Here is a 67,716-nt window from a genome sequence, read left to right as displayed (position 1 = left end):
TGCTAATTTTTGTAGTTTTCGTCAAGGAAATATCGGAATCTGTGGCCTCCATCCAAAACAAAACGTTTTGCTTTTTTTTTTGTTTTTTTTTTCTGTTACATAATTTTTTCATTGATTTTCCAATTAAAACAAGACAATTACAACGCCTTTTCTTAAACAAATTAAAAAAAAAAACTTAAATTTTGGTCAAAATAATTCAAAATTTAAATTTAAATTTCTTTCACACATTCATTTTATTCTTATTTAATTAATTAAATAACTTATTTTATTGGGTACTTTTCTTTCTAAATTTGTGCCTTAATGTTTACCACTTGAGACAGAGACTGTACCAATGACATACATTATAATACTTGTAACATTATTGAGCAACAGTTGCGATAATATTAGACTAATTAGAGAACTCGCAACACAGAATACACAACCTGGAACATAAACACACAAACAAGAGCTCTTGTGAATTCAACCGGAATAACCGATCACTTTACAGGCTTTATTGCACGCATGTCAGAATTTAATTAATTATATGTCATGTCACAAGGAACCATGCACACACCAGGTGCATAGTAGGAAGACCCTTCAATTGGCGACCATTTCAATTGAATGTTCAGCCCTTGCTCCCTTGCTTGCTCAATAATGGCATCGAAGAAGTCCAATTTGTGCATACAAAGCCAATTTCAATCTCACCTTCATTTCTACATCCATTGGTGTGTTTACTTATGGGTTTGGGGAATGAGAATGAAACCTATGTTTACTTGATAAAATGTCATTTGAGAATAAGAATAAAATGTGTGGGTCTCACACAATTTGAGAATAAGGAATGAGAATGTCATTTCAATGGGGGGGTTGGGAATGAAAATGTGGGAATTAAAATGAAACATAAATTTACTTTTCTATCATTCGAATTTTTTCATATTTTCTAAATTACCCTTGTTCAAATCACAAATAATTTTATTATTTTAAATGTCATTAATAATAATAATAATTATTATTATTAAATTTTATTATTTTAGTTTGTATTAATTATTATTATTATTATTTTCATTAATATTTTCATTATTAACAATAAAAATAATGATAAAAATAATAATTAATAAAAATAATTAATTTATCATTATTAACAATATTATCCTTATTGTTGTTATTATTATTATTAAATTTTATTAACTTTATTATTTTAGTTATTATTAATTATAGTTATTATTATCATTATTAACATTTATCATTGTTATTATTATTAAAAATAATAATAACAATAATTAATAATAACTAAAATAATAAAGTTAATAAAATTTAATTTTAATAAAAATAATAAATGTTAATAAAATTTAATAATAATAATAAATGTTAATAATGATAATATTAATAAAAATAATATTAACAATACTTAATAATAACTAAAATAATAATAATATTATTATTATTATTAAATTTTATTAACTTTATTATTTTAGTTATTATTAATTATTGTCAATATTATTTTTAATAATAATAATAATAATAATAACAACAACAACAACAAAAATTATAGTGATAATATTGTTAATAATGATAAATTAATTATTTTTATTAATTATTAATACTATGGGTATTTTGGTAAATATATTTTCATTCCTATTCCTCATTCCCATTTATTTTTGCCAAGTAAATACATTAATGGCATTTCAGCACATTCTCATTCCTATTTATTTTTGCCAAGTAAACATTGAAATCGCATTCCCATTCTAGTCCATTCTCATTCTCAGCTCATTCACAGCCCATTCTGATTCTCATTCCCATGAAGTAAACACACCATAAAGGAGAAAGATTCAAACCTGTGACCCACCTCACTCTTTTTCGGTTTGCCCCACCCGAAAAAGGAAAAAAAAAACATTATTTCGAGCCAAAATCAAGTTTTTTCAGTGATTGATACATGGAAAGAATTATTTTAATTATTGACATAAAATTATGGCACATATCATATTGTTAATATGGAAAAAGTTCCTAAATTGCTGAAATTGATTAATTCTTTTTATGTACATCCATTTCTTATATAAATAAGACAATTGAGCCACATTTTAGTCTCTCTCTCTCTCTGTTATCTTTTTTTTTTTAATTCAATGAACAAACTACAGAAATTATTAACTTAAAGCAATTAGTGGGAATCATCAAATATCATTAATGAAAAAAATTGTTTCAGCTTCAAATAAATATATCACCTTCTGTATAATAATATATCGCTGTATTTTAAATCTGCTCAATGCCTCGTTCAGCTTGTTACTTTCAAACCCAATATTCAGAACAATTCTGGAACATGAAATGTTAACACCAAGAGCCCACAAAGATTTGTCCAAACTTTGGTTACAGAGCTTTGGGCAGCAAGATCAGAGGTTGATGAAGACAAAATCAGATGTTGATGAAGACAAAATCAGATGTTGATGAATACGAAACAGGACGTGCTATAAATCCGAAGATGCAGGGTATCATACCCTGTACCCCATTTTCAGATGCATGCATCTCCATATTCACATGAAATAAAGTAAAAATTAGCTTTTCAGCCTATTTACCGTTTTCCACTGCCATAATAATTGTATATGGTTGCACATGCAAAGCACATGATCTAGCTACCACCATATCTTCGCCAATTTCATTGTATTTGGTTCATTTATAGCCATTCTAAACATGAAAGTGTACGTAACTTTCTGTCTTTCTTTGGTGTCTCTCTCTGTGGAAACTAAGTGGAAGTTAGAGTGGGTTTTCCTGACTTCTTTTCTTCACGCACAGGATGAGTGTTACAAATAAATCAGATCTTTTATTTTCCTTTTCCTTATCTTCTTTTTCACATTACCCTAGAAGTTAAAGCTCTCATTATTCGGTCGGTAGTTAAGCTTTCAGCCTTTAATAGCTAGTTGGCGAGCTTTCAGCCTTTAATAGCTAGTTGGCGAGCTTATCAATTATCCAGCCTTAATCTCTGGTTCACGTGTAAGATGGATATGCAGGAATTAATCCGAAAGTGCAGCGCTATTACGCTGGGAGGAGGAGAGGAAAGGATGTGGTCTTTTAAAGGAAGGATGAAGTTAAGAGGGTGAAAGAATCTCAGTTTGGCCCCCAAGATTCACTCTAATGTACTTAGATCATAGAATAACACCTAAAGAAACTGATCTTCACGAAATTGATACACATAATTAGAAATAAGTCAATCAGATAAGAAAAAATAGAATCAATTACACACACTTTTGCACCAAAGGTTTATAATGGTTACGCCACAAATGTGCCTATATCCACTGTGAAAAGAAAAGAAATATTTCATTATATTGAGCTCTACAAGATGCAATGTTGCAGAGAAAGTATAAATGAACAACCAAAGCCATAAAGTAGATCATTATACCTTATATAAAGAGAGAAATCGATCTAGAAAAATCATTCACCAACTAGCTCATCATTTTTGGGTTTATTTGCAAAACCCAGAAACTTCCCATGTATGTAACAACTATAGCAGCTATTTGAGCCACTTGGTGGACGTGTCGAGCCTCATCCATTTTGCTATGCAAAACGTCAAACACAACTGCCGTTTTCAGTAAGTGATGCACATGCTAAATCACTTGTATTACTTAGTCAACCAATTGACATTAAATAGACGTCGTATAGCGCCCTCAAACATCACAATCGACATGTGATATGACATGGATGACATGTCATTCACACATAGGAAATATAATCGACTTGTCCGACTCAATGATAAACCTAGATTTGAGCTTCACCTCTTAACATTTACTATCATGAACTCAAATCAATTACTCTTTATTTTCATCTTCTCACTTCACATCTGCAATCTAAGTAGATTTGAGCTAAGTTCAAGCAAAACTTAACCTTGGCACTTGGTACAGTTTAGGTTAGCATATCTGTAAAGTTCTCATTAATGTGAATTTTAAGCAACTTCATCATTCCTCTTGATACCTCTAATATGATAAAATGAAGTTTGATATCATTGTATTTTATCTTTTCATGATGTATTTAATTCTTGCTTAGACAATAACATTCTAACTAATGACTATAATAATACATTGCCACATGCTTATGCTTATACCCTAATTTAGTCACCATTCATTTGAGCTAAATTGCTTCCTCGATGGCTTCTGCTATTGTAGTGTATTTAGCTTCAGTTGTTGACAGAGCAACAACATTCTGAAATGAGGCTTTTTAGTTTATAGTACAACTACAGAGAGTAAACAAATAGCTAGACAAGGACTTTCTTTTATCCAAATCCCCTACATATTTAGAATCCACAAAACCTACCAACATGACATCATCTTTCTTTTTAGCTCCATACACCAAACCATAATTAGTTATACCATTAAGCTATCTCAAAATCCATACAATAGCCTTCCAATGTTTTTTTTTTATTTGTTATATATTTAGTTACAACACTCATTGGATAAAAGACATTATGCTTGGTCATAACCATTGTATAATTAAACACCTTATAGCACTTGAATATGGAAATTATACCATTTCAACCTTTTCATCATTAGTCTTGGGACATGGTTGGCATGAAAGTGTGGAATGAGCTAGTAATGGTGTCAAACAAGCTCAAAGTTTCCCTTTTCAAACTTTTAAGGTTTTTTTAATGTATTTCTACTATGTGAAACATAAAATACAATTTTTTTGTTGCACCAAGATCTTTCATCTCAAATGCACTCATCAACAATTGTTTTGAGTCAATTATCTTATCCATATCCTTACAAGTTATCAATATATCATCAACATATAGTAACAAATAAATCTTATTGTCATCTTCCAAGGTTTTGAAATATACATAGCAATCAAAGTTACACCTTTGAAAACCATGTTCAACAATAAACTGTCAAATCTCAAGTATTGTCATCTAAGAGATTGCTTAAGTCCATATAAGGACTTCTTAATAGGACAACCATGATCAGTTTCTCTAGATCCATATAGCTTTGAGGTTGAGCCATCACAATCATATCATCTAGTTCACCATGCAAAAAATTATTTTAAACATCCATCTACTCAAATGCATGTCATCAATAACAACAAGTGCCAATAAGAGGAATGTTTTATAAAGCCTTTGGTTACAAATCTGGATTTGAATCTTTGTGGTTCTGCACCTGTATGCCCTCTTTGATCTTATAGATCCACTTAAAATCTATTACTTTTTTGTTTGTACGTCTCTCAATTTGATCTTAGGTATAGTTTTTTTATTAATGAGTGCATTTCCTCATCCATAGCTTTCTTACATTCTTCTGATTTTTCACTCTTAACAGCTTCTAAGTAAATCCTTGGTTTATTAATTTCAAATTTATATGCTGCTATTAATGCAAATGCAATCAGATCTACGCATCTTTATTTCTTTGGTGTACTTATTATCCACTTCTCTCTCACACACCAGTTAATAGTCTTTGATTCCTTGATCACTAATTGATTTTATTTTTTAGTTCAAAAATTTCCATATCAGATCTAATTTCAAGTTCAACTCTTAATTTCTGCATTGTTTTAGAAGTTAAAAACTCCACCTCAAAATGAGTCTTCTAATCTTTCTTTATAGACTTTGTGATATTAGGTTTTGTATGAGCTGAGTTTTAAAGCATCTCATACTCATTAAACAATTTAAATTAATTCACCATAGCTTGTACCCCTTCATCTTATCAGGATAGCCAAGAAACACATAATTTAAAGCCCTAGGTTCAAGTTTGCTTTACTTCATATATGCATATGCTGGGCAACCAAAGACCCTCATACCAGAACGTTCTAGTGGTTTACTATACTAGAGTTCAATAAGTGTTTCGAAGTTTATTCCAAATGAGGGGCTTCTATTCATTATATAATAAGTTGTAGATAAAGCCTTTGTCCATAATGTCATGGATGACTTTGAGCGAATATGCATACACTTTACGTTATCATCAAAGTCCTGTTTATTCTTTTAGCTAATCCATTTTACTGAGGCATGTATTTTATTATTTTATGTCTCACAATGCCATGCTCAGTACAAAAGTCATCAATCCTTTTACTACAAAACTTGAACCCATTATCAATCCTCAACCTTTTGACCATTTTATTTGGTTTAAGTCTCTATCAATATTTTCCAAGCTTTGAAATATTCAAATACATCCTTGTTTTTCAACGTATACATCTAAACCATCCTTAAAAGTCATCAATGGGAGATAAAAAATACCTTGTCCTAACTAAAAAAGCTATTTGTACTAGTCCTCACAGATCAGAATAGATATAATCTAGAGTCTCTTTAAATACATGAACACCAGTATCAAATTTGACTTTTGAAGATTACTTAGGATACACTATTCACAGGACCTCAAGGTGTCTATCTTATCTTCTCCTAAAACCTCCTATTTTGATAGTTCTTTCAACCTTTTTCACTTATAGAGCCTAAGTTTAAATGCTATAATATAGATTTATCTAAATCATATTTTGACACCTCAGCATCCTATGTAAGAGCAGTTCTTTGAAGAACATCTATGCCAGTGTTCACGTCTCCGTTCATTAACACTATTGATTTTTTCATAACCCTTAAGGTATTATATTCAAGCTTAACTATGCATCTTATTTTATCAAGCATTCCGAGAAAGATGAGGTTTCTCTTTAGTTCAGCCACATGTCAACATCCTTTAACTCTCTAATCCTACCATCAACCATTTTTAGTCTAATTATATTTTTCTGACTTCCTTATAACTAGCTTCATTACACATTACAACTACCCCACCATCACAGGCTTTATAGTTCATGAATAAGCTCTTATTAAGGCATATATGAAATAAAAAAAACTAGAACATATAACACAATTACCTCTAGTTTGACTATATGTGGCAATTAGAACACTACCTAAGTCATAGCCATCAAGTTCTTGAACTTTTATTGTGATAATAGCATCACTACTTTTCTCCTTTAAGTCTTTGTTGTTCTTGCTTTTTCTGTTAGGACAATCTTTCTTGAAATGACTTTTCTTATGCCATTGGAATCATTTCAAGTTCTTTGACGTAGATGTAGATCTCTTTTTTTTTTTTTTTTTTTGGCTACCTTTTTCTCTTTTCTAACCTCCTCTTTACTATCAAGCTTTCTCATCTCTTGATTATTTCTTATTGCAGCCTTGGAACTCAGAGTTAGAGCTGGCAAAATAGGTCAATGGATTGTGTTCGTATCGTGTTAGTTCATGTCGTATCAAATTTAGGTCAACCAAATACGACCTATTTAATAATTGTGTCAAACTATTGAAACCCTAACCTGACACAGAAAATAAACAGGCTACTCAATAACCTACTAAATGTCTATAATTACAGTAAAACATTTATGAATTAATACTTAATAAATTAATAATCTCTATTATATAATAAATTTTCATGATCTTGATATGATTCTATTGTTGCTTATCTACATAAAATATGACTCTATTATTACTTATTTTTTCTTAAAATTTAGATCAAGTTATATGTCATCTTTTTTTTTTATTATTACATGTAGAAGCTCTAGGGTTGATTTCTTGAATTGTAATAAGAAGTGTTAGTCATGTAAGTTGATTAAAATGTAAATAACTCTGTAAATTAAAAAGTTATTAATTTATCAACTAATTAAAAAGTTATTAATTTATCAACTAATTAATAAGTTATTAATTTATTGATTATTTAGTTTCTCTTTTAATTAATATATTTTATATGGTCTCTACCCTATTAATTTATAGGGATATATATATATATATATATATATAGAGAGAGAGAGAGAGAGAGAGAGAGAGAGAGAGAGTAAAACATACATATCTACCAAAATATTATATATTTCACTATTAAAATTTTAAATTTGTATAAAATTTTATGAATGAAACATTGTGTATCGTTCATATTTAAAAAAATAAAAGGAGAAAATCACGTCTAATATTTGAGTTTTAATAAAAAAAACCTACAGATTAATTTAAAATAGAAAATAAAATTGAGTCATTGATCAAGTAAATGGATCAAGAACTTTAACCCTAACCCAACATGAAAAAAAATTGTGTCGACCCGAACCCAATCCCTTTAATAATTGTGTTTAATTTGACTACCCCCATTTATTCGTGTCGTGTTCTTGTCGGGTAATGGGTCGTGTTAAATCTTTCTAGCTCTACTTAGAATTTCTTTAAGATTAATTGTGGTAAAGGTTTGTCTACCATACATGAGTGTGTCAACTAGATGTTCATAAAAGCTTGGTAAAGAGAACAACAAGGTCATAGTTTTATCCTCATCAATGTCCTCAAGATCTAGTATAATATTATTGAAAACACCAATGTGGTCTGAAATGAAGGACCTTTCTTCCATTTGTAAAGTGCAAAGCTTTTTCTTTATGGCTAACCTATTAGCCATGAACAACTTGGTATGCAAGTCTTCAAGCCTCTTCTGTAACCTTTCTGCTGTCCTCTCATTACCAATTTATCTGAAACACCAATTCCAAAACTTAAGATTATAACACTATGAGCTTTATCCATGACATTCGGTAAATATTTACTAGACAACTTTCTTATCCTTATCGATGATAAAGCCTCACCAATCTTTGATGCACCAACAAACTCTTCATCTTGAGCCTCTACAGGTCAAAATCATTTTTCCTCTATTAAGTTCTCCGCATCAACCATAGACGATGCCATTTTGAGATCCAGAACTTAGAGGCAAGCTCTGATACTAATTTGTTGAACCTAAAACCAATAAAGAACTATTTTGGCCCCCAAAGATTCACTTTAATGTACTTCGATCATATAATAACACCAAAAGAAATTGATGTTGACGAAACTGATACAAATAATTAGAAATAAGTCAATCAAACAAGCCAAAAAAAAAAAAAATTAGAATCACACACACACTTTGGCACCAAGGGTTTATGGTGGTTCGACCATAAATGTACCTACATTTACTATGAAAAAAGAAGGAATTTTTCACTATATTGAGCTTTACAGGATACAATGTTATAGAGAAAGTGTAACTGAACAACTAAAGCCTTAAAGCATATCATAAGCCCTTATATACAAACATATATCAATCTAGAAATATCTTTTACGAGTCGACTCATCGTTTCTGCATTTAGTTGGAAAATACAGAAAATTCCCGCATATGTAATGGCTCTAACAACTATTTAAGCCATTGGTGGAATGTGTCAAAGCATCATCCATTTTATTATGTAAAATGTCAAACATAGCTGCCATTTTGAGTGAGTGATGCACGTGTTAAATCATATGTATTACTTACTTAACCATTGACATTAAATAGACATCATACAACTCCTTGAAACATTGCAACCAACATGCCATACAGACGTGGACGACATGCCATTCACATCTTGAGAAAATACCCGACTTGTTAGACTAGTCATAAACCCAAATTTAAGCTTCACCCCTTAACAATGTTTGATTGCAAAGGTACTGATAAACAAAGAAGTGAATACAGATGGGTTAAAATTAGCATTGAGTCAAATAAGGAGGACTGTGCGAGAAGGTAAAATTGAAGGCTTGGTTAATTATATTTTCTAGTTTAAATTTGCAGCAGAAGAAAATAAGAGGAGAAATTTAGTTGGAAGCCCCTAGTAGTTTAATAGATTCCTCATATTTTTACTATACCTGTGGGCATTAGAGATGTCACTAAATAGTCTTTTATGCATGCTTCTTTTTTGGCACAATTTATGGAATATGCTCATAAAATGTATAGATAAAGAGATACTTGCAGAAATTGGAAAAAAAATTAAGAAGATGGATAAAGTGGGCACGAATGCAGTAGGGAAATGTGTGGGGAAGATTACTAGAATCAAAATATCAATGGATATAACAAGGTGTGTATAAGGAAGATTGTTAGAATCAAAGTATCAATGTATATAACAAAACCTCTGATAAAAATTTAGTAGTTGGAGTAAGAAGAAAGAGGAAAAAGAAAAAATTATAGTCTCGGTCCTTTGTGAGAGATTACCAAGTTTTTGTCTCTATTATAAATATATTGGACATCAATATAGAGTGTGTGCTAAATACAAAAATCAGTACAAAAATGTAATGGCGTATGGAGCATGGCTAAAAGTTACTGAAAAATAGAACAGAAAACAGGACAAGATCGAAATCTCATAGAAAAAAAAAAGTCAAAGAGATTCACACCAGTTGAAAAGTTAGATTAATTAGAAACTAAACCTGTAAACCCATGCAAATATGATGGATCTAGAAGATGTATCAACTCGAATCCAATTCCAAAGGGATATGGATATATTTAATGTAAGATGCTGACTTGTCAGAGGGGCAAGGAAACAATAATTCAAAACAAGATGGAATAGCTGGAGCTAAAAAAAAAATTGTGGAAAACAAGAGTAGAAAGGGGAAAGCAAAAAAAAGATGAGAACATGAGGGAACTAGAGAAAAAGAGTGCCCAAAAAGAGTTGAAAAAGGCCGAAAAGAGAAAAATAGAAAGGAAGGTGAAAAATGCAAATGGACCACAATGCCTTTTCAAAGTTAAAGATGAAACTATAAGCCTTGTGGATTTAAAGTTCCAAGCTGCTAATGGGCTGAGAGCTGGTGAGGTTAAGCCTAAAAAGAAAATGTGGAAAATGCAAGCTAGAAAAATTGCAAAAGCTATAACTGACAATAATATGCCAATAACGGAAGAAAGGCCTAGTGAGATCTTACTAATGACAGCGTAGAGGCTAAAAGTAAACAGAACTAAAGCTTAAGGACTAATATAGGCATCATGTTTCCAAAAGCAAAGGGCATGTTGAACTAGAAATCAAGTAGTGACGATGCAGAAAGCTTAACAAATTTCATAAATGAAACAATGATTGAGGCTAGTCACCTGCTCCGTTGACAACCATGAAAATCTTAAGTTGGAATGTGGGAGTTGGGGAATAATTGGATATTTCTTTAAATAAAAGAAATTCGCTAATTGCATAAGCCTCATATTTTGTTCTTGTATGAAACAAAATTGATGGCTTTGCAATTGTAGTACGAAAGTAAAAAGTTGAAAATAGATAATTGTTTTGTAGTTGATAGAGATAGATTACGAAGGGGTTTGTGTAATGTAATGGAGCTTAGACTTTGTCGTAGATATAAAATCATTTAGCTAGCACCACATCGATGTAGTGGCTCACAAGGACAATAGAAGATACTAGAGATGCATGAAGATCCATGGGCATCAAAAAACAAGGCAGAAGCAGTATAGGTGAACTTTAATGAGAAGGTTTGCTAAATTATTATCATCTTTGCCTTGGATTTGTTTTGGTGATTTTAATGAAATTACACACCTCAATGAGAAGATTGGAGTAATGATAGATGTTTATTTATGATGAGTGCTTTTAAAGAGAAGTGTTAAGGATTGTGAGTTATTTGACTTAGGATGTAAAAGATACCTTTTTACATGGTTAAATAACAGACATAGGCCTGATTCAATATAGGAAAGATTGGATATGTTTTTTTTATAATCGAGAACAAGGAAGTGTTTTCTAGAAGTTAGCAGCAGTAAATCTTCAAACATTGTCATCTGATCACAACATAATTGATAGACAGCAAATGCATGAGCCACGAAGATCTGGAAGAATCCAAAGCCAAATCCTAAGTTTGCTACGTGAGGGCATGAGTCCCATGCAAGCCATGCATGAAACATGCACGTGCTGAGATTGTGAAGATACGTGCTGGAGCTGGAGCCGGAGCCGTGATCTAGGAATACGCTTATCAACGATTGTGCAGCGAGTAAGGAGGGAAGCTAAAATACGGAAGTTGTTTTCGATTCTCTTTCGATATCAAATTCTTAGCTAAGTTGTTATACTCGTTTATTTAGCCGTAATTGTAGGATGGAAACCAAAGTCTTGTTATTATAAATAAGCTCCAGAATATGAATAAAAGTATTGAGAATTCTAAACAACAATTATTTGGTCCTTTCTCGCCATAAGCAGAAAACTATCACTTGTGTTACGCGTGATCATTGGCTGTCTCTGACTGGGACCTATCAATTGGTATCAGAGCGGGTTAACAATGATGACCAACAAAGAAAATATTGAGCGAATTGAAGCTGATCTGGAAAGCCTGGAGAGCCGAATGGAACGCATGGAGATTGGTATCAATGACAAGCTTCAGCGATTAGAAGACACCATCAACAAATTAGCAGAAACTTTCAATGCATCCAAAGGCACCACTAGCCACGGCACCAACGAAACCATTGGTTCACCACGGCCAGTTCGAGAAGAAAGTGAAGGAGTAGTGAAGCTGCACGGTATGCCCAAGTCAATCATCAACGATCGTGACCCCATATTCATCAGCAAATTTTGGCAAGAGTTCTTTAATTTATCAGGCATCAAATTAAAAATGAGCTCGGCATATCATCCTCAAACCGACAGCCAAACCGAGGTAATTAACCAATGCCTTGAACAATACTTGAGATGTTTTGTTCATCAGTGGCCACGGAAGTGGCACTCCTATTTACCGTGGGCTAAGTTTTGGTATAACACCACCTTCCATATCTCCACCGGGATGATCCCATTTCAAGCTCTATATGGGAGACCTCCTCCAACAGTGCCAAGGTACGAGCTGGGTGCCTCGCCGGTGCACGAAGTTGATCAAACCTTGATATCCCGAGATGAGCTACTGCTGCAACTGAAGAAAAACTTAACCACCGCAGCTAACAGAATGAAGCAAATAGCTGACGTGGGCCGCCGCGACATTGAATTCAAACGGGGCGATATGGTGTTTTTAAAACTCCAGCCCTACCGTCAATCATCTGTGTTTAAATGGGCACATCAAAAGTTGGCTTGCAGGTATTTTGGGCCGTATTCCATCCTCCGTAAAATCGGCGCCATTGCTTATGAACTACAACTACCAGCACATGCCAAAATTCATCCGGTGTTTCACGTCTCTCTGCTTAAAAAAGCCGTGGGTGATTTCCTCTCCACCAGCACCGAAGTGCTACCTGTGACTGATGACGGATTGGTGATACTGGAACCTGAGGCTGTCATTGACACACGCTGGTTGAAAAGGGGAGGAAAGCTGCTTGAACAAAGTTTGGTCCGTTGGAAGCATTTGCCAATCGAAGACGCCACCTGGGGGGACACCACAATGCTGCACCAACAGTTTCCCAATCTGACCCTTGAGGACAAGGGTATTCTTCGAGGATGGGGCAATGATAGACAGCAAATGCATGAGCCACGAAGATCTGGAAGAATCCAAAGCCAAATCCTAAGTTTGCTACGTGAGGGCATGAGTCCCATGCAAGCCATGCATGAAACATGCACGTGCTGAGATTGTGAAGATACGTGCTGGAGCTGGAGCCGGAGCCGTGATCTAGGAATACGCTTATCAACGATTGTGCAGCGAGTAAGGAGGGAAGCTAAAATACGGAAGTTGTTTTCGATTCTCTTTCGATATCAAATTCTTAGCTAAGTTGTTATACTCGTTTATTTAGCCGTAATTGTAGGATGGAAACCAAAGTCTTGTTATTATAAATAAGCTCCAGAATATGAATAAAAGTATTGAGAATTCTAAACAACAATTATTTGGTCCTTTCTCGCCATAAGCAGAAAACTATCACTTGTGTTACGCGTGATCATTGGCTGTCTCTGACTGGGACCTATCAATAATGCTTATAAAAATTGAAGAACAAGACAGAGCCAAAATACGAGAAGCAAATGTTTCCAAAAAGTTCACTACGAAGACATGTGGAGTCTTTATTATAAATGCAAAGAAATTGTGCAAACAAGAATGGATATATCCAAATAGATCAGTGAATGAGGATCCAGTTCAGTTGTTCTCCAAGAAAGTTAAAGTCTCACTGATCGAATTGAAAACATAGACCAAAATTGAGTTTAAGGGAAAAAAGAAATTAGAACAGCTAGTAAATGAGCTGAGAGATATGAGCACTATATTGTAATAGAAGGCATCAAAATAATTAAAAGGTAAATTAATGAATTTACTTAATGAAAAATTCTATTGGCAACAAAGATCAAGGGCAGAGTGCCTTAAAGAAAGGAATAAAAACACCAAGTTTTTCCATTCCAAAGCTTCCACGAGAAAGAGAACTAATATAATTATGTAGAAATATTGATGCGAATAACAAGTGTACTGAAACCTATCAAACCGACCAGTTAGAAGTAGTTTTGTAGAGCTTGCCAGCAAGGGTTTCAAAAGACATCAATGCTCAATTGGATTAACTTTTTCAATGGAGAAATTTACAGTAGCTCTAGTGTAAATGGGGCTAACGAAAACACTAGGTGCAGATGGATTACCAGCCGCTTTCTTCAAAAAACATTAAACAATAGTTACATAAAGAGTCATAGTAATCTGTCTGTATATTCTCCACGAAGGAGGTAATCTAACTCCTATCAATGACACTTATATTGCTTTGCTTCCGAAGATTGCTAAGCCTAGGTAAGTAACATAATATACGTCTATTAGTCTATGCAATGTAATTTACATAATTATAACTAAGACAATAGCTAATAGACTTAAATAGAAACTACATCATGTGATATCCCTTGCTCAGAGCGCTTTTATCCCTAATAGGCTCATTACAAACAACATAATTATAGGGTATAAGTGCCTTCATAAGATTAAACATAAAAAGGAGAAAAGGAATGGCTTAATGGCTTCTAAACTTGACATTAGCAAGGCATATGCTATAATAGAATGGAGTTTTTTACAGAATGCCATGCATAAGTTTGGCTTCACATCAAAGTGGATTAATCTAATCATAAGATGTATTTCCATTGCATCTTTTTTAGTTTTGATTAATGGAGTCACCAAGGGCCTAATTCTACCTTAACTGTGTCTTAGACAAGGCTGCCATTTATCCCCTTACCTCTTTATTATATATGCAAAAGTTTTTTTTTTTAATCTTTTGACATTGATTGAAGCAAACCAGAGCATTCATGGACTAAGATTTAGTATAAAGTTAAAAATCACACATATTTTCTTTGCTGACAGTAGCTTAATCTTCGCTAAGGCTTCAATAAGGATTGTACAAACTTAAAAGCTATTTTTGACTGTTATGCCACTACGTTTCACCAAATCTTCAATTATGAAAAGTCATTTATATTCTTTTCAGGCAACGTGCAAACTAATTAGATTTCAACTATCAAGAATATTTTCCAATTAAATGTTGTTGCTAAACATGAAAGATATTTTGGCTTTCCTTCCGTGGTGGGTAGAAAAAAAAAAGATTTGTCTCAATGACGTCAAGTTGAAAATTTATGAGCAAGATCTTTAACTGGCAAAGTAAATATTTTACAAATGGAGAGAGATAGATTCTCTACCAAGCTAGTGATTCAGGCTGTGACTACTTTTACAGTGACTGTTTTCAAGATTCCAGTTGGTTTATATGAAGACATTTAAAAGGTCATTACTAATTTTTGGTAGCATCCCAATGAATATCAAAGGTTAATTCATTGGGCCAGGTGGGAAATGATCTATCAATCAAAAAGGAGAAAAGAACTAGGCTTTCGAGACTTATCAAGCTTTAATCAATCTTAAGTTGCAAAGTAGGTTAGAGAATCTTAAAATCTCCAAATTCCTTTGTGGCTAAAATCTTGAAAACTAGTTATTACAGAGATTCAAATTTCCTTAATATAAGATTGGCTACAAACCATCTTATATGTAGAGAAGTATTGTGTGGAGAAGGCATGTCATTATTAAAGAAAGTAAATAGAGAATAGGCAATGGAGAAATAGTGAAGATATACAAGAACAATTAGATTCATAGGCCTAAAACCTTTAGAATAATATCTCCACTAACTTTGCAAGCTGATTTTACAGTAGCTTCATTAATAGATAAGGATAACAGATGGAAAGAGGAAGAGATAATGCAACATTTTAGGATAGAACATGTAGAGATGATCCTAAAAATTCCACTTCTGAGAGCTTCAAAAGTGATAAAATCTTATGGCATTACAATAAATGGGAAATTACTCAGTGAAGAATGGTTATCAATTAAAGATTTTTATGTGGAAAGCATCAAAGAACTTACTACGTATAGTTGTAAATTTATGGAAGAAAAAAGTTCTTCAAGATCCGCAGTGCCAGAAATGTAGAAAACAAGAAGAATTTGTTACTCATGCTCTTCTCAATTGCAATTCATCAAAAAAGAAATGGACGCTCTCAATATTTGGCAAAGATGCTTATAGCCTCACTTCACAGAATTTGATGAGTGGATTAAAATGGTTAGCAAAGAAAAAAAGCAAAGTTAAATTGAAGTGATAGTTGCATTGCGTTGGACAGGTTGATAAGCAAGGAATCTTTAGCTTTTTGAAAACTTGTGGAGTCATACAAAAGAATTAAGATGCCTTTTTCTGCAGTAAAGGCCAAGACAAGTAGTAGCAAATCTTGTAAAATAGAGATAGAAGAATGGATCAAAATCAATGTAAATGCAACAATGAAATTAGAAGAATAAATTGCTGGTATTGGGTTTGTGCCTCGAAATTCAAATGGGGATGTTGTAACAACTGGAATGAAAGATCAACTTTCACAGGTGAAGTCTCATATGCAGAGACTGAAGTAACCCTATGGGGTATAGAAGTTGCAGAGTCCATTGGCCACAATTCATTGATTATAGAATTCAACTCACAAGAGCTAGTTGATTTATGCCTTAATAAAAAAGACAATAGAAAATAAACTTTTTAGGTGAATTTTGAGATTCAACAAGTGATGGATAGATTGAAAAGCATTAAGATTCAGCATAAGAAGAGAGCTTGTAATTCATTAGCTCATTCTATAATTAAATTAGCTCCAGACAAGTTAGAGCTTGATATACAACTGAGACAATATCCAACTCAACTCATGTACTTATTTTCTGTTTTAAATTATTAAAGACATACTTTCTCATTAAAAAAAAATGAAAATATTAAGATTCACGATACTAACACTTTGAAAAAATAAGTAATAAAGCAACTCCAAATTATAAAAAGTCTAAAAGCCTATGAAAAAAAATAAATCTAACAAAAAATTTCAAAATGAAATTATCTAGGTCCATTATCTACAAGACGAACCTATTTAAGAATTCTTAAAATTCGGACATGACAAAATGCCTAAGAGCATGATTTAACAAAAATTACTTAGAAACATCTTTTACAATGAATGATTTAAGTACATAGAAAATATTTCCAAGTAAAATGTTCAAAAAACGAGTTCTCAACAAAGTGCTGAAACGTGGTTCTATAAGGAATGACTTAGGTTCTTAAAAATTAATTATAAGTAAAATGCGCAGGAATCAAGTTTTCTACAAAACGACAAATGTGTATTTCTACAAATAATAACCTGAGTCCATTTTTTTACAAAGAATAATCTAGGTATGTAAAAAATATTTTTAAGTAAAATGTCACAAGAGCGAATTTTTGACAAAAAAAACTAAAGGCATGATAGTACAAAAATAATATACGTCTATTCTCTACAAGAATGACCAAAGTACATAGAAAGTATTCTAAATAAATTGTTTAAAAGCAAAAATTGACCAAATGCCTAAGGGGATGATTATACAAAAATGACCTAGATACATTCTCTACAAGAATAACCAAGGAATTTAGAAAGTATTCTAAACAAATTGTCTAAAGGCAAGAATCGCAAAAGTACCTAAAGGTATGATTCTACAAATATGAAAAACATTTATTTTCTATGAGAATGAAATAAATATATAGAAAACATTCTTAGTAAAGAACCTGACAGCAACTTTACGGAATGGACTAACGGGCAAACATATATTTACGGAATGAGCCTATGGGCCAACAAACATTCTCTTGAACGATCTTATGGGAACAAAAATACAATTTATGAAATAAGCCTACATGCTAATAAACATTCCACAGATTGCGCCTAGAGACAAACAAACGTTTTATAGAATGAGTATATGAGCCAACAAACATTCTACAACATGAGATACGGAGCAAAAATGCATTATATGGAATGAGCATACAAGCCAACAAAAATTTTATAGAATGCATCTATCGGTAGACATACATTCTATAAAATAAGCGTACAGTTAGGGTGGGCAAAAAAGCTTGGGTCGGCCCAAGCCCAGTTCGGCCCGACCCTCACACATGAGGGCCTGGACAAGGGCTCAAGAAAAAAAGGCCAGGCCAGGCCTAGGCCCACCATTTAAAAATAATAAATTTATAAATTAGAATAATATAATTAAAATTGAAAAGTAACTTAAAAATTAAAAAAAAAATTAAGTTCTTAATTTATAAATCAATGATGATGCAAAAAGCTAAGTTTATGATACTAAACTCTCTTTTTTGTTTTAAGTAATTAAGAGAGCGTTTGAATTAGAGAATCCAGTATTAAAGAAAATTAAAATTATGAGCTTTTATTTACTTTATTTATTATTTTATTTTGAAATATTCATTTTCTTTAATTTATCTATGATTATAGTAGCTTGTTGATCATTAATTTATTTTAAATTTATAATAATTTTAAAAAATAAATAAAGCCCAAGACCGGCCTAGGCCCACAATAGATCCGGCCCCAGCTCAGGTCCTCATGCTAAACTTGAAGCGGGCTTGGACTTAGGCTTGAAAAGGCCTGGCCCAAGTCCGTTTTTTGCCATTCTTACGTACAGTCCAACAAACATTCTACAAAATGTATCTACGAGCAATCAGCTTAAGAGCCAAACTCAAGTCCAAACCCATTAAAAATTAAGAACCCAAAAAATTTTATATTGCAAATTAGATCCCTTATAATTACAATTATTTTAAACTTTTAAAAATTTTATATCCGGCATCATGACGTAATGTATGGTTAGGGTGCAATTACTCTTGTATCCTTTATTACGATCACCCATGTGAATGTAACCCCAGTACTTTTATTTCAATTTGTAATTTGTAAAGCAACTTCTTGAAGAGTATGATCAGTAACAAGCCAGTAAGCCACCATCATTGTTTGGTATCACTCTATAAATAGCTTTCTTTTTTTAAAAAAAAAAATCTTAATTAGCTTTTGAGATGCTACTGATATTTATCGATAACATGTAGTAGCCTTTTAAATATGAGTAATGATACAGTCACAAACTCTTATACAAATTTATTTTGTACAAACTGATGTGGCATGATAAGATTTGTTAAATTAAATATCACTTGGCCCACATGATTTGTTTTTATTAATTTATATTTTCATGCAACCAATGAATTAATGTCACGTCAGTTTGTACAAAATAAGTTTGTACAAGAGTTTGTGGCTGTATCATTACTCTTTAAATATTAATAAAAAAAATATTATTTCATTTCATTAAACAAGAGTTGAATTTCGTAAACATTGATTTCACGGCAATTCTGGTTAATTATTTTCAGATCACACACGTTACATATCTTCTTCTACTTTCAGGCTATAACACAAATAGAAATTACATGCATATTGAATTTACTAATCTTCCAAAATACAAACACAAATTACAATCAATCATAACTTAGCTGCGCCCGTCGTGACAACAAACAAAAGTACAAGCCCCAAACAAAACAAATGGAGAGATTGGCTCGATTCCAGTCCATCTGATTCTTGCTTTGTAATAAGCAAACTCCAAACCCCAAAGAGAAGTTCGAGTGATTTATTGTAGCCATAAAAGCCGTTGACTAGAAACCACGCTAGGCCATTGATAGCTAGCTAGCAGCAATTAAGAGTCGTTTTCCCATTCCACGACGCAGCACGACAAATAAATATTTGTAGAGAAGAGTCAATGGCCTTGCCCTTGCATTGCAGCATTATTTAAGGTTGTCTTGGTCTCTTTGACGAAAATTGGCACGTAGAACAAGGCATGTCCTCACCGGCACCGCCCCCCACAAAGCACACTGGCTTGACGAGATAAGGAGGGCAAAACCCTTTATCATGTCTATTGAAACTCGAAACTTTAGCAGGCCTCAGTCAAATTCTTATCTCTTTATATTTACTGCTTATTTATGGCAATTTTTAATGCACCCCAGCTCTACCAGCTGTTGGCGATACCCCTCATGCCAACAACTTCGACTTCCGATGATGATGTTCTTTGGAGTGAGAAGGCTACTTTGTTTTTATCAAAAGGAAAAATATGCACCGTCAACTTATTTTTTTTAACTTTTTAAAAATTACATAATTGTTTGTTTAGAATCTACTTAAAGTTATATTTTATTTCACTTTTTCACTTCTATTTGGAATCCGGTAAGAAAACTAACGGAAACTTTAAAAAATGACTATTTTACCCCCAAAATGAAAATTACAATTTCACCCTTAAAATGCCAAAAATAATGATATTTAATAATGAATATTATTATTGATACGTTAATGAAGTACATAAAAATCTTAACTACTAGAGATTATAATTCAATGAACAATAAAACTCTACTTATCTTAAATTTAATTGATGATTTGCGAGATTGGACTATTTTTAATACTACTGTTATAATTTAGCATTCTAATTATAAACATATTTTAAAAAAAACCATGCATTTGATGGTTGTGGAATTAATTTCTTTATTGACCGATGGGAAAAATAATTAGATTTAATATGATTATTTTTAATTTTTAAGGTGAAATTGTAATTTTCGTTTTGGGGGTAAAATGATTATTTTTTTAAGTTTCATTAGTGTTCTTAACGGATTCCAAACGAAAGTGGAAAAGTGAAACAAAATGTAATTTTAGGTAGATTTCAGCAAAAAAAAAAGTTAAAAAAAACGGATGGACGGTGGATATTTTCTCTTATCAAAATATATCGCACCTAACTTTTGTAATAATTTCCAAGTTATTGGGTCCTACGATGATATCTTATTAATACTATATTTTTCAGTTTAAGTATCATATGAATAAAATTAAAGCTAATAAAATCAAAACTATAACTAGAGTTTAACTCGGAGTATACCTTTGTTGACAAAATAAATAAATAAAGGCTATCGTTATGTTCGAGCATATCTACGGTGAAGCACGAATCTCAACCATACATACAAAGTGATAAATAAATAAAAATTATTATAACTTTAATCGTATAGTTATAAAATGTGCTTTACCTTAAAGCAACTCCAACGTAACCAACCACATAAATAAATAACCCACACAACATTTATTGTAATTCATGAGTACGCCATATTGATTCACTTGTGTTAGAAAAATGAAGTGGAAATTAAACATTATTACAATTTACACCATCAGGCATGCAGTCTTCAACGTGTTGTAAGGACAATACAAGTCCCCATGCTGGCTCATAATTATACAGCAGTACTTTCAACTCATTTGAAAAATATTTATATATACACGCACAATTTGAACTTCAAACAAGACAATTGTGAGAGCTAGGCACGGATTGAGGAGAAGAATGAAATGAAACAATGAAAGCAAACATTGTGATGGTAATTCTTCTTGTTCTTCTTCTGATAAATCAAAATACCATTGAAGCTAGTACATATCCAAAAACTAAACAACACCAACCAAAGAGAAAAGGCAAAGAAGATGTACAAAAGAGAACACGAAGCACAAGAATTAGTACTAGTAAAAGAAGAGGTGGCAGCGTAGGAAGAAGAACAAGAACAAGAACAAGAACAAGAGGAGGATCATCAAATTGTGACCCTTTGTTCCTATACCTATTTGGAGCCTGTGGCCAATGGCCTTTCCCAACTTCCCCTTCCCCGGACAACCCATTTCAGCCCGCTCCCCGCCCCGGGCCATCACCCCGCCGCAACCCGCCTCCATTGCCACCGCCCCTTCTCCCCTCTCCCCCTCCAATCCAACCTCCCATTGTGCAACCATCCCCACCACCACTAGTTCCATCACCTCCACCAGTAGTGTCATCACCACCACCAGCATCGCCGCCTCCATCGCCATTAGTATCATCATCGCCGCCACCAGCTCCTTCCCCGCCTCCACCATTGGTCCCATCTCCTCCGCCACCAGTAATGTCACCACCCCCACTAGTACTTTCACCGCCGCCGCTGCCGGCGGTACCAATATTTCCATGGCTATCACCACCTGATGCAATGGTCTCGCCCCCGCCAAACATTTTCTTTCCGCCCCCAGATAATGAAGAAACGCCCCCGGTCCCGGATGAATTCACACCGGCGCCGCCACTTGTTCCAAGTTTTCTACCGCCACCAGAAGAAGACACGCCGCCTGATGAATTTACTCCGGCACCGCCGTTGGTTCCATCGTTTATGCCACCGACAGATCAAGACCTGCCACCAGAGGATGATTCAGCAACATCCCCTCCGTTTTTCCCAATAGCATTACCGCCTCCGGAGCAGGATTCGCCGCCTGATGAGTTCCCACTCGCACCGCCGCTTGTGCCAACGTTTTTGCCGCCACCAGAGCAAGACATGCCACCCGATGAGAATCCACAAGCACCGCCATTGGTCCCAATATTTTCTTCACCGCCTGATCAGCCGGAGTTACCGTTACTGCCACCCACGGAACAGCCCATTGGATCAACACCAAGTGGACCGGATTTGTTCCTGCCGCCGCCTGTGGTTCCTGATATTCCGGAGATTCCTTAGCAGCCAGCCACTGTGGCATCACTCATCCGCGTTGTCTCCTTTCCAAGTATTGAGATACAGAAGTTTATTGGAAAAAATAATCTTAGCCTGAACTAGTCTGTAATGCTGACATTGTTTGATACGTTTTCAACTTTTCATGCTTTAGTTTGATACGTGCGATTTTATTAATTTCGTTATTGTTGCTAATCATGTCAAATACTATTAAAATGTGATAGAAAGTTTATCAGATGGTAAAGGGTTGCTTTAATAAGGTTCTCATTTTTATGTTAGTCCTTGAAAAATTTTAAGTTAGTGTAATTAGATTAGGCATGTATGTGATTAATTTATAATGATGGAAGGTATAATGATTATATTCAATTATTCATTAAATCCTTAAAGGGGCTGGAAGGTAGGCTTGACAATTTGATCCAACTCTGTTTTTGCCCCGACTGACCCGACTCTAATTTTTAGAGCTTTGACCCGAAGTTTTGGGTCTTGGGTCAGGGTCGAGCTAAAATTTTTAGGTCCGAACAAATTTTGACCCGACCCGACCCTCTTTGAATTACATTGTGAGTTTTTAATTTAATTACATTATGTGTTTTTCATATTAGATTTTGGAATTGATTTGTGTGTGACTGTGTGGGGTTGAAGTGGTTGTGGAATTGAATCGTGTTTTTTAATTTAATCGCATTGTGTGTTTTTAAAATTTGATTATGGAATTGAATTTAAAAAAATTATTTCTATTAATTGGTTATTTTGTGAATTATTTTGTGATTAATTATATTGTATATTTTGCCTTTGTCTTGTTAATTAAGGTACATGTATAGAAGAAAATATTAAAATAATATGAATATAAAACAAAACATTAAAAAATAGTTTAACATTAAAATAATATGAAAACTATTTTGGTAAAGTGGGGTTGGACTCGACCCAATGTTGGCTCGATTCGGGTTGAACCTAACCTGACCCTAACTATAAAATATTCAGATTTATTTAGGGTCGGTCGGACTTCAAATTTTTTTGATCCCGAACTTTTACCATTCCTGCTCGAAGGAACCTCTTGCATGGTGATAATCATGCAAGAGTTTGATTTACTCTAGACCAATTTCAAGCATTTGTTTTCATATATATAAGTAAATATTTTTACTATATCATTCAAGTAGTAAATTATTTTTGTCTTCATGTATGTAGAAGATTAACAAAAATTAATTTTCTTTTAAATATTCAAAAGTATATATCAACATTTTCTAACTCACACATTCACAGTACATCATTATAAAATTGGTCTAAGAAGATTGAATATATTTTTTATTGTAAATATTTGTATAACAATTAGGATGGATTTCTTCCCTCCTCATCTATAACTATGCAATGAGCTTTAATTGTTTTTCTTTATTTTGTATATTTTTTGTTTTGATTTATTTTCAACAATTTGTACTGCCTCCTCCTCCCCCCACCCCCAACAAAAAAATAAATAATTAATTAATTAATTATTCAACTAAATCAACATCTTGCTTTCAAGAAAGAATAAAGTATATACATAGTTTTTTCCACAATAAAGATATAAATTAAAATATTTTATATGGTATGAGATCATGCATGCCGTTGCATTGTGGCACCCACAGAGCACTATGTTCCATCTAAAATTCAAACGTTGGATTCAATTACACAAACTTCCTTTCGATTCTTTGAAAGATTAGCAGCCCTGAAATCTCTCTACTTCTTATCTTTCTGTTTCTATCAAGTTTCTCCTCAAATTTTCTCTGAGAAAAAATGACAGAAAATCCTCTAGATTTGCCTCCAGAATGCTGGGAATTGATCTTCAATTCACTAAACGATCAGAGCCACTTCGAATCCTTGTCTTTAGTCTCTCATCGATTCCTTTCAATCACCAATTACCTTCGTAATAGCCTCAAACTCACTGACCCATCAACCCCATTTCTCCCCCAGCTCTTTAATCGCTTTCAAAATCTCAAAAAAATCGATCTTAGTGAATTCCAGGGTGACCCAAACTCGATCCTTTATCTGATTTCACGATCTGGGTTGGATCTCGAATCACTTGATATTTCGAATTTGAAGAGTTTTCCTTTTATGGGTTTGAAAGAGTTGGGGACTAAAATGAAGAACTTGAAAGAATTGAACTGTTCCAAAAAATTTTCTTTTCGAGACAGTGATTTGATTGCAATTGCCGAGACTTGTGAATTTCTCGAAGTTCTTGATATTAGTTACCCTGACAATGATTCTAGCTTTCTGCCACAAGAGTTTCAGAATATTCAACCCTTTTCGTTTTATATAACTGATTCAGGGATTGAAGCTCTGTCGATGAAGCTCAAGAGACTGAAAAGGATCAATCTTTCTGGTAATTTTTTCATCACAGATAAGTCCCTTATGTTTTTATCTTCAAATCTGGTTTTGTTAAGAGAAATTTTAATTCGGGATTGTGATTTTATTACTCAAAGTGGCATTAGTTTTGCTATGCGGAATAGTCCAAATTTGGTTTCCATTTCAGTGAATGGAATTGGAATTCCTACTATTGACTCATGTTTTAAGGAATCTTTTGCATATGCTAGAGGTTTGTGTGAAATTGATCTTTCGAATTCGTTTATATCCGACGAATTGCTTCGTTTGCTTGGTGAAGCTTGTCTTCCACTGAAGAAGCTTGTTCTGTCTCATTGCTATAATTTTACTCTTGCTGGAATCTCTTTTTTGTTGAGCAAGTATCAGTCACTTGAACACTTAAACCTTAAAGCAGCAAATTTCCTTGAAGATGAGTCCATGATTGATTTATCTAAGTTTCTCACAAGTTTGAATTTCATAGACCTTGGTTTCTGTGCTAAGCTCACCAATTCAACATTCTTTACCATTTTAAGAGAGTGTCCTTTGTTAAGTGAAATCAAAATGGAGACGACAAATCTGGGGTTGGATGATTTTACGACACCTTTGGTTATAAATCCTCAAGTCAAGTCTTTGCACTTGGCCAGGAATGGTAATTTGAGTGATGAATTTCTGAAAAAGCTTGCCGTACTTTGTCCCAATTTAGAAGTGATCGATTTGAGCCATTGTTTGGGAATTACAGAAGAAGGTATTGGTGAAATCTTGAAGAGTTGTTGTGAGATTAAATGTTTGGAGATTAAACGGTGTAGAGCAGTGTTTGATCTTGGGATTGATTTGGAGCTGCCCAAGTTGGAGGTTTTGCAGGCATCAGGATCTGCACTCAATGATCACGCACTTAAGATGATTGCAAATACTTGTAGCAGGATATTGCATTTGGATTTGGACAATTGCTTAAATGTTACAACAAGTGGGGTGAAGGAAGTGGTGGAACATTGTCGAACACTGAGGGAGATCAATTTGAGGTGGTGTGATGAAGTGAATGTTGATATTGTGGCTTGGATGGTTTTCTCAAGGCCGTCACTAAGGAAAATAATCCCACCATGTGGTTTTGCTCCTACTGAAAGCCAAAAGAACTTTTTCTTGCGCCATGGATGCCTAGTTTGTAAGGGCTAATAGCTTTATGGATGATTGTTCTTCTTTAGAAGCTATCATGGAAATTTCTCTGGACAAAATTCAAGGGTTAGGATGTGTAATTATGATTTGCTCCTTCAAAATTGTAAACTAGTTTTCCATTTTTTGTAAAAAAAAAATTTCTCCCTGTATTAGATTATTTATCAAATAAAAAGTGAAAGGACTGTTTGTGTTATGGCTTGCCGTAAGTATTTCCACTTTTATAAGCTTGCTTAGCCATCTATGGCTTCCTTTCTAATTCAGAGAAACTTCTTTCAAGGCTATATAATAGCTGTTAATGAATCCAATTCTATATTGCAGATGTTTATAGTTTACAAAATATAGACTCATACATGGTTCTTAGCATCTACTTATCAGCTTAAATATTATCCAATTAATTACCAACAGTTTTTCCCACGCCGGGGCCTGGGGATGTATTTTCGAGGGATTGCTGCAGCAGAAGCAGCAGTTCCAGGATCTGATAAACAAACAAGAGGTCCATAACGTTTAGAAACCGCATCAGATGACCTCTCCAGAAGAGCTTTTTCTCATCCGAGGTGTTCTTTTTCTTCAAGCTTATCGCTCTCTTTGCCTTTGTTTTTCAGAAATCTCATCCAATTTTGCCTTGCTTTCGGATTGTTCCTTCTTTGTCTCTCAGCCTCAAGTATGCTCCCACAGTTCATTAGCACTCTTTCCTGGAAAAATTTTTTATCACCCCACATCCTTAAAAGCCTATCCTATTCCTTAACGTCTCCGTCATGGTATTGCCTGCTCAACTCAACCTCTAGCCGTTGTTCATGCTACTGAAGCACCTTTTTCTCTTCCAACCTTCGTTGGGAAGCAGCTGCGATCCAAGGGCTTTTTGCCCTTTCTAAATAATCCACCGTTTTAGCCAAATCTGTAACTTTTTCTCGGTTAAACTTTGTTTAATAACTTTCCCCCCTCTAAGATTGGCTATTTGGATCGCTACTTTTTATTACTGCACTTCTCAGATTCCTCCAGCAGTGCTTGCTTCCTTTGCGCTAATTCAGCAGCAAGCCTTTTCTGCTCAGACTCCTCCGCTCATCTTCTTCTTTTTCTTTAGCCTCCTCCTAGACTACTCCTCCTCGCGTTCCATTTCTATAAGTTGGTGTTGGTGCTGTTCTCCTTCCTTTTCTCAACGATTGATTTCCGAGGAACAAGTCTCTTATGTTCATAATCAACAACCTCCACTAAGCCATACAACATGTCACTAAGCTTTGATATCGCAGGGATATACTATGGTACTCATTTTATTTAGTGTGTGTTTGGGAGTGATATGTGGCAGCCCGGCTGTTAAGGTGTTTGGTAACACCTTGCAGTAAGGTTTTGGCAGCTCAACAATTTTTTTTTCTCAGTTCTACTCTATAGCCATGACTTTTACTTTACAATACCTGTACCTTAAAATTTATAATATTTTACTCCCAAACACACCCATAACGACTCAGATAAAATAGCCACAAGATCATAATAATGATGGTGATCCCTTAGACCATCAGATTCGAGGCCCGCATTATCACCAAAGACCACTACACTATGCATATCTTCAACCGAATAAAAACCTTCCTGCCAAAGCTTGAAGTCAGTAGCAAACTAGCATCTTCATCTTATTCTTCATTTAGCGGCCATTCTTTTTTTGGGTGCCTTAATATAGGATTTATTCTATATCCTAACGAGTCAAGGAAAAGGGACTTGAATCAATAACCCACTAGGAAAATAATAATAAAAATAATTTATAATTTAGATAGGGAATTTGTAAGAAATTCTTTTCTTCTTTTTTTTTTTTAATTACAAAAAGAAATTAGATGTTAAAAATCCAAAGCTAAGAGAAACAGAAGAAATTTAACAATTTGTTGGCAACCATGTCTCAGCAGAAATCAATGGGCTCATATGATTGGAGGATTTGTCAGTGGAACTTTTGGTATTGAGTTTTGAGTTTGTGCTCTTTTTCAGACCTATACTTGGGTTCCAAGAAACTGGCGCTTAGACTCGACGTCAAAGATTTGGTGATGCATTCTGCGACTGAGTGACTTGATGATATACTACAGTCATTCAGAAACTTTACGCTTTAAAGGGCTAGTAAAACGCTACTGCTGCACTAACTGTCAAATAAATCAAATTGAATCTGAAATAATCGATTAATTTGGGCACATAAACGGAACTAAGATCAAAAGCCGGTTTTAACAAAGAACCAGACCCCTTTTTATTACAATTCACAAGACAATAAATAACATTCCTACTCTTTTCGCCATTTAATTTGAATTCTAAAATATAAGGTTATGTCTTCAGATGGGAAAACATAACCAAGATCTTATTACAAAAACAGGGAAAGAAAAATAGGAAGTGTGAAAAAAAAAAAAAAACAAATCAATCTGAGGGTTTTCTATTGTGGAATTGGTACAAAATTTGGCAAATCAACCTTTGCAAATTTCAAAACAGAGAAAATTCAGATTGTTACATTTCTTTTTCCCTATCTAGTTCTTCACGTTTTCTAGGCTAAGCTTTTATAATCCGGGTTGTCTCGGAGACCCAATTTTGATAGTACAAAGCAGTAGGAATCCCAGTCAGTTCTTCGAAGATACTTCAATAATCTCTTCCTCCTCTGGACCATCGCTTGCAGACCCTTGCGAGAATGTTTATCCTACAACATTCACATTAATTAGGAAAATTTATGAACCGTGTTAAGTAATTTCGTTATTGTATCATAAAATAAGTAATTTCGTTATTGTATCATAAAACTTACAGAAACCAATCAGTGATCCTGTAACTGACTACTACTTACTGCATATGAATTGGCCATTACCACTAATGACTTACCCCTACTAGAGAATAATAATGAATAAAAGATAAAAGATGATTCATAATGGCAATAGCAATTTGTGACAAGTAAATAAGTAAAAAAACAAACAAACAAATAAATGAATTCATCTGTGCGAAAGAAAACAACAAAGTTATAGCATGTGAAACAAGGGGACCAGCATGTTATCTCTCTCGAAGTCCCACTCCATGACCACATCAGCATAGGAGTCATAATTCTTACAATTGCAAAACAATATATGATTTTTCTTTGCTTCTTATCGTCAATGCCAAGCCTCAAAAGTTTCAGATTGGCAATTTGGCCCAGGTGGATTTCTCAACACACCAAATTGTTATATATATATATATATATCACTTTCAGCTACCATATCCCTTCAGAAACTAACCCAACCAGAACATGCAAGATTAAACTTAAGGAACATAAGCGCTACCACATAGGTATTTGGAAACTAAGATATAAACAATATTTGTGCTTTGGACAAAAAAAGTAGGGACAGTAATATAAAGAGATCTTGCTCCCGCTCTCACCTTTTTGTGCAGAGCTGAAGATAAATGCTTGATCTTAGTTGTTAACTGTGCTACTGCAAAGCAATCAAAAAACAGCATCAGAGATCTCAACGTCAGCAGTACCAGCAGGCATAGCATGTGTTCTAACAGTAAAAACTTTCAGTTGTCATGATCTTAGCTAATTTAACTACCTGCACTTCAGAACTTTGATATGCTGTAAGAAAACAAAGACTACCGAGATCATCTGATTTTACTTGTATCGTTCATGAAGGTAAGAACATACCGAACAAAATAAAAGCTGATTGAAATGAGTTTGTGGACTGTCACCCAAAAATAAAAACAAGATAGCCACACTTTCCAGTTCAACTATAACCTACTTACCAAAATGCATAGACCAAAGACCCCTTGGTACGATTTCAAAAAATAGTCTAATTACGCTAAAGGAAACGTTGCAAGACATCAGACAGTATGCACAGAAACAACAATATATTAGAAATCCCTCCGTCAGATGAGCAAGGAACAAAAGATCCCCATTTTACTGTCAGATTGGAAGGGGGGGGGGGGGGGGGGGGGGAAATCACTGCAATTATCTCTTTAGGCATAGATCTGTTATCAGGATTTGTGCCACTAACAAAGTCAGTTATTAATATTTGAGCTTCCAATAATCCTAAGTCAACGGTCTCTCCTTTACTAACATAAAAGAGCATGATATTACTAGAAACTGATGGAAATTTCATGTAATTGGGAAAGGGTGGATATAAGCCTACTTAAATCCAAACTTAAAAATAGAAGATTGAGTAGGTACATTTCTGTGAAACTAGTCTCTAAGTCCATGCCAAGAGTAGAGATTATAAGCATAGATAACACGACAAAACGACCAACAGCTCAGTAGTCTTAATTTGACAATGGCAACATTTAAGGACACCAAATGAAAAACCCCTTACTTTGAACTCGTGCAGATCCACAATCTGATTCTGACATCTTAAATTCTTCTCTAACTTTTGCAAGCTCAATTTTCATTTTTTCTGCAGACGACATGTTATCCGGATGGAAATACTGCTTGAAACATATTATAAATTATCAGAACACCAAGTTACAAATGATAATAGAAAGACGGTTGCCTTTACACATAAGTCAGCATAAAATGAGTTTGCTTCCAGCTCTATCAGCAGGAACTATGGTCCAGCAGAAACTAGAATGCATGAAAAGAACCTATTGAGGCATTTCATATCAAGATTACGAGACCAAGAACAAGCAAGAGTCAATTGATGTAACAATTAAACCCCGCAGGCATAGTAAATACAAAGAGATTACATAACACCAATAAAAAAAAGAAAAATGGCAAAGAAGAAAGACGTACTTACCTTCTCAACTAAATGTTCCTTCGGAGGATGCAGCAAATACTCTGGAGTACCGCCAAAACCTTCCAAGATGTTGATTCTTTGAACTGATACAATAAATCTAATCAATAAATTATAAAGCACGGAACATATAATCAATCATTGCAGGTAAACTTTCATTGTCATCAAAATGAAATGTTTTTCAAGTAAGAATTCCCTGCAAGCAAAACTGTTTAGTTTTGTTCATCGGCTAATAAATAATAATCTCATTAAAAGTTTAACAGCTTTTATATAAAATTAGTTAAACAACGTCACCAACCTCTAGCTTTCTCCTCCTTTTCAATCTGTATCCTAGCTAAGCTGGATCTAAGCGCAGAGATAGTACCCGCACCAATTTTTGAGTTGCTCTCATTCATCTCCATCACCCTCAACCTCATCAGCCTCTCATTCAACTCCCTCAATGAAAAGCCCCCTTCCAATCCTTCAGGCCTTAATTTCTTCAATTTATCCCCCAGCTCTTCGAAGCTATACATCTTCACAAAATCCGTCTTCATCCGTTCCAGCTCTACAGCCTTCTCCTCCTCCTTCTTTTCCTTCCCAAACACCAACGCTGGTAGCTCCTGGCTCCCACCAATCACCCTATGTGCATTATCATCTGCAGGCTTCATCCTCAAAGTGTTCGTAAAGTTTTTCAACGACAATGGGTCCGAATTTTTAACCCCATTGCCTCTGTTATTATTGTTATTGTCATTATTACTTCTCGCTCTCATTTGTCGTAAGCTCTCTCTGATTGCCTCAAACGAAGGTTTCCCACTTGGTTTTGAAGCTAAAGTTTCATTAACCGTATTCCTTTTGTAAAGTTCTTGAAACGAGATATGCTGCGACTGCGATTGTGACTGTGTTTGTGATTGAGATTGTGATTCTGTAGAGTTTGATTCAATGGGGGGTGGCACAGTGGAGCGCTGCCGGAACTCGGCGAGATTCCTTCTGATTTCTTCAAGTGAGGCTACTTTGCTTGGTGGGCCTCTTGATGAAGATGAAGATGACGACGTCGTTTGATTCGGAGGCGTTTGCTTTCTGAGGCTGGCTTTGACATCGCTGAAATAAGAGTTAAGCGAAGAATTTGAATAGTTGTTGTTGTTGTCGTTGTTGTCGTTTTGGGAAGTTGAGAAAAGGTGAATTAGAGATGGGTTTGTGAGGGATCTATGTTTGGGTTTAAAGAGATGGAGAGCCATTGATGATTGAGACTGTGAGTGGCAGAAGCTAGGGTTTTGGATTGGCCAGTGCAGTGACGAAGAGAAATGGGGGTTTAGCCGTGGGTTTGGGTTGCGGTTCGCTTTTGGACCGGGTGAGAAAACCCGGTTCGAGGGAGGATTGTATTTGTTTACAATCTTGTCGATCTTTTCTATTTTGTGTGAATTCTTGGGTAGCAAATGGCACATTTAGGACAATTTTACCCCGAATATTTTCTAGATCCTATTGAGTTTAAATCCAAACAATTGAGATTTTCAATATTTTATTTGATAGGAGTAGTAGTGGTTTCTATAGGCATACACCGGATTAAGATTTCTTGAATAACTAATTAATTTTTCAATAATTATAACAGTTTAAGCAAACCAAAACAAATAACATTATGTGAACAAAAAGCCCTTAATCAATAATTTACACTAATTAAATATTTAGATAGTTAACAATTACTCTCCTCTTTTTATTCTCCCGTCTTTCATGTGAGAGTGGCCTCTCCACTAATGATAGAAATGTAAGTAGATTTCTCCATTATTTATTAGAATATATTCTTTTCCAACATTCTTTTAATCTATATTTGTTGTCAATATTTAGAAAAACAAGATTAATAATTTCCCCCTTTTTAAAGAAAATTATTTGCATCAACTTTGAAATTATCCCGTTATCAACCATATATGGTGGCAAACGATATATCTATAGTTTAAAAAAGTCTTAATCTAGTGAATGACTATAAATTCCCAACGGTAGAGTGGACAATTAATACAAAATATAAATAATGAATGTAAAATCGAATAAATTCAAGTTTTTATAGTATTTTTTATAACGGGATATTCTTAGGATAAAGGATTGATAATTTTCCAAAAAAATAATAATATTTTACTCTAACTAATTTTTTAGTGTGCACCCACTGTCTAACATTAAAATAGATAGAGAGGTCTTAAGGTCATTCTTATTGTTAAATGCATTTACTTTCATACAATATAAATAAAGGTTATATACGTTTAATAAATTACAAATTATTCTTTAATTAAGTGGTGCACACCTCATCTCTTAGTTCTTAAAATGGATTACTCAAGTATTCTGTGTCTGTGTATAAGGGTTCTTTCTTTTAATAATTTTTTCACTGAAACAAATGTATATTACAAATCCAACGTAAGGTTTACTTTAAAAAAATAAAAAATAAAAACTATGAAAGGTTTACAATGGTTGGGTTCGGCCCACAAACTTGTTGATCCAAGAAAGGTGTGAATTCTGGGAAATCATATTACTAAATACACCTAACAATATTTGCTCTGAATCTTAATGAAAAAGATAATGGTGTATGGAGTAGCAACTGTGCAATTGAGGCCACTTTACAATTGAGATGTACCTCTCAAAGAAAAACAATAATTCAAGATATAACTATTCGCAAATCATTTGAAAAATAAGTCAAAATATCGAAAATTTACCAAAACAGTTTTCATGTTACGCTTTTGAGCCAGGGATAGGCTGTTCATTTATTTATTTACAATTTTAATCGAAATTAACCATTTCAGCGATTGCATCTTTTTTTTTTTTTTTTTGGTTGGTATTACGTGAGATAGTACAATACAAATATGAACAGATATATCCTAATATCAACATTGAAACACAGCTCAATGCTTGTTGAGACCTGTCTCAACGTATCCAATTTCAATTCCAATCCAAAAATTCAAAATTGAATTAAAAAAAAAATTATACTCCTACATCTACCAAAGACTCAAACTCTGAAATTTATAAAAGGAGGCGAGAAAATGTCCAACCAACTCAACTAACGAGTTCTTAGTTGGCGGATGCAACTTTAAATGCCTTTAGACTCACAAATTAAACTAAAATTTATGGTTGCATTGAGATTTACCATAGTCGAGAAGAATAAAGTTCTCTCATGTTTACATTTTATATTTTCTAAAAAAATTGATCTACAATTTTTTGAATAGTGAAATACTAGAAGACAAGCTTTTATGTTTTAATAGAATTTTCCCAATTAAAATTTTGAAATAGAAACAAAAGAAATGCATAAGAAAATATATATAGAAATTATAACAAAAAACTATCTATTGAGCAAGGAACAATCTTTCTCAGTCTTGCCTTTTTTGAGTTAATAAATAAAATCATTTCGTTATTTTATTCTCATTTTTGTTAGGAAAATCATCAGCTATCCACCCTAAGTTTACTCCATTTTTAAATGTATTAGAAAATTTTGAATTTATTCAATTCTACACCTTATATATGCAAATTGTATAAACTATCTACCAAAAATACATAACTATTCTTATAAAACGACAAACAAAGGTAAACACAAATTATACTAATATTTATTTTATAGAGGTAATTTTATTTTTTTTAGTAAACAATTGATACACATTATGAATAATAAGTAAAATATCAAATAAATTTAAATTTTTATAATATTTTTATAGTAAAATAAATTTAGAGTGAACGACTGTTTTTTTTTCTTTGTTGTTTAATCTTTGTGGACATTTTTTTTCATCCCTAATTTGAATTGCAATCGTTTGTGGAATCAGAGGCGAAAGTTTTGACTTTTGACCAAAGAATCACAACCAATTGACCTTTTTATCATCTAACACATTTGTAAAATCAAGAGGAATTTTTGAAACTTCGTGCCCTTTCACAAGCTTCCGTTTCCAAGTATAACGACACCCGGTCTCATAACCCCCCGTCACAAGAAAAACGCATCAAAGCTAAAATAAAACGCGGACTGGACCCTCGCAAACACGTGCAAACGGATAAACGCAACTTCCTCACACGTGCGGAACCGTCCGACACGGACGCCACTTGCGAGAAGGTAAAAGAGGAGCAACATCAAGAAGTGGGGGATAATAGGGGTCAGTGGGTTTGGGCAGTCAGTCACGCTCTTCATACGTAACAGATTAAATGTAGATGGGAACTTAGAGCCACGCGCGTCATTCGAGCGTTTTGCACGCACCAATCAAATTGTTGACACGGCAGCATCTACTCAGTTCGAAATCTGGGTGGCAATGGTAGTGGCAAAAGTACGATCCAAACCAGTGCCTTGTACTGTACTGTATTATAATTTAGTTCACGTCTCAAAATATCTTAATATTGTTTTTTTTTAAAGGTAATATTGCACTTATAAATAATGGATTCTGTTTAAAGGAGCTGATGAGGCATGATCATTAAGTACGACCATGTATGTTATTAGTTAGACTAACAGAATACAATGTTGATATTTTTAATATTGCTAAATAAGTATCCTGCTTGCGATGGTCGGAATATGTTCAAACAGTTTTATTTAACTGACTATTTGAGTTCGAATGATAAAAAGAATGTAGAAATTAAAAATTAATTTGAACTCAGTTTAGAGGTCACATGTCAATCCTTTTATAAAAGAAAAAAAATTTTAAGTTTTCAGTTTATACATAGGAAATGAAACCGAAATGAAAATGATAATTGCATATCTACAAATTTACTTTATAGGATCAGCACTGATATAGATTAAGCACAAAAGTGTCCGATGAGTTGTGATTAGAGAAGGTGTTGTAATTTATGTCTATCTGTTCTTCAATAGGTTCTACTAATGAAATGTTATTTAGTTCTAACTTATAAAATTTTATTCTAAAATTTTATTTCATGTGCCATTCATTTATTAGTTGATAAATTTTATTCTAAAAAAATATCAACTACCTTATAAATGATGCATCCCAAGACACATCATTTGTAATAAAATTTTAGAATATTTATCATTAATCAAATTTTTTTAGATGGTATAAAAGATTCTCAAACTTTCTAGATGGTGTAAAAGATTTGAATTTCAACTCCATCTACAAGGAGAAAGGAGTTAATTTTTAATCCATTATTCTCACTTTTTTATTCATTATTTAATTATATATCATGCCTTGCTGTCTAGAATGTAGTATGTACTATGTACCACTTATTTGTACGCATTGGATTGAAAATGTTCAAATAAGTCTCATTTAGTATGCCATAGATTATATGAAGGTAACTGTATTTTGTTTCCTTTTGTTTTGTCTTATTTTATATCTCGTTTGACACCTTAACTTTTCTTCCCTTTGTTTCTTGGGTGACGAGTACATTATTTTAGTTGTTTAATACATTCAGACCTTGCAAATTTGCAATTTGAACGTTCAAACAAACTTTTTCATCCAACATCAATCGTGAGGCATTTCAAGACTTCCTTCCAAGTTACGAGGGTAAATTATTCGGTCTCTTTGCTGTATTTGTACATGAGGGATCATGCTGCAAAAAAATAAATAAATAAGAAACAAATTTTGTTATATGAATTGATGTGATGTAACTTGTCACTCATCCATTACTTTATTTTAAACAATTTATGTTTCATTATATTATTCAACTTTTCATCATACTTCTCAAAATTTTCTATCACAAATTTTAATTGTATGTTATCATCAATGTGTACAAGGTATAAACTTTTGTGTAAATAACAACTACAACAATAATAATAATAGTCGCAATAGTAATAATAATAATAATAAATAAAAAAGGGAAATACCTAATTTATTAAAAAATTATTTTATATATGATAGTTGTTGATTTGTGTCACATTATTAATTATAAATTTACATCCCAAAAATATATACATAAAGGTTCAGTTATAGTACCTCAAGTGTATCGTAATCTATAGTCTTGCACATTGTCAGATTATCATAATGTAAATCAAATCTAACCATTAGACAGTAAAATGCCTATGAATTGTTATAGTCACAATCATGTATTAAATGCCTTTCTTGTTAACATTTGTAACTCGATCTACTTTTATATTGCATTTTCTACAAAAAAAAAATGCTCAAAATAAAAAATGAAGGGTTGTCATTTACCTTGTCAAAACTATGGTAACATAGAAATAATGTCAATGTATGTAAGGTTGACTTACAACAATTGTTGAATCAAATTATTTGCGGACCATTCAATCTTCTATTTTTTGACTCAAAATATCTGCATACAGAAACATGCATGGTCCTTGAGCCACCCTAGCATTAATGTTGTGACTATAAGTTTTGCCACGCTAGCCTCATGCTTCTAGTAACTCCAATTATTCCAAGGATTACATTTCTTTAATGACATAAAATTCTTATTCTTGAAAGTCCAAAAAGCATGTTTATGTTACCATAAACTGATAAATTTGATAATGACCTGCATTACTATTGCTTCTTTTTCAGTAATAATCAATGAACCCCAAAAAACTTAATTCATCCTAAGAGAAGTCTAAGACAATGTTACCCTATCTCCCCATATCTTTTCATTATGTGTGCAAAAATTTTTTCAAATTTATTCATGCAGGCAGAAAGGAAATAGTGGATTAGAGACATGAGATTTACAAAGTTGTCACTATATCTCATCTGCTTTTTGCAGATAATAGCTTAGTCTTCAAAGAACATTACTAGCTGATTGTAAGCATTTGAAGGTGATTTTTGATTGCTATCCAAGGGCATCTGGCAGATTTTCAATTTCGAGAAATCATTCATGTTTTTCAGTGACAGGTGACACAACTTAAAAGTTATTTCTAACTCTCAAGTATAAAAATATCTTGTTATATTATAACTCGGTGAGTCCGAGGTCGATCCACAGAAAAAATATTTACTTTGTTTATTTTACTTTATCTAAAAATGAAAATAAAATTTATACAATTTAATTTAAATGAAACTATGAAATTAAATTAGTTAGGGTTATAGATCCACTCTTAGTAGTAAATAAAATTTAACAAATTCTTTTTGTCATTTTTTTTAGATTTATTTCCCAAAAGATTAATTATATAAATTATTATTATTTTCCCATTAATTTTATTATGGATTAAGTATTTATTGTGCCAAAATTTAATTTGTCTACAATAAATCAAAATACCATTTTACAATACCTTATATTAAGCTATTAAGAATTTATTGTGGCAAATTCGCTTGTTTGTCTTAGAGATGGCAAAAATACCCGCCTGGTCCGGACCCGGACCGTACCCGGGCGTTGCGGGCCGGGTCGGTCTTGGGCATCACTTGATAAACCCGGAACCGGATTTTATTAAAAAAATTATAAAATATATATTATTTTAAATATTTTATATTTATTTGACTCATTTATTATATATATATATATAATTTTAAACACTTAAAGTTTATATTTTCATGTCAAATTTTATTGAAATAAATTTAAAACTTATAAAATTACCAAAAAATAAAAAATATATACACATAAAATATTAAAAAATATAAAATTCAGGTACCCGAATTAAAATTCGGCCCGGACCCGGACCCGGACCGGTTACATCCGGGCAGGGTCCGGTCATGGCAATACCCGGACCCGGCCCGGGGTTTTGCCATCTCTAGTTTGTCTACAATAAATCAAAATACCATTTTACAATACCTTATATTAAGATATTAAGAATTTATTGTGGCAAACTCCCTTGTTTGTCTACAATAAATCAAAATTTCAAAATATAGAATATGTATAAAATTAATTAGAAAATAATTTAATTTATAAATTAAAAATAGAATTTGATTAAATCATATTTATTTCCTAAGAGTTTCACCTTACCCTAACTATTATTATTTAGTTAAGCATAATTGAAATAAAAATAATTATTAAAATTAAATTACTTATAATTAAAAGTAATAAAAAACAACTAAAATTGAAAATAAAACTAAATTTATTTATAAAAATAATTATACAAAATATTAAAAACACACTTGAAAAACAAAATTACAGGGATATTGAGAGAAATTGAGAAGAAGAGAGATGATAAAAAACATAAAAATAAGGATTTATTTATAGAAAAATAAATTCATAATCCAGTGTTTTGTGGCATATCATAAGCTTTATGCATGCGCTCCTCACAACCATTAGAACACGATTAGGGATGGCAAAACCCGGGTCCGGGTCTGAGTTCGTCCGTTCTGGTTCTGAACCCGAATGACAATTTGTCATTCCGGATCCGGAAATAAATCCGGATTTTAAAAATGCGGGTGCGTACTGGGTTCAACTCGAAAAAATCCGAGTTTCCGAAATCTGGGTTTTGAACCCGGATTGGCACCATTTTTAAGCTTGTTTTAGAATGTAAAAATAGAGTTAAGGCACTGCAGTGTTCAACTTGCAACTTTTTTCCATCACCGATTGCTTCAATGTGAAGATAGAAGTAATATTTAAATCAAACAGAAGAAATTGATTAAAGAATATAACAAAATAATGAAGCAAAAGTGCCAAAAAAAAACCCAAATTTTGTGATTGTCAGCTTGTCATCATAAAACAAAAGCTAAATTAATAGCAAAATAGAACACAAATGGCGACGGGGAATGAAAATCTAGTAAATTTGTACAGTTGGTCATTGCTTCGTCTACGTCAGTGAATCCCAATCCTTCACTTCGTGTGCGTGATATTCTGCCGCCAGCAGTAACCATGAATGAGTTTAGGAGCTACTGAGAATTCAAGCTGTTGGTGATGATTAATGACGATTTGATGATGATTGATGACGATTTGATGATGATGATTTAAATTGGTGAGTTTGGGAAATGAAAAGGAGAGGAAATGGCGGTGGCTATGAATTGATGAATTTGGGAGATGAAAAAGAAATGAAATGGTGGCGGCTATGATGAGTTAAAAGCCAAAAGTGTAAACTAGGGTTGGTTTTGTTCTTTTTCCAATTTTTTTTATATTTATATTAAAGATAAATATATCTGAGCCTGGGTTCCGGACATATGGGTTCAGCTGAATCGGGAACCGGAACCGAACCCGAATATGTTCGGGTTTTAAAAAATGAATATCGGATCCACATATTTTTTAAATGCTGTACAGGTTGAACCCGGACCGGATCATCCGAGTTTATCTGGGTCCGGTCCGAGTCTGGATTTTTTTGCCATCCTTGAACACAATCCAACAACTGGTCAAACTTTAAAAGTCAACATTACACGTGGCATCATTTGACGCGTTTGATTCGGCCAAAGAACGGTTGAGATTTGACAGGTTAATTGGTGGATCAGGACGACCCGAATACAAAGATTTAGATCCTATAACTTGCTTCACCAACCATTGCCACGTGGCACATCGTGGCCATTGAATTATAAACGGTGGAGATTTAGTCAAAATTGCCAGCTATTCAATGCACTCATATTTATTGTAAGCTCATTTTATAATCCAATCAGTACTCAGTCAACAAAAAAAATCAACTCTTTTGCATAATCTCAATTTTAAGCTGGTTTTGATTTATCCTAAGGTTTTCGGACCTCTGTAATCCAAATTTGTAATCCATTTATCTGTTTGGAGTCTTGAATTACACAAATTTAACATTTTACCTAATAAATACACAAAAATACACAAAATTAAATAACAATTCCTAATATATTGCATAAACACAAATATAAATTATAATATAAGCACAAAATAATATTTATATCGCTCGATAATCAAATTTTTTTTTATACTAATCAATAGGATTCCAAGGGACAGATTGCAGCAATCAAGAGTATTTTCAAGCTAAATGTGGTGTCAAAAATATTTAGGTCTCCTATCATGATAGGTAGAAAGAATATGAGTTTTTTTAGTGATATCAAGCTCAAGGTGTTAAGTAAAATATCAAGCTGGCAACACAAGATGTTCCCTAGAGAAGGCAAGGGAATTCTTATTAAAGCAGTAGTCCAAGCTATTCCAGCATATGTCATGAGCATATTCAAGCTTCCAAGAGGATTATGTGAAAATATTTAAAGAGTTATTGCAAAGTTCTAATGGGGATCAAAGAAAGACAAGTACAAATTCACTTGGCAAGGTGGGACAAGCTAAGTCATGCAAAAAGCAAATGAGGATAGAGATCTGACGAGCTTCAAACAAGTATTAGTGGCTAAGCAAGGATAGAAACTACTTCAGTTTCGTAACTCTCTTGTTTCCAGAGTTTTGCAAGCAAAATACTATAGAATTCAACCTTTTTAAATGCTAATGCAAGTTTAATCCATCTTTTACAGGGAGAAGCATTCTATGGGAAAGGCAAGTCATTAAGAAAAGAGCTAGATGGCATACAGGAAATGGCAAAAAGATCCTTGTACACAAAGATAGCTGGCTATCAAGGCCAAACACATTCAAACTAGCACCAACAACTTTCCTAATTGAAATTATTATGGTTGATCTGATAGATATAGATAATAGATGGATGCAAACAAGTTGAATCAACATTTTATGCTTAAGTATAGAAGTAATCCTCGAGATTCCTTTACCAAGAAGACAACAAGAAGATGAAGTGATGTGGCAATTTGATAAAAGGGGAGAGTACTCATTTCAAAGTGGTAACTAGCTAGCGCTCAAATTCAAGTGTTGAAGTGTGTTCAACAGCTCAAATAACACCTCTAAGCAATAGAATTCTCTTTGGTCTTTAGAGTTAGCTGAAAAGATTAAAATCTTCATATGAAGGGCAACAAAAATATCACCAACCACTGGAAACTTATGGAAAATAAAGAGTTTGCAAGACCAAATTTGTCAAAGATGTAGCAGAAGTGTCGAAACCATAGGCCCTGCTTTGCTAGGTTGTAAAACAACAAGGAAGATTTAGGTATTAGCTCCTTTAACAGTTCAACACCAAAATGTTCCAAATTAAGACATTCTTAGCACTATCTAGTACATGTGCACCAATCTAGGGAAGTTGGTATTAACCTTGTAGTGACTTACTGTTGGGTTGTGTGGTATATAAGAAACAAATTTATCTTTGAAAGAAAGAAAATAGACCTAAGAATTTTAGCAGCCAAGATAGAATTAGTTTTGGAAACTTATCAAAGAGCGTGGAAAAAAGATTGTCACATATTAACAACACCAGAAAGGAAAAACAACAATAATGGACATCTTCTCCCGTAAAATGTCTTAAAGATTAATGTAGATGCAATTATTTGTAGCAAGGACTAAACAACATGACTGAGAGCAATTATAAAAAGACTCGGATGGTAAAGTACGAGCTGCTGGTATAAAAAAGACTCAATTATGGGAAAATATCATCTACTTCTTTTGCCACCTATAAGCCACTCAACAATTTCCGCACAAAGGGCAACAAAGCAGAAATATTTTGAATAATTTCAGAGATCCAAAACTAGAAAAGAGATTTCCAAAATGTTAAATTCCAATTATTACTTAGAAACTATAATGCTTATGCCCATTATTTAGCAAAATCCGCTTTAGGAGAAAACATTTCTACTATATGGTTCGAAACAATATCAATAGAAATTATGAATGTATTTGATAGTGTTGTTTGAATTAATGAAAGAATTACATTCTTCTAAAAAAAACATGTTTATGAACATTAATTAAATTAAAAATTAATGAATTGTCTAACCAAAATATTGAATTTTGGGTATAATTAATCTTGTTTATGATATATATACTACCACTAATATTGATAAAAACCGAGTGAGGGTATTCATAACAAAATTAACTTTGAGAAAGATGTAAATAATATTTTTTTATTATAAATTCCATTCCCCATGACAAATCTTTCCTCAGTATTATGAGAAGATTAGACATCATAATTTTTTTAAATGTTAATCCTATTAATTTAAGTTTTGAAATAAATGCATTGCCCTCATATTGATTTTATCTTGTTTTTTAGACTATTTGGACACTCAAACTATCTTTTAGAAATACGTATCCATGCAATTTTGGTATACTTTATTTTTTTAATAAATTTTGGTAAATTTATTAAAAATAAAAATAGAGGGGAAAAAAGAAATATAAAAAAATCAAGATACTAATTAATAATTCTATACTTGAGAAAATCCAAGCATCCTTAAGAAGACAAGAACAGCCTTCCGAGGTAATCTCACCACGTAAAATTAGAGCAACCAAGACTCATAACATTCCGATTTTATAAAACACTTTTTCCATGATTAATAATTTGTATCGTAATCACCTAATTGGAGTTCATATCAAATAAAAAAAATTAATAAACCTTAATTTATTTTGCCCATAGTTGGACTAAAATCTGATAAACCCATTTTAATATTCTTGTTAAATAAGTCAAATAAGGAAGATTGTGTTTCAATTGAATTGAATTGATTTGTAATAAGCATAATTAATTAACTAACGTAAGACAAAAAAATCCACTGCGACCAATCCTTCCAGATTTCGTCCGTGTCATATTTAACATCACCTTAAATGCACAAACTTTTGCTGTTTTCAGGAAAAACCAAGAAAAAAGAAAAAGAAAAAATACAACTTCAAACAAATAGATTTATTACCGTACTTTAAAACTAGGCTCCGCTCACGGAACACGTGCCACATAAGAATAACTGACACACCACCATTCATCGCAAAGCTTCTCCAATCACTCTCCTCATCACGCTCACTCTTCGCGCGTGCATCGCCTCTTCTCAACTAATCCTGTAATCCAAAATACAAAGCCAGAGTCCATAGTTGGTCACTGCCACGTGCTCTCCGACTGAACCCATTACCAAAGGTCAAGAAATCGAGTACTCAACAGCGTAATTATCAAAATTACCCGTATTGTTTACAGAAATCACGATCAAGTCAAAACTTTTAAAACGAATTTCAGATTGACCCTTCTGTTGATATTATAGATCCTGTGTACATATTTTTAACACAAAAATATCAATGGGAAGTTGGGTATTAATATCATTTCTATCTCAGAGTGAATATTTAAACTAACCTAAACTAAATCATTCTCCATCATAATTAATTTAAAATTAATTTAATTTTAATTTAAAAAATATGAACTAATCAATTTTTATTTATTTTAAATTTTAAAAAATGACTAAAATCAAAAAAATATATGGAGGGTATCAATGAAGAGAAACGAATTGGCTTAGATTTTTATTTTTAAATACAAAGAAAACACATGCCCCTGATTTTTTATGTCTTTTAATAAACTTTAATAAAACAAACTAGAAGGTTGGAGAGCATGATATGGAATCAGTGATTCATTGTTTGATCTTTGTGGTGTAATTAGAAATGCATGAAATTTGTTTTAGTAGATATTAACAATAAATATAAGGAGTGATTTGATAAAATTCCCAAACTCGATACGTAAAATTAAAGAAAAATCCGAAAACGAAAAAAGGAAAAAGCTTGTCAACAAAGCATCTCCCTTTTCTCTCTCCATAACACCACATATAAAACCTCTCCATTTATTTCCTCATACAACGATTTTCTCTCTCTCTCTCTCTCTCTCTCACATTTTCTCTCTCATTTTCCATTTCCTCTTTCACTTTCCACACAAAACAAACAACGCAAGCAACCAACACAGAAGATATAATAACATCAACATGACTGAAGAGGAAGAGTGGGTCAAGACTGCCATGTCCGACGACTCCATCGTCGTCGAGATGCTGTTACGCCTTCACCAGGCCGAGCCACGTCCCGCGCCGCGTCTGGCTCCTCGTAAGAAGGGCGCCGCCCCGGTTCTCCAGCTCGAGTGGAGCGTGCGTCAGCGCCGCTCCAGACAGAAGGTCCGGAGAAAAAAGGGCGACGCGGCACGTGCCAGCCCCACCACGCCGCTTTCGTGGAGCGGCGCCACGTCAGTCAGCGGCGGTGCCGCTGACGGCGGCTTCGAGGAATCCAGCAAGCCGTCCAAACCCATTGACAACGCGAGATCTAAGGTTTGTTTTTGCGTATTTTTGTGTGTGTTTCTCATTTCGAGTCACCGGCGGTTTTGTGCTTTATTTTTGACTCGGTGGCTCGATTTCAGTTGGTGTCAGTTTTGGTGGATTTTGTTGGGACGAAAAGGACCCTCTAAACTACGATAATTACCTCGATGGATTTTGAGTTTTGTTACATCTGTCAGATTTTGGTTTCTTGTCTGGAGTACTAGTATCTCATTATTCTTCTATCATTGTGACGCTTTTGCCCTTCCTGCTGTCTGCATGGGATGTATCTCGTGAATCTCTAATGGATCGGTATATACTCCGGTCGCCGGCCAGCCGTCTTCGATTTTTGACTTTCCACTTTTGTTTTATTTTATTTGTTGTTTTATTATTTTATGAAAAATTTGGTGACTTCCATTCAGCGCATGGGGTCACGTAATTTTCCTTGCCAATTTCATTATTCTAAATGCCGCCGCGTCATATCATTTCTGATTTTCTCATATCCGAAAAGACCAAAACGCCCTTCTAGGTGAGGATACTTTGGTAATTCGGAAGTTGCTAACTGTCCCAGAATCGAAGCCACTGTCGGAGCCAATAGTTTCATTGGTCAGATGAAGTTTCCATAAATTGGCGGAATTGCCACCAACAAGAGTCAAGCCTGCTTTATTATTTTGGAGGTCATTTTGGTCAAGTGATTTTCAAAGCTTGTTTAATCGGTGGCGTGTTTTTGTAGCAAAATAGGTCTGCGTATAGTTTGGTGTAATGTTGTTAGTGGTTGTGCCACTTTTTATGTTTTTTTGACAAAGAAGGGAACCAGTCCAGTACGGTAAGCCGCAGTTTTGTGTACCTGCGGGCGCGCATGAATCTTGCCACCTGGACACAAAGGGTGCGAGTCGCTTCATTCGGCGCTCGTTACGTAGAAGCGACAGCCTGTCACTGTAACATTTTGGTGTTGAGTGGGGTTCTAAATCGGTGGAAATGTGGTCAAATTATTGTTTCGCGTATATGCCTTAGAACTTGTTGAGGTGAAAATTGAAAAACTGAAAGTGAGCAAGTAGAAGTTTATATTATATGTTCCTTTAAAAAAAAAAAGTGATTTTTTAGGTTAAAAATTGAGGGCGTGGGGTCCACAGTGTCGCCGAATTAATGGCATAAGCTGACTTGTTGCTTGTTAGTATCGCCAACCCCTTTTAGCATTATCTACTACTAATAATACTGGGGGGAATATTTTTTAGGGTTCATGTTCATTGTTATATTATTTATTTATTTTTGTTGTTTGATAAATTTGGGACCAACGTCTAGGGTTTGGACTTTAACACCACAGGTCCACAAGTTTGAAACAGTCAATTTATAAGGTGTTGAATTGAAACGGACGTAAGGGTCATGTGAAAGTCACGTGATACTTTATTGTGGGGTTTGGGTGACGTAGCCCAAAACTATTGGGATCAAGCTTGTTTGTTATAAGCCACGTGTTGGGGTAGGATTGATAACTAAACGGGGTTATGGGTGTAATTATTAGCCAGAATCCCGCACTTTAATGCACAATGAGCTGTCACCAGAAATTTATGATATAAATGATCCAAACGGCTTACAGTTGTGTGTCCGTGATCATCTTAATTAATCAGATAATTAATGAATTTAATACATTCTACTCTTTGGGGTGCTCAATTAGACAATTTTATGGGAATATTGCTTTATTTGATCAGTTTGGCCACTAAGTTCGTTTCGATTATTTTGTGCTGTACAGGTTGTTGCTACAGGAGAAACAACTGCCGCTAAAAGGTCAAGGAAGAAAAAGGTACGTGATGAATTGCATGGCATGGCATGGCTTAGCTATGATGTTGGTAGTACAGCATAAGTACTTTTCGAATAGACTATTTAGTTGATATATTTCAAAATTTGGAGGTTGTTTTGAGCACTTTGACAAATGAGACTAGTGAGTCTTAAGGTTTCGGTGTCGTCATTCTTTCCTGGGTAGTGAGTTAGTGGCTAAATTCATGTTTCGTTGTTAACTTAAGTTTTGGTTGCTTGCAGACATTGGCTGAACTGAAAGAAGAGGAGGGCTTGCTATTGAAGGAAAGGAGAAATTTGAAAAATGTATGTTCCAGCTCCCTTTTGTGTGTGTGTGCGCAAAGAAATGCTTTTATTTTGTATGTAAAGAAATATTGATTCATGTAACTGACAGAAATTGGCAACCTTACGTCTCTCCTTTGAGCAACAAAGAGCCGAAAATGAAAGCTTGAAAAGAATGAAGGTAAGATAAGAACACTATTATTTTTTTCCCCCCTTCTTGCTCCTTTTACAGTTTTCTGTGTAGATATAGGGTGTATAAAAAAAACTTCGTTCATATCTGCTGCGTTATGTTTGCCGGTTAAGTTGTTGAAATGCCTTTTTATCTTTCTTGAATCCTTGTTTGCTAACTGCAACTCACAGAATTCTATTGCAGTGGAAGGGAAACTATTGTGATCTTTAAATTATTTGCTATATTGACATTACTATCTCATGATTAGTCCTGATGACAGAAGTTTGGACTAAAGGCTTAACTTCACTGAGCATACTAGGATCTCCGAGTCAGGATATGCTTCGAACTTGTCTTTTTGGCTTTTTTCCCCCCCTCTGCATCATATATGTAATTAGATGCATGCAGAGATGTTATGATAAATGATCTATTGCTTGCAGTATACATTATATTAATGATTTATAGTTATATTAACCAGTTATGCTCGATTGCGCCAGTGGTGTACTGCGGGAATGTAATAATTTCTTGACATTTTCTTTTTGATCAAAAATAACAACAGAAGATAACGACTCTTTGCACATTGATTAAGGAGATATTTTACATTACCATTCCATCTAAAGCTTCAACTAGTGTTATTTGACTCTGGTTACCATCTGTTTCTGGAATGGCTGTTATGAAAAATTAGATCTTCGTGTGCACATCATGGTGGTTGGGGTGTTATCATCTAGGACTAGTTGACCAATGCCTTGTAAAGTGTGGAAGATGCATCTCTTGAAAACTTATGGCCCAATTAATTTATTATGCTGGCAGTGCCCAAGCATATAATTTTTTTTTTCCCTCTTTAGCAATGCCCTAAAGCTGTGATGTCTTATATAAATTGGTCGTAATAATTGCATGTCTAACCTTTTTGTCATATAAAGTCTGTAATAAAGAATTGACAGATTAAGTACACCAAGTTTGACAAAGTAGTATTCTTGTTACTAAAAAAGTGATAGATAATTCTGTTTTTGGCATGTAGTTGATTCAATTCAATTGGATCCTGACCTATGTGATGTCAGAGTGATGGTGATGAACATCTGAATCTAACAATTCTTTCATTTCTTGATACAGCTTGACGTTCTTTCACAACAGAGTATGGAAATAGTTAGAGCTTCTGGATCTCAGGAAGCTATATTGAACCAACACTATCAAATGAAAGTACTTTGTGACCCCTCACGCGTGATCTTATCCTCACATGGTGCCTGCAACGATGTCAAGCCATTACCACCACATGGTTCTTCTGAGGTAGAGCGTGGAAGTAACGGATCTTCCTTCTTGCTACCTGATCTAAACCTACCTGTCGATCCTGACTCAGATTCTGGGAATTTATATGGAGTAAGCTGAGAAGCGTCGGTTGTATATTGGTAATTCTTTTCTTTTTTCCCCCTAATTTAGCAGAAGTAAGATCTCCAATGGACTCATGCTTAATAATACATAATGGTCCGTTCTAACTATGTTGCAAGTTGAGTTATTGTAATTACCAAACAGATTACCTTCGCCGCTTAACCTAGATGCGGGAGTTTGTTCTTTTAATACACGAGGGTACTGGGGGTAGTGTAGAAATCCTAACTTAGATGCAGCCAGATTCCTTTTTCGCAGGTTTCTACATTTGTCCAAGATTCTTTGGGGTCAACCCTCATTCCTTCTTTGGCTTTTTCATTTTTTGTATTTTCATTTTTTTCTATTTAGGAAATATCAAGAGAGTTGTAATTATTATATAGATAATGACATGTTTTGCAACTTGCAATTCATCTTTTCAATATAACTGCCTGTTGTGCTTGTCCGATCTTGTGCTTATCTAATTTTTTTTTTTTTCTTTTGTGTTTCCCTGTTGATATTTACTGTTATGAAACTTGCTACTGATGGTAAAAGAATTCCATCCAAATCATACATGATTAGTAGTGGTAGGAGATCCTTGAAAGCTAAGCAAAGCCCAAATGACCCACATGTTGAATGATTGATTATTATGGGGTTTTGGGGTTATTTAGAAAATTGATAGGGACGTGTCTGTACTGAACTTGAAGATGCAACTGTTGAATGATTTATGTCATCAACAAAGCCCAACTGAGACCACATGTTGCTTAGCATAGGATTCTTTACATGCTTTTGTGTTCAAGACGGGAAGCAATGCAGCTAAGATTAAAGAATCAGATACCTTCCTTGGCAACCCCTCGGTCAATATTTAAGATATTGAAACCTGAAGTTTCCTCGAACGTGTCCGCAGCCAACTTTGCTGGAAATGTGTGTAAAAACAAAGTATACATAGACATAACATATCAGTCTAGAGAGGCAGATGGCAGATACAAGGGAGCTCGAAAATAGTCTTGTTTCGATTCAGAAACAGAAATGCTTTGTAGAACCGCGAGTCGTAATCAAGCTGCAAGTTTTGAGGATGCTTTAAAGGGTCAAAGAGTTTCTGAAGCAGTGGGTGAAAGAGAGGTTACAAGAAGCTACAGTTGCTAGATGGAGGTCCTAGCCAGGGAAGATTGTGCGGCGTGGGAGGAGTGGGCAAGGTTGTTTATTAACCCAAATCAGCAGCAAGATCCTGAATATATCAAAGAATTTTGATGTTGCTATTTCCGCAACAAATATTTTTACCGACTTACAACTTGAGAAGATTCAAGAAAAGATCTGATTGAAAAATATACAGGTCTTTTACTTAGTTTGTTGTGTGAGATTATGTTGACTGAAATTACAGTTAGGTGGCATTTATTTTAGTCTATATATAATAATAACTCACATTTAACATAAGATAAGAGAAAAAGTACAGAAAAATTTGTAAAAGGTTGGATTTACATCAAATATTTTTGTGTATTTATGATTAAGTGAATTCAATGTATTTAATTCATGCAAGAGTTGAAGATTACATTACTTACATCCCTGCAGAATAAGAAAACCATATTATCTTCTAGCTATTTTCTCTATAAACTTCTTAGCTACTTTCTCATTGAGTTTAAACGTGCAAATTCTTTCTCTTAAGTTAATTCAAATTAAGCATAATTTTTTTTGCGATATCTAAACGAGATCTCAAAGCATATTAATTTCCAATTTGAATTTTTTGTTTTTTCATTACTTAATCTAACAACTTAAGTCTCCTACTCTTCTTATGAGTAGATTTCAAACTCTAAACTTTTCGTTTTCACACAAAAAACTTTTACCATTTCAATTAGATGATACCCACGAAGCACTATTTCGATTTATATTTACTTAGATTGTGAGTAATCTTTGTAAACGTGATTCTAGGGTTAATTGGCACCTGTGTGCCAATTGGTATTGATTTTTTTTTTGTTTTTTTAAATTGATTAAGCATCAGGTTATTGTATTACACAAAGATATTTACAAATGACAACATATCATTACACTGATATTTACAATAAGATATATATCTGGGACTTACATTATTATATTTTTATTCTATGAAGTATATGCCCAGCCAAATACTCCTTATGGGAGAGGGATGTCTCTACTCCACTCACATTTCACAAGGGAGAAAGACGTTATAAGCAATTTCTACATAATTATAATTAATTGAGAGAGTTTGAGTCTGTGGGAACTCGAATCATTGCCCTCATAGTCATTCTTGACTTTAAGGGTAATGGTTCACCACTGGGCTATAAGCCCAAGTGGCACGCCAATTGGTATTGTTAGGTCTGCTTAGTGGTACTTTTTAAGTCACTTGGAGATTGATTGTTTGTAAAGGCTTCAAGGGGATCGAAAGGTAATTGCTTTGGCTTGAAATTAAGGCCATTGGTATAAGGAATTTTCAAGTATGTTTCTTTAAGCTGCGTGATCTGTTCGAGAAGTCATATATTTTAAACTTGAGACGCGTTGAAAGCTGCTCCTCCTTTCAGCCTTCAAATCGACCAAAATTTGATGCATATTTGCCATTGTTTCGCCAAATTTGTAGCTTGAGTAGTTGCAGTAATTCTTGGAACAATAATAGCCTCCGAAAAACAAATTGTAAAGTCCTAAAGAGCTTTTTTTGTGTTTATTTTATGGAATGGGAATGAGGTGGAATGAGAATGAGCTGGGAATGAGAATGGACTGAAATGAGAATAAGATTTCAATGTTTACTTGATAAAAATAAATGGGAATGTGAATGTGCTAGAATGTCATTGATGTGTTTATTTGACAAAATAAATGGGAATGAGAATCAATTTACCAAAATACCCATAGTATTAATAATTAATAAAAATAATTAATTTATCATTATTAACAATATTATCATTATTGTTGTTATTATTACTATTATTATTATTATTATTATTATTATTGTTAATATTATTTTTAGTAATATTATCATTATTAACATTTATTATTATTTTTATTAATATTATCATTATTAACATTATTATTATATTTTATTAAATTTATTATTTTAGTTATTATTAATTACTGTTAATATTATTTTTATGAATATTATCATTATTAACATTTATTATTATTATTATTAAATTTTATTACTTTATTATTTTAGTTACTATTAATTATTGTTATTATTATTTTTATTAATATTATCATTAAAAACATTTATTATTATTATTAATTAATATCATTTTTATAATAATATTTATACATGTATCTAGATAAAAATTACATTATTATTATTATTTAATAATTTTATTATTTTAGTTACTATTAAAGTAAACATATATTTCATTTTCATTCCCTCATTTTCATTCCTCACCCTCCCATGGGAATGAGATTCACATTTTTTATTTCCAAATTGTGTGGGACCCACATATTTTATTCTCATTCCCAAATTACATTTTGCTAAGTAAACATGGATTTTTTTCTCATTCTTTCATTCTTATTCTCTATTCCATGAAGTAAACATACCGTAAAAGTTCACAAGCTTCAATTTCAACAACTTGCACTTGGCTCAGCCGTTTCTTTTTGTTTAACTTCTTCATCAATTGCAACCCTTGTCATCACACGGTCACTTGCTTCACTCAGCTTTAGTAATGCATTTTGTAATGCCCCATAGTTATTTCAAGCTCGCGTGCCAATGCTGCTCTTCTGATAGACCTTGGCAACGACGAGAAACAATGGCATTACAAGTAATTTTTTTTTTGTTACACTGATATTGTTTGGGTGGTTAAAACACTATTGCCTGATATATACCTGAGCAAGTTGTGGCCTCCTCATTATCAAACCAATTCTCAAGGAGAATCACAATAGTCAGCTGCTTGAATGCACGAGGATTGCCAAGGAACTTGTGAAAAGAAGCTGAGATCTTTACAAAGACTTGGAAAAAAAAAAAAAAGTCTTTACAAAGACTTAGTCAAAGATCGACCGGCGAGTTGTCCAGGAAAATCAAGCATTATTCCTACACCCAGACGATTACCGTAACAACCTCTCAACCGCCACATAACTGACGCACCCAAACATCACCCGATTGGTACGTTCAACCAACTCAGCTGCTTATAAAAGCCATACAAAGTCAAATCAAGGTAGGACACTTTGAACCGAGGGGAAACTCTGTCTCTTTGATTTTAGAACTTTTCTTCTGGAATTATTTCTTTCTTGTGGGAATTAAGGTCATTGCCCATTGGTATTAGGAATTTTCAAGTATGTTTCTTTAAGATGCGTGATTTGTTCGAGAAGTCATATATTTTAAACTTTGAGATGCATTGAAAGCTACTCCTTTCAGCCTTCAAATTGACCAAAATTTGATTCCAATAGTCATAATTAAGCCACGAAGATTTTTAGCACAAGTTCTTCTAGAAATCTATAACTGACTTGAGTGTTGGAAGATTTTCGCCGGAAAAACATCTGGCGCCCCCCTGACTTTTTCTTGTGATCGTAGGTGAGGTCAGAGTGAAGTGTTTATGGATGTTAGTAGTTGCTCAAAGCAAGTGGAAGCAAATACCGTCTCCTATCAAAACAAATTTAAGTGACGGTGTAGTAACTTGGTCAAGGTGACAACCAAACCAGATTTCTGCATCAACAGATATTACAATTAGACAACCATTGATGTGATATTATAATTAGACAATTACTAGTATTTGTAATTAAACAATTATTAGGATTAGTTTGCATTAAATTTTATGAAGCAGTCCAAATTTTTACCCACACAAATTTTGAGGAATGCTTGTGTTGCAGAAGCGCAGATTGAGCAATTGTTAATATTATGGTGGCTTTGATTTCTAGAGAAATATAAATGTGGTGACAAACAAATACAAAGAAAAGAGAAGATAATAATTTACCTGGTTCGGCTTAAAGTCTAAGTTCACGAGCAAATATTGAAAGATAAATTCACTAATAAATGAGATTTACAAAAGTAGGAAAAATTCTCAAAATTCTCAAAATTCCAAAACTCCAAAACACTCAATTATATCCTCATTAAAGTACTCAAGTAGAAGCCCTATCAAATCTCTCAAATTGCTTCACTTGTAAGTGCTCTCAAATGTGGGATGCTAACAAATGAAAAACTCTTCGCTATTTATAAGAGTGCATGGTAGCACTATTGCTCTTATCCTCTAAAATTGTCAAAGTTTATTTGGTAGGCACCGAATTTTCTGACAATTTAACAAATTTGACCAATTTTATCAAAAAAATTTCTTTGACTTAATAATTATTTAGTTAAATTGTTAATTTTTTTTTTTTTTACTTAACAATCTGCTCCACTCACATTTTATGAGAGATGAAGATTACCTCCACTTAATTAGATCTTATTCGAGAGTAAAATTTTGAGTTCCCGTATCTCAAAAGAGAACTTCAACTATGAGAATAACAGCCCACCAATCGTCCGAAGACCGAGTGTCGCCATCACAAGTAATTGAAATCGATAAAAGGTTGACCATGATAGCTAATCACATTAAGACTCAGTACTATATACGTAAACGGCTTGTAAGGTCGATACATGGATATGATCATGGGGCAATTATATTTTGAGCAAGAGACAATAATTAATTTTTAATATGATGTAACCAAAGCCGCAAAATCATTTAATCCATACATATAAAAATTTAATGATTTTTACCTTGTGCTTGGATCAGATTGAATCAAAATATATAAAATTCAATTACAAAGAATTGAAATATAGATTTAATTTTCTTAATCCAATATAAACCAATCCAGTCCATTTATTAAACAAAAGAAAAACTCACCAAATTACATGGTATATATAAATTTTCTACCTGACACCCAATTCGACCTCGGTAATTAAACTAGCTTGAGTCCCCTGCTTTTGTGAAACAAATTTCAGTATTTAACAGAAATAACGGAAATAAGTCACCATCCATCAGGTTTGAAACAGGGAAGAAATGCGTATTGAGTGGCTTCATCCTCCCATTGCAGCTGGCTCCAACACCTTTGATCACTGTTCGAATTAAGTGAAAGCCTCTTGAGATTTGGGCAGGAGCTTACTGTGATCCCTTTCAGATGTTTCAAGGGCAATACATCTGGATAGATGCTCTTCAATATTTCTTGAAAACTGAATGAGTTCAAGTTTCTCAAATGAGTTTAAATTTTGTATCCTCCTGAAACTTTGCGCAGTCTGTCAATACAGATGATTTCTTCCATATGTGAGCTTTGATTGATGTCAATTTTCCTGAAGTTGGGAGCAAAAATAAGCCATGTCAAGTCCATTAAATCTTGTGCAAAAATTTAGTTCCACTTTTTGAAGGCTGTGGAACCCGTGAATTTCTCTTTTTTTTTTTACTTCTCCTGGACACTCAATCTCGAACTCCTGCAAACGTGTGCAAAATGCAATATGCAACTTATCAAGTTGCCTCATTTCTGCTAATGGTAACACTTCGAGTGACCTTGTATGCTCAGACTTAGGCCTTGATGCACCCCCAAAAAGTTCAAGGCCACGCATACAGTTATGTAACTTGAGAGATGCGAAACTTTTGGAGAGCATATGAACTTTTTAAGGTAATGCTAAACACGTTCAAATGTTTCAAACAACACAATTGTTCAACCAAAAATTCACTGCCACCAAACGGCAGACTATCTGCCTTCATATATTGTGCCTTACCGTAGAATCTGAACATTCTCAGTACTTGTGGCTTTGAAAAATTAGATCTTAGTTGTCGAGTAATTGTGCCGTGTGAGGATGTGTTCTCTAAGTTCAAACATGCAAGATTCCCCAAGAAGCCCAACTCCTTTGGCAATTCTAGGATGCCACTCGATGATAGATCAAGATGTTGTAGAGAAACTAATCTTGAAATTCTCGATGGCAATTTCTCTAGACAAGGAGAATTTGATAGGTTCAAAACCTTAAGACAAGGCTTGAATTGAAAAAGGTCACCACCGATCATGCTTAATGGATTAATATTAAGAAACAAAGTCAAGAGTTGAGGGCTCGTAGGGGTCTCCCATAGATCCCCAATTTTATTTTCCTTCAATGACACCCTTCTTGTTCCTTCCTATTTACTAACTTCTGGTGCTTCGGTCAATTGAGCACCTGCATGAACCAAAAATTCTCCTCCTCCTCAGCAAGTTCATATGCAATCCATAAAGCCATATCACGTATCACGTCGTGTAATGTTACACTACCTTCCCCGTCTTCTTCTTTTCTAAGAACACCAATATTGTAATACCGTTCATTATGTGCTCCACTTGTATGTATCATTTGTGTCAAAATACCCCTCGCCAATCCAAAAATCTATCAAGTCTCTTTTTAAAATACTAAAATATTCCGAAAATAGACCACAGTATAAGAAATAACATCTAATTGTATCATTTGACAAATCATCATAACTGAACTTTAAAAATGGATACACTTTTTAGTCCATACGTGAAAATTTAGAGGTCGATCTCCGCAAGAATTGAATTGCATGGTTCAACTGTTTTCTTGTAAGCCATGGCTCGAGCCGTGGTGACAAGTGCAAGGGGCAAACCACCACACTCGTTTGTCACAATTTCGACTAGTTTGGGAATATCAGAATGATCATCAATTGTCTCTTTTCCAACCTTCATTTGAAACAATTTCCAAGCCTCTTCATGTCTCAAACACTCCATTCTGAACATCTCGTGAGCTTCCTTGTGGCCACATACCTCAACAAAACGAGTTGTGAAAAGTACCTTGGACATACGTTTTGGGTTTGGGACGGGGACTCCCATTTGGGTTAAAATCAACTCACTCCCACACATCATTCAACACAAAACAAACTCCTTCTTGCTTAAAATCCCGAAGATGTTCATAGTCTTCTCTTCAAGACCTTTTCTCGCCCATAGATCATCAACAAGGCCTAATTTTCTACGGATTTGTTCTTGGATCTTCTCATCAAGTTGTAAGACACTACAGCCCATATCACAACATCGAAATCATCCCGCACATCAACAAATTTATTATTGATTTGGGTTGATAGAGTAGTTTTACCCATCCCTCCATGCCATAAAGGCCAATGATTCCGATTGTTCTTCTTCTACAAGGCAACTCCAAACTTGATCAAACGTTGATTCTAGACCAACTGTTAAATCACTAGGTCTTCCATCCACTGCAGCTCCTGGTGTCCTTTCAGCCACCACATCAAAAGCACCTTCAACCTTTAAATCAACCAAAACTCGTACCATTTTTGCCACTTTTTTGGCCAACTTGTAGCTTGACTTGCTTCAGTTCTTCGAACGATATCCCCCAAGACATAGAGTCTCGATTTCTTGAGAGCTGTCTCTCATTAGTTCACGAGCTTCAATTTCAACAGCTTGCACCCTCGAAATCTACCCTTGCACTTGGCTCAGCCGTGTCGTTTGTTTTTTGTTCTTCAATTACAACCCTTGTAATCACATCGCTCATTGCTTCAATCAACTTTTGCAATGCATTCCGCAAAGCTACATGATTATTTTCGGCTCACGTACATATGTTGCTTTTGTTGGGGAAAAATCAGGTTTTTAAATTTTTATAAAACCTTTTGAAGATCGCTCTCATATAATATATAAGAATTCGTATTCTAGAAATCGTACCTTGCAAATCCGAGTTGGCTTTTTCCGCTGAAGTGATTTAGGCTCCTAGATCACGATCTGCCACCACCACTCCTGTTAGATCACGATCCGTCACCACCACGCTTGTTAGATCACGAACTGTCACCAATGATCTTCCAGGTTATGACTCAGGTTCGATCTGCACTTGACGTGTGGGCGCCTTTATCACTACCAAAGCAACTAGCACGAGAAAATTTTTCTCTCAACAATGGAGAGAAAAATCTTTTTCTCTGATCTGTATAAAGTGGCTTCTACTTTTTTCTGTTGAGAAAAATAAGCCTTATATATCTCCCTTTAGTGAAAACCTTAGGCTCCAAATAATGAAAAAACAAAACCCACGTTATTTGCTTTTTCAATAGGGGACCCACCTTGTAAAATAACATAAGGCCCCTTATACAAAAGCTAATTAAATGGAGCCTCCCACTAAATGATATATTTAGGCTTTTGACCCAAATTGCTAGTTATCTTACTTATTAGTCCAGTAGTGGTGCAATCAATTAAATGAGCTAACCCGGGGATCATTTGGGAACATACAATAGTGGCTACAATAATTAGGCATGTAATTAAACTAGCCCAATTATTTAATTCCAAATCTACTCCACTAAAAGATTGGAACTGACTTCCATAATTGTATGCTCGAATAATAATTCGTTCCAAGCCACATTGATTTCTTTACTGCACAATCCTTTGTACCACATCGTTAATTAAATTGATATCTCAACTGTCCAATCAATTTAATAACATCTTATTCCTTGATCCTTACTGGTTTTCTCTAATGATCATTTTCAACATACTAAATATGTTGACACACTCTGGCCAGAGAATTCTATGATCAAGTACCGAAAACCTATCAAGAGATGTGTTGTACAAATTCTATATTGTTAATCCATAACTCCAATACTCATAATTGCTCCCACCAAGATACCGGGTAATCTTGATCACAAGGATGTGTCGTGCCCATAGGTAACTCAAATGAAATAACAATCACAATCATGAAATCATAATTAACTCAAGATTAAGATTACAATAAAATCAACGCCTATGAGATTTAATAAGTCTGACAGTTATTACAAAGTTAATTAAATCTCATATGTGATCCTGTTCAATGTAGTCGTACTACATCAATAAATTCATACATGATTAAGACAAATCATTCAATGAATTTATTACAGTCTATACCTAAATAAAGTGCCCAACTTTATTTATCAACTGCGAACTAAATTTATTTAATCATAAGATAACTTGTATTTATGTCTTCTGTGAATCCACATGGTGATCACATAAATACATATAATATGATTAAATGGACTTTAATACAAATATTAATGCAATTAAGATATTTGAATAAAATACCTCATTTATTTTATTAATCAGAAAAATTGTTTATTACAATTAAATAAACACATATGCTTTTAAAGAGCATATTTTCCCAACAATCTCCCACTAGCTCTCAAAGCATATCTGGCATATTGCACATGCTCTAGGGCTCTAAGTGCAGGTTATAAAGGTTTCCCACTAATGGCCATTGTAATAAGATCTGCAATTTAGCATCTAATGCCATTTGGGGTACTTTTATATAACCTTTCTACACTATTCCCTTATAAGATGATACTTCCTTTTAATATGTTTTGTTTCTTGTGGTTCCTTGGTTCCTTAGATTGAGCTACCGCACCACCATTATCACAAAATAGTTTAAGGGGTGCAGTTACAACAAGTACCACCTCAAGATTTTGTAGGAACTTGCAGAGCCATATAGCTTCTTTTGCAGCTTCAGATGTAGCCACATATTCAGCTTTAGTTATTGAGTCTGTGATACAAGATTGTTTCACACTCATCCAACTAATAGCTCCACTTCCCAATGCAAACACATAGCCAGAAGTAGATTTTCTGGAATCCCTATCTGACTTAAAGTCAGAATCAGTATAACCCACTGGAATAAGTTCATCACCAGAATACACAAGCATATAATTTTTAGTTCTTTTCAAATACTTTATAATATGCTTGACTGCAGTCCAGTATTGAGGTCCAGGATTAAATTGATATCTGCTAACCATCCATACCGCAAAACAGATGTCTGGCCTAGTACAAAGCATGGCATACATGAGACTTCCCACAGCTGTTGCATAGGGAACTCGTCTCATTCTCTCTATCTCTTCAGATGTTTTAGGTGATTGATCCTTAGAGAATGTAATTCCATGTCTGAATGGTAATAAACCAGTCTTGGAATTTTCCATGCTAAATCTAGCCAATATCTTATCGATATAGACCGCTTGAGACAAGGCTAAAGTTTTATTCTTCCGGTCTCGTAGTAACTTGATACCAAGAATATAACTTGCCTCTCCCAGGTCTTTCATATCAAATTGTTTTGCTAACCAACTCTTTATTGTAGTCAACACTCCTATATCGTTTCCAATTAGAAGAATATCGTCTACATAAAGAATTAGGAAGGTTACAAATTTTTCTTGAATTTTCTTGTACACACATGGTTCATCAATGTTCTGAATGAATCCAAACGATTTTATCGCTTGATCAAATCTGATGTTCCATGACCGGGATGCTTGCTTCAATCCATAAATGGATCTCTGCAACTTACATACCATGTGTTCTTGGCCTTTTTGTATAAATCCATCTGGTTGCTGCATGTAGATGTTTTCTTCAAGATGCCCGTTTAAGAAAGGCAGTCTTGACATCCATTTGCCAAATTTCATAATCTAGCACTGCAGCAATGGAGAGCAGAATCCTGATGGATTTAAGCATAGCAACCGGAGAAAAGGTTTCCTCATAATTGATTCCTTCTTTCTGAGTAAACCATTCGGCTACTAATCTTGCTTTAAATGTTTCCACCTTTTCGTCTACTCCTCTTTTTCTCTTGTAGATCCACTTGCACCCTATAGGTTTTACCCCATTTGGTGCCTCTACAAGTTCCCAGACTTTATTGGAATACATAGATTCCATTTCTTGATTCATGGCCTTTTTCCAAAATTCAACATATCTATCTATTAGAGCTTCGTTGTAACTAGTGGGATCTTATACATGTTCATCTGAGATAGCCTTATAGGTTTCTCCCAAAAACATGTATCTCTCAGGTAACCTAGTTACCCTCCCACTACGACGAGGTTCTAAAAGTGATGGTTGTTCAAGGATAATCCTGTACTGATCAGCTGGTTGTTGTTGTTCTTCCTGTTCTATAACAGGTGTTGAAAGCTGAGCATCAACCTGATCTCTTTTGCTTCTCTAGTTTTACCTTACTCTTAGGTTATAAGTCATTATATAGTCTTCCTCAAAGAAAGTAAATAATATTTCTATAAATACATTCCTATCTTGAGGACTATAATTCAGACTTTCCCTTATTCCTTTAAGATACCTAAAACATGCAAGCTTCTGAACACGAATTCATCTGCTCTATCTCTGATTCTAGTAAACTCCAAATACGAATGTGTCTCAAACTATGTTTGTGACTTTTTCATAATATCTTGGAGTAGTAGACACCGAGATAGATGAAACTTAGTTCAATAAACTTTGTAGTTTCAAATTCTAGTATCTGGAATCAAAAAGGTAAATGATAAACCACTTAGTATATATCTTGTCTTATCCAAAAGAATCTTGTTTCTCCATTTAATTACACTATTGTATCATAGTGTTCATTGACAACCAAATAGTACTTGAATTCTCCATAGAGATATTCTTTGTTTCGATCATATCGAAGTTTTTTTATGTTCCTGTCTAATTGCTTCTGTCTTATCCACGTTCTCTTTTGAATTTCAAAAGCAATGGAATCATGACGCATTTAGACAAACATAAATAAAATGAATATTCATCAACAAGATTGATAGAATACTCATAACCTCTTATAACATGTAAAATGATTAGTCCGTATACATTTGTATGCGCTAAATCATCAAATACAATGTTATGCTTTTAGCTCATGAAGAGCATCCTTGTCATATTACTTTTCTAAATAAGATTTATAGAGTTACAATGATCAATCTTAATAGGCCAACAAGTCTATCATTAATCATTTTCTTAAAATCTTATTATAGTTTATATGACTTAAGCATAAATATCAGAGGTGATTTTTGGTTAGAAGAAACATTTCTTTTCTTAGATAAATGCATATACTTTTTATCATTATATCTTACTTTGAATAGATCAATGTACTTCTATGATATAAATTGTCTTTATAAATAACCAAAATAAGTAATAAACAGAGGATCCATAAATAACAGTGTACTCCTGTTTATTAAAACAAGCCACCGAAATTAAATTCCTCTAATATAAAGACAAATATCAAAACTAAAGTCTTGTAAAATTGATCTAGTCTTTCAATTGATATAAACTAGCACGTCCTCAACTGCTGTTTGAAGCTTTCTTCACTTAATCTCTTGGTTTCCTGAAAACCAAATAAATGAATTACAAATAAGATTAGTTATCTCAGAATTCATTATTGTATGAATCAATAGAAATCTGAACTAATTAGGAAGCTTAAAGATTTCCTATACCTGATTTTAATAATCTTAGGACAATCTTTCTTCCAGTGACCCTTCTGTCCACATTTGTAACACTTGCCTTTTGGCTTGCCACTTCTTTTAGTGGACAGTTTTCCGATCCCAACTCTTGCTTGCTCATTCTTGTCTTTCGACTTAAGCCTTGAAGAGAATCCTTTTTCAGGAAGTTTTCTGCTATGATAAAATTCTTCTATAGCATGTAGTTCGTGCATTAATTCAATTAAGGTCATATCTTTATTGTTTAAGATATAACTGACCTTAAACTCTTTGAATGTATCAGGTAAAGATTCAATCACCATGTTAATCTTTGATTTATCATTGATTTGAACACCATGAATCTCAACCTCATTCAAATAGTCCATCATTTTGAGGACATGATCACGAACTTTTGTGCCCTCTTCCATCTTAGTGTCCGTAATACGTTTTAATGCTGCTTCTCTGGCAAAATGGGTATTTTGCCCAAACATCTGATGAAGACTAGCCATTATTTCAGTGGCTGTTTCCATGCTCCGATGTTTCTTATACAGTTCCACAGAAATCGAAGCCAATATATAGCGCTTAGCCATTTTGTTAGCTTCGCACCATTTCTCATAAGGCTCCCTCTGATTTCTATAATCGTATAACGATGGTTCAGGAGGGCAAGGCTGGGTCAACACATATTTGCTTCCCTTAGCAGTGAGAATATTAAATAGATTGCGTTTCCAATCTAAATAATTTTCGCCAGTGAGTTCATTTTTAACAAGGATAATTAATAATGGGTTGATGGAAGACATTTTCTGAAAAAACAAAATACACATGCATAAATACTTTGAAACAATATTCACAATAAATGACAAAAATGCAAAAAACCATAAATGCATTTTAATTTATTGTAACGATAATCTAGTACTGCTTTGACAAGCTATCCGGTGGGGAAGTCATGTCTATACTTACTAGACCCAATTACCCATTGGATTATTTACTTTCATGTAGAGACATGATAAATAATTATCGTTATCTTTTTGGGCCTAAATTTGTTAACAGAGCTTCGTTGGGAAGGTTAATAACAAACTTTAGTTGAGTGTATAACCATTGTTTCAATCTACGTATTTTTCATATCAATAGTCACCGTTGGGGTGAACAATCGATTGAAAAATATTTCAATTTTATCTTTGAAGAAGTTCATCAAATAAAATATCTAATATATATACCCTCCGTAGGGAGCATCACCGTATCATGAAGTCGAGGTATATATATAATTTTATTATTGAACTAACAATGGAGCCCGTGGGAAAATTATCTTGAATTTTCCTTCTCCCACTCAATATTTTAAAATTGGTTTTTCCTTTTTAAAACATACATATTGTTAATTGCATGCTTCCTATAATATCATCTAGATGATATCAAATATTATTAAGCATGTGCAAATTACAAACAATATAATGAAATTCATAATTAATGAATGACATGTATCATTATGCATAGAGTGGCACTACCTATTCTATATGGCATGTTATCATCCAAAACATAACATATAGAAAAATAATTAAATAATCTTAATTCATGGCTTTCCTAATAATAAAAAAAATACATTAACCTAAGCCTAATCTTCATTGGGCTTCTTGTTAATGTCCATCTTCCATAATCTTGTCTTTGTTAATGGACTAGGGAAAATTGTGCTTTTAAATTTATAATTGGTCCAATTTTAATTTTTAAAGGAAATAAATAAATAATTAAATTTTTTTTATTAAAATAAAACTTTTGGACCAAAAATAAATTTAATGTATTTAATTTTGTCTATGCATTTTTTTAATCCATTAAGCCTAATTGAAATTGGGCTTAAAACTAGGATTCTTTAAGCCCAAAACGGTTTTTGGACTTAAATGCAAAAAATTAAAAAACGTTTCTGCCCAACTGAAAAATATGAAACTATAGGGACCTCCACGATAAAAACTATGGAACCCTAAAATCACATTTTTCTTTTCCTCTTCTTCCCCAGCCGCCATCTCCACAAACGGCCACCACTGTTCAGATGCCAGCCGAACGTCACCACATCACCGGAGACTGACCAAACCGGCGCACGCTTCTGCTGCACGTGCAGCGCGCGCCACTGGCCACGCTGGCCGCGCGCGTTGCAGCTGCGCGAGCTGCGTGCGCCAGCGCTTGCTCGCTGCTTGCTGTGCTCGCAGCGCGCGCTGCTGGCCACACTGACCGCGCACGCTGGTTGCTGTGCACTGTTTGTTGGTGACTGCTGCTGAAAAATCCGGCGTTAGTTCCTTTGTCGTCGCGTGATGAATCTCTAGCGATTTACAAATTTCCTACGCCAATTTTGGCTTACAAAAATTCTATAACAGTAAAATAAATCAAGAGAGAAACATGATGATAAAAAAAATCACCCCTCTTGTTACAGATCCAAAGAAAAAATACAACGGAAAATCTAACCATGAATTAAGACAAAACAAAACATGTTTTATTCATATATTAAACAATTAATATATATCTGAATAAATTGTGCCACTCTAATACATAAATTTCAAGAATGATTTCATACGAAATTCTTATATATTAATATGAGATGGCTCTGATACCAATTGTTGGGGAAAAATCAGGTTTTTAAATTTTTATAAAACCTTTTGAAGATCGCTCTCATATAATATATAAGAATTCGTATTCTAGAAATCGTACCTTGCAAATCCGAGTTGGCTTTTTCCGCTGAAGTGATTTAGGCTCCTAGATCACGATCTGCCACCACCACTCATGTTAGATCACGATCCGTCACCACCACGCTTGTTAGATCACGAACTGTCACCAATGATCTTCCAGGTTATGACTCAGGTTCGATCTGCACTTGACGTGTGGGCGCCTTTATCACTACCAAAGTAACTAGCACGAGAAAATCTTTCTCTCAATAATGGAGAGAAAAATCTTATTCTCTGATTTGTATAAAGTGGCTTCTTCTTTTTTTTTCTGTTGAGAAAAATAAGCCTTATATATCTCCCTTTAGTGAAAACCCTAGGCTCCAAATAATGAAAAATCAAAACCCACGTTATTTGCTTTTTCAATAGGGCACCCACCTTGTAAAATAACATAAGGCCCCTTATACAAAAGTTAATTAAATGGAGCCTCCCACTAAATGATATATTTAGGCTTTTGACCCAAATTGCTAGTTATCTTACTTATTAGTCCAGTAGTGGTGCAATCAATTAAATGAGCTAACCCGGGGATCATTTGGGAACATACAATAGTGGCTACAATAATTAGGCATGTAATTAAACTAGCCCAATTATTTAATTCCAAATCTACTCCACTAAAAGATTGGAACTGACTTCCATAATTGTATGCTCGAATAATAATTCGTCCCAAGCCACATTGATTTCTTTACTGCACAATCCTTTGTACCACATCGTTAATTAAATTGATATCTCAACTGTCCAATCAATTTAATAACATCTTATTCCTTGATCCTTACTGGTTTTCTCTAATGATCATTTTCAACATACTAAATATGTTGACACACTCTGGCCAGAGAATTCTATGATCAAGTACCGAAAACCTATCAAGAGATGTGTTGTACAAATTCTATATTATTAATCCATAACTCCAATACTCATAATTGCTCCCACCAAGATACCGGGTAATCTTGATCACAAGGATGTGTCGTGCCCATAGGTAACTCAAATGAAATAACAATCACAATCATGAAATCATAATTAACTCAAGATTAAGATTACAATAAAATCAACGCCTATGAGATTTAATAAGTCTGACAGTTATTACAAAGTTAATTAAATCTCATATGTGATCCTGTTCAATGTAGTCGTACTACATCAATAAATTCATACATGATTAAGACAAATCATTCAATGAATTTATTACAGTCTATACCTAAATAAAGTGCCCAACTTTATTTATCAACTGCGAACTAAATTTATTTAATCATAAGATAACTTGTATTTATGTCTTCTGTGAATCCACATGGTGATCACATAAATACATATAATATGATTAAATGGACTTTAATACAAATATTAATGCAATTAAGATATTTGAATAAAATACCTCATTTATTTTATTAATTAGAAAAAATTGTTTATTACAATTAAATAAACACATATGCTTTTAAAGAGCATATTTTCCCAACAGCTTTTCTAGTACTGCAATCTAGCAACGAGAGAAAATTGCATCACAAGAAATTGAGACTGATAAATAGTTGCCCATAATTTGTATGAGTTTTCAACTAATTAGCAGAGAAATTTCGATGATGATGATGTATATTGGGTAATTAAATACATAATGGTGAAAAGGCTTGTAAGGTCAAAAATACATTATGGGGCATTAATACTATATACTATTGAGCAAGCATAGAATAATCCGTTTTCTAATATAATGTAACCAAATCCCTAAATTAAATTAACTAGTGATTGAATTGGAAGGTTCCTAGTCCTAGACTAAAGGGTTTCTTACAAGATAAATTATCTAGTACTCTGAACTAAAAATTTGGAATCACCTAAAAATATAAAACCAAAACAAAATGTGTATAGTTATGTTTAATATTATTTTTGACGACGGTTTCAATGGCTGATCAAGTGGTCATGTTAATCTTAAGGCGTAAATTTCCAAGAATGAATGATGACACATTCAAACAAATTGGATATATAATATATTATATTATATTTTTCAAGTACAATATTACATTGTAGGTAACCATTGGCACATCAGTAAGCAAATAACGTGTCATTTACTACTAACTAAATCTTATTGTGCGATAAGTAATGAAAAGAATACAAAAAGAATAAAGAAAGAGGTTAAAGTTTATTCTTTAATCTTTAAAAAAAGAACACTGTATAAATAAGTGATGCCTAAAAGAAAAGGCAATACGACTACACACCACCACAACCGAGAAAAATAGAGGCTAGAACTGTTGTCTAAAAAGAGAAGAGGCGAGATCTCCGGAGGAGTAATAGTGGGCTCCTCCGGACTGCTTACTGGTATCCTTTTTTTTCTTATTATACATTTTTTAACTGTTTTTACCAATTCTTTCACATCTAAAATGCTGACCTGGGTATCAGAATATCTTTTATGGTACAACAGTACAACACTAGTCTTTGAAGCTTTGAAAGTCAAGAATAAGGCCAAATCCAACAGGGTTATTTCCACCCAGCCCCCAAATGTTTTGATATTTTTTACTGTGCACCCAAATGTTTTGAAAATGCCCACTCCACACCCAATTTAATTAATTTGACCGTTATTTTTAACGGAGCTATTTGAAATTTAAGTAATTATCCGAAATACCCCTTATCTTGAATTAGAGAAGAATAAAATGAGATAAAATGCTAATTTAATAATTAATATTTATATTAAAAATTTGTATTTAAAGGTAATTAATAATAATCTCATCAATTAAATTATCAAATAAATTTAATTTATCATCATCAAATAATATTTAGGGAATCAACTTTCAAATTTTCCCTTTGACAGTTAGAATAAACGGTCAAAATAACGGATTTGGGTGTGGAGTGAGCATTGTTGAAATATTTGGGGACGCGGTGGAAAATGTTGAAACATTTGGGGGCATGACGGAATTAACCCAATCCAACAACTATAAATATAAAGGAAAAACGAGTTTCTTGATAAATTGTTGGCGTACTATTTATTTCTTCCATAATTTAGACAATTACTTATAATTCATCAATTATTCAAAGAATGAACGACACTTCACTTCTGATCATAAGAATTTTAAATTTTTTTTAATGGTTGCAATCGTAGGAATTGATAGAGGTGTTCAGAATCTAATCTGATCCGCTTAATTCGTCTGATATGTAAAAATTTAATTCATAAAAATCTGATTCATGGATTGATGAATTGGATTAAATTAAAAATATTGAATAATTAAATAAACAAGTATAGCTTCCTAAACAATTAATTTTCATATATTGATCTAAATCAATAAGATTTATTCTTTCCAGTGTGTTATATTTTTAAAATTTGAATGTATTATTCTAACTTTATTTTAACAATTAATTTATTTAATTCTTATTCAATTTTAAATTTGATCGGTAGTAAACTTATTTTTATATTTAATTTGTTTATGGATAGGATATAATTAAAAGTTTTTGGTTCACAAACAAATCTATAAAATAATAGAATAGATATGGATTGAGTCAAATTCACATCAAATACGTAGATGTATAGATTGAATTTTAATTAAATTTCACCAATTTATGAATTTTGTTAAATTAAAAATTTATAATCTAAAAAATTATGAATGAAATATAGAATAATATCTAATTTGTAAAATTATATCCACGAAACACCCGTAGGAATTGAGATGCTTAGAATGACCAACAGAAAACTTTTGGTTCGGCGGCTTATATGGGCATATTTCTTTTGTTTGAGTCAATTAAAGTTGTTCAACCCCGCAAAAACATTTTTCAGAAATCACACTTTTGACGTTTGTCTTATATAAATTTGTGACTGATAATAGAGAAAAATGAAACTGCAACGATGATTTAAGACTTAAGAGCATGCATTAAAAGATAATTACGTCACGGGGTCACTGCTGAAACAAACAGTCACTTGCAGCTTTACTTCCAATATCAACCTTGTAAC

The 67,716-nt window shown here is 33.6% G+C and overlaps 5 protein-coding genes across 5 annotated transcripts; 3 read left to right on the top strand and 2 right to left on the bottom strand.

The window, feature by feature from the left end:
* Nucleotides 1-21,257: 21,257 nt before the first annotated feature.
* LOC112096957 (extensin-like) lies at nt 21,258-22,415 on the top strand. Its single transcript, XM_024181201.1, has one exon. It carries the CDS (start codon nt 21,258-21,260, stop codon nt 22,413-22,415), a length of 1,158 nt encoding a protein of 385 aa, XP_024036969.1.
* A 1,570-nt stretch (nt 22,416-23,985) lies between these two features.
* LOC18036173 (F-box/LRR-repeat protein 2) lies at nt 23,986-26,040 on the top strand. Its single transcript, XM_024180543.1, has one exon. The coding sequence runs from the start codon at nt 24,168-24,170 to the stop codon at nt 25,899-25,901; it is 1,734 nt and encodes a 577-aa protein (XP_024036311.1). The 5' UTR covers nt 23,986-24,167; the 3' UTR covers nt 25,902-26,040.
* Nucleotides 26,041-28,069: 2,029 nt separating this feature from the next.
* Nucleotides 28,070-31,999, bottom strand: LOC18035934 (rho GTPase-activating protein gacU). Its single transcript, XM_006427469.2, has 5 exons — nt 30,900-31,999; nt 30,605-30,687; nt 30,185-30,296; nt 29,262-29,314; nt 28,070-28,557 (listed from the first exon to the last, which is right to left on the bottom strand). Exons 1-5 carry the CDS (start codon nt 31,813-31,815, stop codon nt 28,408-28,410), a joined length of 1,314 nt encoding a protein of 437 aa, XP_006427532.1. The 5' UTR covers nt 31,816-31,999; the 3' UTR covers nt 28,070-28,407.
* An 11,984-nt stretch (nt 32,000-43,983) lies between these two features.
* LOC18036177 lies at nt 43,984-49,423 on the top strand. Its single transcript, XM_006427467.2, has 5 exons — nt 43,984-44,430; nt 46,163-46,213; nt 46,450-46,512; nt 46,601-46,669; nt 47,765-49,423. The coding sequence occupies exons 1-5, from the start codon at nt 44,098-44,100 to the stop codon at nt 48,035-48,037; spliced, it is 789 nt and encodes a 262-aa protein (XP_006427530.1). The 5' UTR covers nt 43,984-44,097; the 3' UTR covers nt 48,038-49,423.
* A 6,024-nt stretch (nt 49,424-55,447) lies between these two features.
* Nucleotides 55,448-55,765, bottom strand: LOC18035919 (probable disease resistance protein At1g52660). Its single transcript, XM_024181200.1, has one exon. The coding sequence runs from the start codon at nt 55,763-55,765 to the stop codon at nt 55,448-55,450; it is 318 nt and encodes a 105-aa protein (XP_024036968.1).
* Nucleotides 55,766-67,716: the final 11,951 nt, after the last annotated feature.

This window comes from Citrus clementina, unplaced genomic scaffold (genome assembly GCF_000493195.1).
Source record: "Citrus clementina cultivar Clemenules unplaced genomic scaffold, Citrus_clementina_v1.0 scaffold_7, whole genome shotgun sequence".
NCBI classification, from domain to species: domain Eukaryota; kingdom Viridiplantae; phylum Streptophyta; class Magnoliopsida; order Sapindales; family Rutaceae; genus Citrus; species Citrus x clementina.
This window is presented reverse-complemented; position numbering and strand designations above follow the sequence as displayed.

Coding starts and splice junctions, on each gene's coding strand:
- LOC18035919 (XM_024181200.1), bottom strand. CDS start 55,765: ATGGGAGTCCCCGTCCCAAACCCAAAACGTATGTCCAAGGTACTTTTC.
- LOC18036177 (XM_006427467.2), top strand. CDS start 44,098: ATGACTGAAGAGGAAGAGTGGGTCAAGACTGCCATGTCCGACGACTCC. Junction 44,431..46,162: donor TTGACAACGCGAGATCTAAG/GTTTGTTTTTGC, acceptor TGTGCTGTACAG/GTTGTTGCTACAGGAGAAAC. Junction 46,214..46,449: donor AAAGGTCAAGGAAGAAAAAG/GTACGTGATGAA, acceptor GGTTGCTTGCAG/ACATTGGCTGAACTGAAAGA.
- LOC18035934 (XM_006427469.2), bottom strand. CDS start 31,815: ATGGCTCTCCATCTCTTTAAACCCAAACATAGATCCCTCACAAACCCA. Junction 30,688..30,899: donor AAAGGAGGAGAAAGCTAGAG/GTTGGTGACGTT, acceptor TTATTGTATCAG/TTCAAAGAATCAACATCTTG. Junction 28,558..29,261: donor CTTCAGCTCTGCACAAAAAG/GTGAGAGCGGGA, acceptor TGAATGTTGTAG/GATAAACATTCTCGCAAGGG.
- LOC112096957 (XM_024181201.1), top strand. CDS start 21,258: ATGAAAGCAAACATTGTGATGGTAATTCTTCTTGTTCTTCTTCTGATA.
- LOC18036173 (XM_024180543.1), top strand. CDS start 24,168: ATGACAGAAAATCCTCTAGATTTGCCTCCAGAATGCTGGGAATTGATC.